A 72089-nucleotide genomic window follows, 5' to 3' on the forward strand; every position below is an offset into this window, starting at 1 on the left:
CATGGCTGTGGTCACCACCTGCAGTGATTTTGGAGCCCAAGAAGATAAAGTCTGTCACTGTTTCCATTGTTTCCCCATTTATTTGCCATGAAGTGATAGGACTGGATACTGTGATCTTAGTTTTCTGAATGTTGAGTTTTAAGTCGACTTTTTCACTCTTCTCTTTCACTTTCATCAAGGGGCTGTTTAGTTCTTTGCTTTCTGCCATAAGAGTGGTGTCATCTGCATATCTGAAGTTACTGATATTTCTCCTGGAAATCTTGATTCCAGCTTGTGCTTCATCCAGTCCAGCATTTCTCATGATGTACTCTGCATATAAGTTAAATAAGCAGGGTGACAATATACAGCCTTGACATAATCCTTTACCAATTTGAAACCAGTCTGTTGTTCCATGTCCAGTTCTAACTGTTGCTTCTTGACCTGCACACAGACTTCTCAAGAGGCAGGTCAGGTGGTCTGGTATTCTCATCTCTTTCAGAGTTTTCTACAGTTTATTGTGATCCACACAGTTGAAGGCTTTGGCATAATCAATAAAGCAGAAATAGATGTTTTCCTGGAACTCTCTCGCTTTTTCGATGATCCAACGGATGTTGGCAATTTGATCTCTGGTTCCTCTGCCTTTTCTAAATCCAGTTTGAACAGCTGGAAGTTCACAGTTCACGTACTATTGAAGCCTGGCTTGGAGAATTTTGAGCATTACTTTGTTAGCGTGTGAGATGAGTATTTTGGGGAAGTTTTAGCTCCTTGCAGTCACTCTCTAGTTCTGGCATAAGACCCTGTCCTTCTCCACAATGGTGGAGGTAACAGTGATACATTAAATCCTTTTGACTCCAAGCTCTCTGTAAAAAAAAAACAAAAAACAGACTCTATCTGAAAATTTCCATCTATTGTTGGCAATATTGTTTAGTTATATTGTGAGGCTTCAACTGTGGTATTTCATTTCTAGTTAGTGGATAATTTGTGGACATTGGTTCTGATATAACTTCCCCCCTTGAGCTTTTCAATAATCATTTCTCCTTCATCTGAGAGCAAACCTTGATTAAATATTTTCTTCTGTCCTGGCTCTTGCTCTTATTATCAAATAACAGCACCTTGTTCCACTTGAATTTCAGGAACTGTGTGAGAATTTCCTTTATGTAACCTGTGTACCTATCTGAAAGTCTTGCTTTCATCTTATCAATTACAGATTATAGACTGAAATGCCAGGTTCTTACTTACGTAACATTTCTAAATTATTCTGGAAGCAAATAGTGAATGTATATAAACAAATACAAGGAAAAAAATGTCATATTCATTTTAATTGGAAGTTAGCCAAATTAAAGTACCATGTATTATAATATCTGTTAACCTTACAAAGGTTATACTAAATAAAAAATATATCTTGAGAAGACATTGCTGATGTCAATTCACACCCATGCATGCTCAGCCATGTTCAACTCTTTGTGACCCCATGGGCTGTAGCCCACAGGCTCCTCATCCATGGGATTTTCTGGGCAAGCACACTGGAGTGGGTTACTATTTCCTCCTCTAGAGGATCTTCCCAACCCAGGGATTAAACCTGAATCTCTATGTCTCTTGTATTGGCAGACAAATTCTTTACCACTGAATAATGACATACTCAGTAACTGTTCAGTAATTATTTTTGAAAAATGTTCACATTGATGTATCTTTCAACATATACCAGTTAATTTTTTAATAATTAACTAAAGCTAAACAAAGACTAAAATTAAGCAAAAATTCTACTTCACTTTCCTGTTAGAGGGAATTTCCTTCAACCACCATAACTAAGGAAGATATAAATAGTTCCTTCTAACCTCCTTAGTTTAAAAGAATTTAATTAGAGATAGAATAAGTTGATTAAAATAAGAATATTTATAGAATTAGGAAGAGAATATTGTCTTTTGTTATACATTAATTTATATAAGTAATGTTCCATTCAAAGTCAAACAAATCATCCATCACTGTTCAACTCTGATATTCACATTTTCTGAGGATTAGCTCCTCAAATTCCTGTTGTGTGGAGTAAAAATATCACTTTTTATAACTACAAAAATTAACACTGAAAAAATGTCAGTGTAGATGGACATATGCTTTTTATCTTTTGACTGTATTCCTGTTTATTCCTTTTAAGTGGAACACTGAATTTAGAGGAAGATGTTTAAATCAGAGTTTCTTAGTTTCTTAATCTTGAGTCCTTGGACATGGAATGGCATCATTCCTTTAAAATTAATGCAGACTTTGTGTATATGTACATTTTTTTTTCTTCTGGTGAAGAGCTTATGTTATTTGTCAAATTCTTAAAGATTTTTGTTTGCCGTACTTAACATGACCATCCCATCAAGAGAGTCTTTCCCCACCCCCCTGAGTCTGTCCTTGTGAATTTCTTCGACCTATAAAATATGGCAGAAGGGACACTGGGTATTTTCCAGAGCATGGCTGCAGAGGTATTCCAGATCCTGCCTCAGCTCTCACAGAACTCCATGGACATTTTGCCATGAAGAAGCAACGGAGAAAGTCACTTCATTTTGCAGCCAACCTAGGTGGTGACTCAAACATGAGAGTGAAATCAACTGAATGCACCTAAATGAGGGAGTGATGGCAATTTACTTCAGTTCTCTTGCCTGGAGAATCCCATGGACAGAGGAGCCTGGTGAGCTACAGTCCATGGGGTCTCAGAGTTGGCACGGCTGAAGTGACATAGCACACACAGCACAGCAGAGATCAGCAGAGGATCCACCTGTTAGATCCACAGAATTGTGAGAACAATAAATCAGTGTGATTTTAAGCCACCGTTTAGGTTAGTGTATGTGATGTAGCAACAGATGACTGATACACAGAAAATCTAACACTCCACAAAAAATTGTTTAGAGGTAAAAAGCAAGTTCATCTACAAATCTTTCCACTTTACTACAGAGACTTTTTGACAAGTGCTAAAAAAGGAGACTTTTAATCAACATTTGATGATAATATTTCTCTTCTACTCTCTAAGTCAAAAGGACTTAGCATTGACTTTCAGAAAAACGCATTACCTTACAAAACTTTTGTAATAAAATATTTTAAAATTAAATTTTATTAAATAAAACTTAGATGTAGATTTAATTTCCTTTGAAGAAGTCAAAGGTTTCCAGGATTATTTGACCAATACAAGCATTCACAGACCTGGACTTCTCTGGGGATCCAGTGATTAAGAATCCGCCTGCCAATGCAGGGGACACGGGTTTGATCTTTCGTACGGGAAGATTCCACAAGCCTCAGAGCAACTAAACCCATGCACCACAACTACTGATCCCATCCTCTAGAGACCTTGAGCCACAGCTATGGTACCCGAGAGCCGCTCTACTGACGCCTGTGCTCTGCAATAAGAGAAGCCACTGCAATGAGAAGCACATGCACCGCAATGAAGAGTAGCCCCCACTCCTTGAAACTAGAGAAAGCCATCACGTAGCAATGAAGAACCAGTGCACCCAATTAAAAATAAATCAGTAAATTAATACAATTTTTTTTTAAAGTTCACAGACCTAAACCATATTCAGCTTCTCTGAATATTTGCTCTGCCCCATTATTGCCTGATTTCTCTTTTTTTTCTTGTTTTTGCCTGATTTCTCTTTTTTTCCTGTTCTTTCCTCCTTGGCATAGAGAAGTAAAAAATCCTTTGGGGTCCAACTGATCTATACCAATCTAGGAAATCTTGTTTTCTAGATGGAGAAGCAATCCACTTGCCTCAGTTCAGTTCAGTTCAGTTGCTGAGTCTTGTCTGACTCTTTGTGACCCCATGGACCGCAGTATGCCAGGCCTTCCGGTCCATCACCAACTCCTGGAGTTTACTCAAACTCATGTTCATTGGGTCGGTGATGCCATCCAACCATCTCATCTTCTGTCGTCCCCTTCTCCTTCTGCAGATTGAAAACCAGGATACACCTATGATGTTGCTTTGTTTAGGTACCTAGGAAGCATGTCTTATCATTTTTCTTCATCTCAAATACTTGCAACATTGTTAGTGGAATTTCCTGCCCTTCTTTAAGCAAACATATAGAATCTCCAATCTGAACTTTTAAAAAGTCTCTTAGGCAACGATTCTCCCTCTGAAAAATTTATCATTTTATATTCACTGTGCCTTGACCAAATAGGAAAAGGAGTACAAGGCTGTATATTGTCACCCTGCTTATTTAACTTATATTCAGAGTACATCATGAGAAACGCTGGACTGGAAGAAACACAAGCTGGAATCAAGATTGCCGGGAGAAATAGCAATAACCTCAGATATGCAGATGACACCACCCTTATGGCAGAAAGTGAAAAGGAACTAAAAAGCCTCTTGATGAAAGTGAAAGTGGAGAGTGAAAAAGTTGGCTTAAAGCTCAACATTCAGAAAATGAAGATTGTGGCATCCGGTCCCATCACTTCATGGGAAATAGATGGGGAAACAGTGGAAACAGTGTCAGACTTCATTTTTCTGGGCTCCAAAATCACTGCAGATGGTGACTGCAGCCATGAAATTAAAAGACGCTTACTCCTTGGAAGGAAAGTTATGACCAACCTAGATAGCATATTCAAAAGCAGAGACATTACTTTGCCAACAAAGGTCCATCTGGTCAAGGCTATGGTTTTTCCTGTGGTCATGTATGGATGTGAGAGTTGAACTGTGAAGAAGGCTGAGCGCCGAAGAATTGATGCTTTTGAACTGTGGTGTTGGAGAAGACTCTTGAGAGTCCCTTGGACTGCAAGGAGATGCAACCAGTCCATTCTGAAGGAGATCAGCCCTGGGATTTCTTTGGAAGGAATGATGCTAAAGCTGAACCTCCAGTACTTTGGCCACCTCATGTGAAGATTTGACTCATTGGAAAAGGCTCTGATGTTGGGAGGGATTGGGGGCAGGAGGAGAAGGGGACGACAGAGGGTGAGATGGCTGGATGGCATCACTGACTCAATGGGTGTGAGTTTGAGTGAACTCTGGGAGATGGTGATGGACAGGGAGGCCTGGTGTGCTGCAATTCATGGGGTTGCAAAGAGTCGGACACGACTGAGCGACTGAACTGCACTGCACTGAACTGACTAAAAATAATCATATATTTAGACCATCTGTTCTATATCTTCTTTGACCTGTTTATTCCTGATAATACATGCATATAATATGAATTCAAATTGGTCTAACTTAAATAGAAGGTGATCTCAATTCAGTTGTCGCTGATGACTTACAGATAAATGGAGCTGCTTTTCAATCTATCATTTATTCAATTGTCCAGTGACATCAAAATACTTAACTTAGCTTTTCACATGTATTTTCATTAAAATAAAGTTAAAAAGCCTTTCAGTTATGAACTCACCACCTGGGTTTATATTCAATTTTCATTGTTAATGTCTCTATTAATTTATTATCAGTATAACAGAACTATTATAATTTTAAGATAAATTTAAGTTAAATTTCCTCCCTAGAGTTCAGAATCTTAAAATAAATAAAATAGAACTACTTGATGAATATTAAGTTGAAGCAAAATAATTTGATGCCAATAAAATGAAAGAAATTATTGACCCATGTCAAATTTTTTTCCCTAGGATTTAAAAAACAAATCATGATATTTTATTCCAAATTACTAGTCTTCCATCATTTTTCTTAGGAGGTGACATCCTTCCTAGCTTTATTGAATTTCTTCCCCAATCTGCACTGCATAATGAGCCATTTCAATAATGACATGCATATGCCAAAATAATGTGTTTCCTTTGCCATCTGGTATTTTTCTTTGACAATCACCAACTTTGGTTTGCCCTCCTTGTCTGTTTTTTCATTCCTGCTCCAAGAATGCTGAGCATTCCTAGAAAAAGTCACAAAACTAAGCAGATACTACTAATCGTCCTCCTAATGAACTGTCTCTGCTTCTTACAACAGAACCCTGATTTTCTTCAGGGCAGCAATGTGTCTAGCTAACACAATTTCCCAGCCTACTTTCTACAGTTCTGGTAAATTAGATGTGTGCTGAGAATTACTGGAAACGTTTTACCTTTCTGATACAGGTGCCACCCATTTCTTATTCCTTAATTCTTCCCTCATTTTCTTCCTGGCCCCAGTGGATATGAGAAGCTGGAGGTAGAATGCCATCTTGAGCCCAGGTAGGCTGACCAACAGTCCTGGTTTACCAGCAAGTAAGGAGGTTTCTCAGCTATGTAACTTTCAGTTTTAAAACCAAGACAAATTGGTCATCTTACCATGAGGTGACAATGAAGTAAAAGATACTTAGGATAGAAGAGAGAAAGATAAAAGGGTTGAGGATTGCTGAGCTACTTACTATAAGCCATGCCATCAGGCTTTTTATTACACAAGAGAAATAAGCCCTTATGTATCAAACCATTGAATGTGAGTTCTGTTACATGTGCTCAAACACGATCTCTAACTGCACTCACTACCTTGATACAATCTGGTTGGTTTGAATTGGATCACAGTCCATTTGAATGGTGTCACCTCCAGTTGTGCAGTGAACAGCCTACGCAACTGTATATGGTGACCCTGACCCAAACTATACTTCACTAAAGCTGTGACCCTCCTAATGTTCCAACCACAATTCAACCTTACAGACAATGCTGATACACTTCTTAAAATATCTCCAAACCATAGTCTCAGGATAAAATTGGTCACTTCTCTTTCCACCTCCTCTGGGCTCTTAATTCACCTGATTTGACTGAAAAATATTCAGTTTTACTATTAAATTTTAAAATTTTAAATTAAAAATTTTATTAAAATTTTGAATAATTAATGAGCTTGTTCATCCCAAACTTAGATATATCTTTCATCTGCCTAAATTTCTTAATAATGTGTTCTTTGCAAAGTATAGGATCTCCTAAGAAAAAAGAAACAGAAATGAAACAAAAGCTTTTACTACTTAAGGCCAAGTCTAAACCAAAATGTTTTACTCTTTTTAAATTTTGAAGTAGTCAATGTCTAGGCATTCAGAAATTAAATCAACATTATTGAGAGAATGTGCTTCTGATTCAGATCACCCCCTGACACACCAGCCCAATTTTATGTAAAACTATGCTGGTAAATTGAGAGCACAGCTTCTGATTCTCATTTATTATAAAGCACTTGTCTGGAACCAGATGTTTTTTGTTTGAAAGTATTATATGACTGTCTGGCAGGCTAGAATCAGAGATGTTCTTATTGAGCAAAGGCCTCTAATGTGATAAGAAATATGCAGTGGAGAGAAAAGACACCTGGAAATAAATACAAATTCTCATTCAGTCTACATAATTTTAAAAGTCCACTTAACTTCTATCTCACTTCTTTAATTATTTCTCAAAAGGATAGTGCATAGAAAACTGGGATGGTATGAATAATGTTTCAGTTCTTCAGAACTGTTTCAATTGCCCAAGAGACAAGATGAAGAGACAGAAAAGTAATGTAATAATGGCAGAACAATAGGATATTCCATATTTTCATTGGATAGTGTTTTAACTGTGTATTACTATATAACAAATGACTCTGGGACTTCCCAGTGGCTCAGCAGTAAAGAATCTACCTGCTATGCAGGAGACGTGGATTCCACCCCTGGGTCGGGAAGATCCCCTGGAGGAGGAAGTGGCAGCTCACTCCAATATTCTTGCCTGGAGAAGCCCAAGGTCAGAGGAGCCTAGCAAGCTACAGTCCATGGGGTTTGCAAAGACTTGGGTGCAACTTAGTCACTAATCAACAACAAATGACTCCACAATTTAGAGGCTTAAAACAGCAATCATTTAGACATTTCTTATGGTTCTGTGGTTTGACTGGGTTCAACTAGACAATGCTTCCATGGGGCTCACTTGGGGTTCTTTGTGAGGTTGCAGTTAATGGTGGCTGGGGCTGGAGCCATCAGGAGGACCAACTAGATGCTAGCCTGTCTGAGTCTCTTTGTCTTTCCATTTGACCTCAAGGTCTTCCCACATGGCCTTCTTGTATGGTTTCTCCACATGGTTCCTTCAGTAGGGTAGCCAAACTTCTTCAACAGTGATTCCTAAAGGTGAGTGTTCCAAAGTGTGACATAGAAGCTGCCAGTTCTTTTCAGATCAAGGTCTGGAATGAATATAACATCACTCCTGCCACATTTTATTGGTTAATGCAAGTCACAGGTCAAACCAGATACAATGTGAGACACCTGTTTAAGGGCATAAATGTCATCAGGTATGGTTCCTTGGGGGCATCTCTGTCATATCTAGTTTGCATTGGTAGCATTCATACTTGGAAAAAGACATAAAAACATTGCTTTTTTTTCAGTAGAGTGGGGATCTATACATGTGGCTTTCAGAAAATAATGTGATGGTAATTTCAGTATATTTCTAGTATAGCAATATCTCTGGTAGGGTATTTGCTATCTTTCATGGTTAAAAGACTTGGTATATGGTACACCTCAACCAATTCAATTCCAGACTTAGGATGTTAGTTACATTTTTCTGTCAGAAGAATTTTTAAAAACAGAGGGGGATTACTGAAAATTAAATGAAAATATAAGGAATAATATAAAGGAATGATCACATTTTAGGCTAACTGACAAGTGCTAATAAGAATTATGTTGTTCTTGTTCAGTTGCTAAGTCATGCCTGACTCCTTGTGACCCCATGAACTGTAGCACTCCAGGCTTCCCTGTCCTTAACTGTCTTCCTGAGTTTGCCCAAGTTCATGTCCATTGAGTTGGTCATGCTATTCAACCATCTCATCTACTGCTGCCCTCTTCTCCTTTTGCCTTTAATCTTTCCCGGCATCAGGGTCTTTTCCAATGAAAAGATCAACTATTTACATCAAGTGGCCAAAGTATTAGAGCTTCAGCTTCAGCATCAGTCCTTCCAATGAATATTCAGGACTGATTTCCTTTAGGCTTGATCTCCTTGCCATCCAAAGGACACTCAATAGTCTTCTCCAGCATCACAGTTTGAAAGCATCAATCCTTTGGTGCTCAGCCTTCTTTATGGTCCAACTCTCACATCCATACATGACTACTGGAAAAACCATAGCTTTGACTCTATGGACCTTTGTCGGCAAAGTGATGTCTCTGTCTGTTTAGGTTTGTCATAGCTTTTCTTCCAAGGGGCAAGCGTCTTCTAATTTTATGGCTACAGTCACCATAAATGACTCCATAATGATTTTGGAGCCCAAGAATAGAAAAATCTGTCACTGCTTTCACTTTTCCCCCATCTATTTGCCATAAAATGATGGGACTGGAGGCCATGATCTTAGTTTTTTAAATGCTGAGTTTTAAGTCAGCTTTTTCACTCTCCTCTTTTACGCTCATCAAGAGGCTCTTTAATTTCTCTTCATATTCTTCCATCAGAGTGGTATCATCTGCATGTCTGAGGGTGTGATGTTTCTCCTGGCAATCTTTTTTATTATTATTTTTTTTTTCTCCCTGCGATCTTGATTCCAGCTTGTAACTTACCCAGCCTGGCATTTCGCACTAGGTACTCTGCATATAGGGGCTTCCCCAGTGGCTCAGTGGTAAAGAATCCACCTGCAATGCAGGAGCCACAGGAAACGTGGGTTTGATCCCTGGGTTGGGAAGATCCCCTGGAGGAGGAAGTGGCAACCCATTCCAGTATTCTTGCCTGGTAAATCCCATGGACAAAGGAGTCTGACAGGCTATGGTCCATAGGGTCACAAAAAGTTGAATATGACTGAAGCAACTTAACATGCATGCACTCACTCTGGATGTAAGTTAAATAAACAGAGTGACAATATACAGCCTTGTCATATTCCTTTCCCAATTTTGAACCAGTCAGTTGTTGTTCCATGTAAGGTTCTAATTGTTGCTTCTTGATCCACATACAGGTTTCTTGAGGGTCAGGTAAAATGTTCTGGTATTCCCATCTCTTTAAGAATTTTTCAGTTTGTTGTGATCCACACAGTCAAAGGCTTTAGCATAGTCAGTGAAGCAGAAGTAGATGCTTTCCTGGAATTTCCTTGCTTTCTCTATGAACCAACAAGTGTAGGCAATTTGATCTCTGGTTCCTCTGCCTTTTCTAAACCCAGTTTGTACATCTGGAAGTTCTTGATTCAAGTACTACTGAAGCCTAGCTTGAAGGATTTTAAGCATAACCTTGCTAGCATGGGAAGTGAGCACATCCATCCGGTAGTTTGAACATTCTTCAGCACTTTTGCCTACAAAAAGGAAAAATAAGAAATATAGACACCCAGGTAAAACTGACCAGTAAGAAAATTACCAATACCTTATGGAGGTTATTTGACATCTAGCCCACCAGAGAGAAAAACAAAACAAAACGAACTTCTGAGACTTCCCTGCCATAGGCCTCTTGCACTGCTTCCATCTTCATCATCAATATAAATGAGTTCCCTGGCAACGTGCATGGGATGGGAAGTGTGGCATTCCTAGGAGCCTCCGTGACCTTAGAAAAAATGCATTCCAAGATGAGGTACTCCCACAGACACTTCGTTCAGTTTCTTTTTATGCTTTCAAGTATATAATATTTATCTTTCAAATTAATACAACCTACCTCCCAGAGGTTGCAAACACCAAGGCATGTTGGCCTAGTGAGTGACAAGACCTGGAAAAAGGAAAAACAAGGTATGCTTCTAGACGACCAGAAAGACTAAGGACAATAAGTAAAATAATCTCTCTCATTTACCTAGGAACCTAAGTTGATAACTATATGCAGCAAATAAAGAAATTAATTGCACTTAGTATTTCACTGTAATTTGGTCAAAGAATGTATAGTGGACATAATAAAGTTACAGAAGTCAACTTTTTAAAATGACATTTAGCATTAGCTTCAGATTACTGTTGTTATATCTAATTATTGGTATTTGGGGGCTTCCCTCGTGGCTCAGTGGTACAAATCCACCTGCAAAGCAGGAGACACAGGTTCAATTCCTGTGTCGGGAAGATCCCCTGAGAAGGACCTTCTCAGAAGAAATGAGAAGGAAGACGAAGAAAGGCCCGCCCACTTCAGTGTTCTTGCCTGGGAAATCCCATGGACAGAGAAGCCTGGTGGGCTACAGTCCCTGGGGTTGCAGAGAGTTGGATACAACTTAGTGACTAAACAACTGAACAATTGCTATTTTTACATATAAGGATGTAACATAGGAGTCAGGAAGGTAATATTGCTATATCAGTTTCCACTGTCTTCAGATATTCAAAATGATGTTCAGAGAATACTTCATGAATGATCTTTGTCAGAAAGAAATATTTGATAAAAAGGTGACGGTGACTCTGTGTTTGGGTGTGGGCTTCTGGAAGAAAAAGTAGGAAAATGCAATTATGAGAATCCATTGGAGGGACGTATTTTAGAGGATCTTAATTTGCTTCTTTAAATTCCTTGTATTGGAGACGTGCACAAGATGATGAATTTTGGATTCATTCTAGCATGTGGACTGCAGGTGTAATTTTGGAGCCTATTGAGAGTTTTTGTTCTAAAAACCTGTAGGATAAGGTGGAGCACTGTAACCACGCCTAGTGAGTCTGGATTTCCTTTGGCTGGGAATTCTGCAAAATACATCTTATTTTGGAGTTTGTTTAATTCTTTGAAGGAAAGGCCTCTACCTTACACATTTTATAAGCACAAAACAATTTTTAGGCTTGTCTTCAAGAACAGGAACAAATACAGCTGGCAATAGTAATTTGAACATGTAAGACTTAAATAAGCATTCTTTTAAGAAGGGTATTTAAGAGGGCAGCCACAGCCGGATATTCCTATCATTATGCTTACTCTGTCAATCAAAGACTTTCTATAATCTAGCACCACATCAAGTCCAATTAACATAACTAACATAACTTGTGCATGTTTGTGTAAACCAAGCACTGTTATTAATAGCAGTATTAAAATAACCTGGCATGGGTTTGGTAGACCTTCATATTTATTTCCAGCTTCTGCCATGGTTATGTTTAATAGTGTGTGAGATACATTAGCAATGAACAGAGTTCTTTAAATGTGTGGGGAAACCTGAAAGACGGCCAGCAATAACTTTTTCCGGAATCTTTCCAGATGCAAAGTAACTCACCCCTTCCTTTCAGGGATAGTGAGCAGGATACTCGCTGAAAAAACAAAACTCAGCTTGATAGGAGAGACTGCATGTGTGCTCAGTTGCTTTAATTGTGTCCAACTCTTTGTGACCCCATGGACTGTAGCCCGCCAGGCTCCTCTGGCCATGGGATTTCCCAGGTAAGAATACTGTAGTGGATAGCCATCCCCTTCTCTGTCAGTGGATCTTCCTGACACAGGGATTGAACCTGGGTCTCCCGCATTACAGACAAGATTCTTTGCCATCTGAGCCACCAGGAGAGTGGTCTAACTCCTGGTCTTGGGAGTAATCAGTGAAGCTTTCAAGCCTGCTGATCCTACCAGGTACTTGGTGTGCTAGTCAGGTGTCTCCTAGCCTGCTGCTGCCACCTTAGACGTTCATGAACCCACCAGGCTGCCGCTTCTGAGAATCAGTGGTAAATGTAGAAAAGTAAAGGTAAGGTATATCTGAAACATGTGAAACAGAGACTGAGTCACCCTGTAATAGAGCATATATCAAGACTGAATGCTCCTGTACAATGAAAGAGTTCTTTAAATTTGTGATAGAATCTGAAAGACTGCCCAGGATGTTCTTAATTACTTTGTCACAAACTACTATGTATAAAATAGATAAACAACAAGAATATATTGTACAGCACAGGAAACTATAGCCATTTTTATGTAATAACTTTAAATGAAATATAATCTATAAAAATGTTGATTGTTGTACACCTAAACTAAAATTACATTATTATATTTAATATAACATTGCATAGCAACTCTATTTCAGTTTAATAAAATGAATTACTCTGTAAAACAACCTGAGTGACCTACACTAATTAGAGTCCTCTAAATTTTCACAGCATTTCATTTAAAATCACTGAAATTTTAAAATCAAAGTATTTGTCTTCCGCAGCTTTTTAAAGAATTGTAATTACAAAGGTTTCAAATAGGAAGTTACTGAAATTTTTGTCTACCAATCAAAGAAGAAATTAAATGTATTACATGACTGTACAAATATTGCAAAAGACCTAGTTTTCACATTTATAATTGGGCTTTGGAATATCTCAACTTGTGGGGAGAATCTTTTGATTCAGTTAAAAAGCTGCTGTTTTTAACTGGATAAAATTATATTTTGTATCCAAATGGGTTAAAAACCAGAAGACCTATAATTTTGAGATATCTAAATTTAATTGAAACCATCAACATAAAGAAAATTTATATAAGGAGCTTTGTTTTGAAAAAATATTTGTTGAGAGATGCTACTGTAAGTTTTAAAAAAGACATACATGTAAAAAGATTTGAGCTGAAAATTTTGTACATTTCAATATAAAGAATATAAATAATAATATATTTTTTAAAAACAGAGTTTGCTTTGAACTTACTAGGTACTTCAGTACTTATAGAGAAAATTTTCAACTAAAAACATTATGGTGTAGAGATTATCATTCTGAGTGAAGTCAGACAGAGAAGCAGAATCATTGTATGACATCCCTTATGTGCAGAATCTAAAAAGACATGATACAAATGAACTTACAAAACAGAAACAGATCCACAGACTTAGAGAATGAGCTTATGGTTAGGGGTGGGGAAGGATGGGGGAAGGGTTAGTTAGGGAGTTTGGGATGGACAGGTACATATTGCTATATTTAAAATGGATAACCGACAAGGACCTACTATATAGCACTGGTAACTCTGCTCAATGTTATGTGGCAGCCTGGAAGGGAGGGGGTTTGGAGGAGAATGGACACATGTATATGTATGGCTGACTCCCTTTGCTATCCACCTGACACTATCACATTGTCAATCAGCTATACTCCAATACAAAAGAAAAAGTTAAAAAAGTATGTTCTGCAGAGAAGCATTCGTTGAAGATGGCAATGATATATTGTTTATGTAACCATGAAGAAGATTTCAGGCAATTTTATGAATAAATTTAGAAAAAGGAAAATTGTATTTAAGAAAATGTATTTTTTAGAAAAATACCAGTATTTGGTGGTGGAGAAAGTATGCTAAGAAATTGATTAAAGTATGTGAAAATGTACTGAAAGTAAGTACAAATGGTAAAATAGCATTCAGGTAATTGATAAAAAGACATTTTGTAAAATCTGGAGGGTAAATACATATTTATGTTTTAATATATATTTTATTGTTATTTTTTGAAAAATAATGTTTAAATAGAACTATTTAGTAACTCTACCAAATATAATTGAGCCAAAGTTTTGGTCAATAGATAAGTATACCTAAGAACTATATAATTTTGTTTTTATTAGTTCCTTTTGTTCTCAAAAAATGTCCCAGTTGGGTTAATTAATAGGCCTACTAAGCCATATATGAAAAGTGAAAGTGTTAGTTGCTCAGTTGTATTTGACTCTTGGTGACCCCATGGACATGGTAGCCTGCCAGGCTCCTCTGTCCATGGAATTCTGCAGGAATTCTGCAAGAATACTGGAGTGGGTTGCCATTCCCTTCTCCAGGGGATCTTCTGGACTCAGGGATCAAACCTGAGTCTCCTGCATTGCAAGTGGACTCTTTACTGTGTGAGCCACCATATGACTCCTTTTCAACAGTGGAGACTTCCAGCTTTGGGTGACCAAGACAGTAATTTGGCCACGAGGAGTTTGAAAGAGCTTAAAAAACATCATTGCTTCATATAAAAACTGGTAAAATGAATGGATGTTCTGAAAAGAAAGAATGGCTAGAGTAGTCCCAAGTTACCTTTGCCTTGCAACAGCCTCCCAGACCTGAAGAAACTGTGTCTGTCCATGTTTATAAGTTATCATTATGCCAGACACAATGGGAGAAGGAAATGGCAACCCATTCCAGTATTCTTGCCTAGAGAACCCCATGGACAGAGGAGCCTGGTGGGCTGCTGTCCATGGGGTCGCACAGAGTCAGACACAACTGAAGCGACTTAGTATGCATGCATGCATTGGAGAAGGAAATGGCAACCCACTCCTGTATTCTTGCCTGGAGAATCCCAGGGACAGAGGAGCCTGGTAGGCTGCCGTCTATGGGCTCGTACAGAGTCGGACACAACTGAAGAGACTTAGCAGCAGCCAACACAATACCGTGTGTGTAGAAAGTCTCTATGTAAGTTGAGTGTGGAATAAAAGAACAGACATGCTTTACATACAGGGAAACTTGCTACAAAGGGTATGGAGGCATACTCTTATTTTTCAGAAGTTTTTCTATTAGCTGCTAAGTCACTTCCGTCGTGTCCGACTCTGTGTGACCCCATAGACAGCAGCCCACCAGGCTCCCCCGTCCCTGGGATTCTGCAGGCAAGAACACTAGGGTGGGTTGCCATTTCTTTCTCCAATGCATGAAAGCGAAAAGTAAAAGTGAAGTCGCTCAGTCGTATGGGACTCTTAGCGACCCCATGGACTGCAGCCTACCAGGCTCCTCCATCCATGGGATTTTCCAGGCAAGAGTACTGGAGTGGGGTGCCATTGCCTTCTCCGTTTTCTATTAGGGAAAGCAAAAAGTCATAAAAATGAAATGTGCAATAAATTTTAAAGGAAAAAATTCTAAATGAGTCTGAAGATTATAGCTTAGTTATTGCTGAAGTATTTAAAACAGCATTCCATGATGGTTAGTTATCTGAAAAAAATAGGCTCAGTAAACCAAAAGTTTGTGTAACTTCTCTATTGGACAGAAATTATTTTAATTAATATATTAACAAATAGTTTAATGGAAATTATTTTACGGTGTACGTATTTCATATTTAAAATTTCCTCAAACATATAGTTTTACAACCATGAAACTGGAGTCAACTTTTCCAGTGGCAATAATGTATGACAAGTTAAGTGGTAATTAAAATGGCTTAAGCAAAAGGCATATCAAAGTTGTATCTCTTTAAAAATCAATTTTTTATCACTAATTCTGGTGAATTTATACTCTGTTTTGTTCTGGAAAAAACCTCAGAATTTGCAACAAATACATTAAAATTAAAGGTCAACAAACCTCAACTGCCATAGATAGCCTGAGAATAAACAGAATGGAAGAGTAAGCATAAGTACAGTCCATTTTTCTACTTAAGAGTGACAGCTATACTTCGAAATTCCTAAAAACAGATGGGAGACTGACTGGTTCAGCATTTAAGATAGAAGAATATTTAAATTAATGGAGGCTGGGAGGAGAGCTGATGGTTTTAGCATAAATAATAAAAAAGATACTGCATTTCTTAATCTATCAGTTGACAGTACTTTCCCAGAAGAAATTTGGAATCTAATCCAGGTTCACGTGAATGCAAACTGGCTCATTGAGTTCAAAAGTAACTGCTTGTGGTCAGGTCCTCCAGGGCAGTTCATCTTATTCTGCATTCTGACCTCCATCGCGGTCTTTTTCCCCCATAGTGGCCTCTGCGAGTAATCAATCTGTCCAGAAGGGAAGCTGCCTGAGATCCAAGAGTGATAGCTTTCAACTAGATCTGATGGAGGCCATGTCCTTTTCATGAGGCAAGTGGGAACACAGACCCATATCCCTACTATTTTTAGTTTTCACAACCTCCTTCCCGGTCCTTACTTGTTTCTTTTAGTCCCAAATCGAGAAAGTTAAACCATCCCCGGAATTTAATAGATTGAATGGGGACCCCGATGACTGAAGAAAAGGACCGGCCTGGAGTGCCCTTTGGGGACAAAAAGGTTAAGGGAGTGGCATGGGGCAACTCTCCCAGCTCAAGTGCCCCTCCTAGCAGCGGCCCCAAAAGCCAGCGAGTCCCTTAGACAGGAAGACAAAGGAAGGCTCAGGGCCGAGTGGTGACGGGGTGGGTGGGGGCAGCGACTCGCGTGAGCTCGGGGACGTGAGAACGTAGCCCCCGCCCCCTTCTCCGCCCCCATCCTCGAGAAAGGCGGAGCCGCCAGGCAGCCCTCAGAGAGGTCTCCCCGCGGTGCAAAGCAGCCGGCCCCAAGCGGCTGCACACATCCAGGCACGGGCGGCGACGGGACGGTACAGTGGGGGAGGGGCGAGGCAGGGGGGCGGAGCCGGCGGCCGAAGAAAGGCCGGGCGGCCGGGAGGGGCGTGGCCTGTGCAGAGAGGGCGGGGCCGCGGGGCGGGGCGGAGCCAGCCGGTCCCGGGCTGCCTGAGACAGTCACTATCCTGACGGCGGCGGCGGCAGCGGCGGCGGTTGGCCAGTGGGGGTTGGGAGGAGCACGGCGGAGCTGCTGGGGCAGCTGGAACTGGCAGTTGCCGGGGGCCAAGAGGAGGATCTGGAGCCGGGAGCGTTCTCCCGGCCGGGCGGAGGAGGCGGCTGCAGTGAGAGTTCAGGGAGCGCTGGCGGCGGTGGCTTCTCAGCAAAGCAAGTGTCTGAGACTGAGACTCCGCAGCGGCGGCGGCGGCGGCAGCAGCCCGGACCGAGGTAACCGAGGGGCGGCGGCTGCAGCGGCGGTGGAAACGAGGCCCCACCCTCAGGTCGGAATCTCGGGGGCTGTGGCTGGGCTCGGACCTCACCCACCCACCCACCCTTTTCAGCCCTGGGCTCCAGACCCGACTTCTAGCGTCGTTCCGCCGCGGGCCGGGCGGGGGCGGGAGCAGCGCTCGGGGTTGGGGGCGCGGAGCTGGACACCGACCCGAAGCGACCCCACATCTAGGATTGGCGAGGACGTCGGGCACCCCTTCCCCCTTCAGAGGACACACCCCGATCTCGGGGCGGGGCGGGTGTCTAGGCGTTCCCAGCCTTCTGGAAGGAAGACCTCAGTGTGGAGGCTGCACCTCTGTCCGTGGCCTCTCCGAGGTGGCCCTCCTGTGGCTCCTTGGGGCCACTGAACCCGAAGGAGGTTCCTGTCGCTGGGAATCCCGGAGTTCCTTTTGTCTATCAGCTGAAACTAGAGGCCGGAACTGTAGGCAAACACCCACCAGCCCAAGCCATCTATTCCTTATCCCTTTCCTGCCTGGAAGGAATTCTCCCCGGCAGCCTTTTCTCTGGCCACAGTAGTAGATTTCATGCCTCACCCCCTCTCCGAAACCATCCTCTTTGGCGCAGAGGAAAGAAGGATTCGCGTAGTACTTGTGTTTGGATTTTATCATTCATGTAAGCTCACCCCCTTCCCCTTTTTCTTTTTAACCCGTTCCCATCCAGCCGCAACCCTGATAATCACCCGCTAGATTTTGCAAACTATCAACAAAGGACTGTGGCCAGTCAAGTCAACAGAGCCCTTTGACTGGCTGGTCTGTGCAAGTTCATAGAGCTTCCCTACCTGGCGCTATTTTGCCAAGCTTGTCGGAAAGACCTTTTTGGCTAGAGCTAAGGATGGTACTGCATGTGCCTAAAGTCTTTATTTCTCCTTTCTATAGTGAGGTTTTAAAAATCCAGGGTAACTTGATTCAAATGTAGCTGTTTGGGAAGCCTAACTATAGAGAAAGGAAAATGTAATTATGATTTTGGTGTAGTTATCCAACTTTTTGAAAGTGCCAGAGATGAAGTGTATGAGTTTTTGAGATTACTGTAACTGGATAATTGTATTTTTTGACAAATAAGCTTTTTATCATGTGATATTTTGCACGAAGGTATTTTTGTTTTATTTTAGTTGCTAGTGGGAATTATTGATTACCTAGACATCTTAAACGCAGAAACTTGTGAACAGGTTCATTAAGGATCTATCTTGAAAAATGCATTTTATGAATGCTTTGAATTAAGAAGATGTTAACAGTGGTTTGCCATTTTTGCCACATAAGAGACAGTAATCTGAAACAGTTCCCTCTCTGGCAGTTGTCCAGATACCTAAAACCTGTAGGGTCTAGTACTTTGACTATCCTTCAACAAGAAGTATAGCACTAACAATCTACTGTGTAAATGTAATCCCTTTGATAGCATTTAACTGTAATGGACACGTTTTTCTGCATCTAATTTTCAGATACAGAGTTAACGCTGGAAATCTGGAGAAGCATTTTATACAAATTGAAAGATTGGGCTTTCTCTTCAGTTTTCCAGATGTATTGTCTCATCTGCATACTTGAAATATCCACAATCACATAAACTCCAGATGTAACCATGGAGTTACGCGACCCGTCAAGATATAGGAAAAGTGTGGTCAAGGTTCGGAACCAGGCAGTTTTCCACCAGTTCAACAATTAATATAAACATATATTCTCTGCTGATTATCAGGAATAAAGAGCCAAATAAAGTCACACACATTCTGTTGGCAGATGGACTCTGTGGCTGTTGAATTTTACTGTAACTGGTTACTCTGCCATTCAAACTCAACTTAATATGCAAGTTCCTTCCAAAAGGATGTAAAGACCTGTGTTGATGTACCCAGATGCTAGCAAATGTTGATGGTAAGAAACCTATTATGACTAATCCTTGGGAAGAGAAAGTCTGCAAAATGGCTCAAACGAGTTTACTGCAGGGGAAGCAGTTTTACTGTAGGGAGTGGGTTTTCCACAAGCTTCAGCATTGCCTCCAGGAGAAGACTAACTGCTGCAACAGTGCTGTCAACACACCACCCCTTGTAATGAATTCTGGGAATAATGCTAGTGTTGTCTCTGGGAAAGGAGCTGCCTGGGGTGTATTATTGGTAGGAGGGCCTGGCAGTGGCAAGACAGCCTTATGCACTGAACTCTTGTGGCCAAGTTCACCTACAAGCTTGCAGAGAGGTTTACATCGCCAGGCGTTGGCCTTTCATTTCTGCAAAGCGCAGGACTCTGATACTTTGTGTGTTGGAGGGTTTATTAGAGGTCTGGTTGCTCAGATCTGCCGTAGCGGACTACTCCAAGGATATGAGGACAAACTAAGGGATCCAGCAGTTCAAAGCCTCCTACAGCCCGGGGAATGTGAGAGAAACCCAGCGGAAGCATTTAAAAGGTAACAAATAAGTCATGGTCATGGTGTTCTGTTTCTTTGAAAAAATTAAAGGTTTTTTTTTTTTTTCTTCGGTGTTTTGTATTGTTTCTTAACTTTGCCAGTACTTTGACTCTAATTGTGTATTTGGGGATAATCTGTGGTTGTGAAACACTTGTATACTTTGAGTGTTGAAGGAAACAGAATTTCAGCTTTGGATTGTAGGGATATTAATTAAAAGTATATCTTTTACTTGTTTAATAACAGAGTGTGAAGCACTGAAGAAACAGAGAGGTGTGATATTCTTGCAGACTTTTTAACATGTGAGTGCCATCCAGTAAAACTCAGGGCAAATCTGTTTTCTTCTGCTGTCAGCCATCAAAATCAGGGTCAGAACTGTTAGATCATTTTGAAATTAATGAGCCGATCTGTTAGGCAATACCTGTATCACAAATTTGAGATGCCAAGCTTGATGGACAGTGTTCAGTATGGAATAATCAATAATGCAAACCTGAATATTAAACTCTACTTTTTAAGAGTTTTAAGTGTGCATAAACAAATCTTTTCCTCTTACTACTTTTTCTGGAGATACTGTCACTCATTGAAGAGCTGAATTTTCATTTCCAATAAGTAATTTCATAAACTGTGGATTTATTGAAATCTTAGAAACTGTTTCAAAAAGCTTAATCTAAGTTGAACTTAGTCTAACTAAAGTATGTAATTATGTAGTTTGATTGAAATTAGTTAAATAAGTTATGTAAATTTTTAATACTTTAAAATATTTAAAATCAAGTCTGATAACTGTATATTTTTGATATATTCTGATCATGAGCAAATCTTTCTCTATAGTAGCAGAGATTTTCTTTAAAAAGATCCTTCTACTCAGATTGTTTTTCTATATTTTTACCCCACTGGGTGAATTTTAGTTACTAATTGAAGGTGAATAAGGAGCAGATACAGCTGTGTATAAAACCACATCAGTATTGATTTTCTGATTGACAGAAGGATCTAATCATTTTGTATTTCCAGTCTATACTCGGTGAGGGAAAGTCTAGTATTTCTACTTGTACCATTCTGGTACTCTTACAGTTTTCTACTGGGTCTTTCAAAAACTTGGGTCACTTTCTTTTTCACTTAAGTAATGAATCAGTGGGCTTCCAAGTGGCTCAGTGGTAAAGAATCTGCCTGCCAATGTAGAAAACACAGGAGACACAGGTTCAATCCCTGGGCCAGGAAAATACCCTGGAAGAGGAAATGGCAACCTACTCCAGTATTGTTGCCTGGAGAGTCCCATGGACTGAGGAGCCTGGCAGGCTGCAGTCCATGCAGTTGCAAAGAGTTAGACATGACTGAGACTGAGCTTGCACAATGATGATTGAGTCATTAAATAAACTAGGTAACCCCTTGATATTGGAAAAGCTGTTTTTGATAATTGGTAGAGCTGCATGTTTCTTTGAGACTGTGAAGCAGTAATATAACCATCGTCAAATGCAGACATGAGAACACACTTAAAAGTTAAAAAGATAGTTTTACATAGTCTATGACATTAGATGATCTAGACCTCTGCTTTTGGACAAATAGTTAAGATTTTATTGTGGGTTTTACTGGTGTTTGGTTGACTTGTTAAATAAATCCTTTGGAGAATTTTAATAGGCATATATTTTATTTAGGCAGGGATAGATGTAATTCAACAAGTAGACAATGGAGCAAAAGGTCATTATTTTCAAAGAGTTAAACAATATTTTGGGGGAGACAGAGATGGATGTAGTTAATCATAACATTATGGGATATAAAATATAAACAAAGAAAAGTAATTATTTTTTTCATTTTTGACAAAAACAATCTCCCAAACCAGGTTGTGTATTGTTACTTTCTAACATCTAACACTTGATAATTAATATTGATGACTTCATATATTTATGTGTGAAATAATTTAAATAGAAATAGAAATTTGATATAGTTCTTCACAGATCCATAAAACTGGGGAAATTTCAGAGTGATTCGGTAATGGATGCTTTTTATCCTCTTTTCTTCAGTTTTACTTCCTAATTTTTTATCCCTATTTTTTTACCCTTAATGATACTGGATACAATATGCAGTGCTGCAAACTAACTTCTTACACGGAGTCACATAGCCAAGAAGTAACTTGTTAATAATCAGTTTTTTGAAATCACATTTTCTTCATGATTAAAAAACTGAAAGTAACTTCATGTTTAGTTAAATACTGCTACTTTCTTTTTTTTCTGACATAGTAGAGTATACTCGGTTGATTCTGAGATTTAGTTGTCAAGAAATTTCTTCTGACATCCATTCATTCGTTCTTATAGCAAATGTTTATTGAGAGCTTTTTGTATTTTAAGCACAGTTCAGCTACAGATATTTATTGAGAACTGTCTCTGTGTTAGGTAGAATTCAGCTATAGATAAATTAATGAATAGAACAGACAAAATACACTGTCTTCGTGGAGTTTTAAGTTGTTAATGCTAACATGTATTTCTATAAAAAATAACACTTTGGGTAAATACTTGCTGTTGTATAGATGCAGCACACATTTTAACACTGATGGAACTGGATCATCCATTAAAGGGAATGATGAATGAAGGCACATTAATTTCTTATTTTTGTTCTTTTCCATTTTTCTTTCTTCACAGGTTAAAGTGCAAAGCTGTTGTTACTACTCTTAGAATATATATATTTCTTCTATTTCTATTGATGGAACTAAGATGACAACCGTTAGGTTTTTACTTGTTTAGAGAACCAAACGCTGATTTATTTCATTCTGCCTCCCGTTTCAGGCTTATATGGGAAAACTTTGCATTTTCTGTTGAACTGACTTCTCTAGAGTTAGCGGTAGAGTTTCCTAGTAGTCCTGTAACCGAGTTTCCTAGTAGTCCTATAACCGTAAAACAAATTCCAGTTGTTTTTGACCAAAGGATCAAGTTAAGGAATGAGGGAGGGGTTAGTGATTTTAGATCCTGTGATTGGTTCAGAAGCACAATGAAAGATGGTTATTGTTTCAACCAGAAAACTTCTTTCTGAACCTTACTGTCATGGTCCTTGACACCCCTCCCTCCCACCCCGCTCCCTCCCCGCCCCTCGCCCAAGGCTAGGGTCTTTTTGGAGAGATAGATGGATGTGGAGTGGAAGTACAAAACTGTGTTCCTAGTGGATATTATTTTCTTTTATTTCTGATTAACAATAGGCAAGGCCAGATGTGAACTTTCTGTGTGATGTCAGTTTTCCAAGTTGGGTAAAAAGATTTTGTTCTTTGTAATGTTGATAGTAGTAGTAGTGTTCGTCGCTCAGTGGTGTCCGACTCTTTGCAACCCCATGGACTGTAGCCCACCAGGCTCCTCTGTCCATGGGATTCTCCAGGCAAGAATACTGGAGTGGGTTGCCATTCCCTTCTCTGGGGGATCTTCCCAACCCAGGGGTCAAATCTGGGTCTCAAATCTGGGTCTCCTGCATCACAGGCAGATTCTTTACCATCTGAGCCACAGGTAATGTTGATAGGAATTATTAAACATCTTCAGTGGTAACCTCAGATTAAGTATAAATGGAATAAAGTTGTGATGAAGAATTAAGGATGAACAACTCTAAACTTTGAGAGTTTAGCAGAAAAATTTTATGAAAAGTGGTGAAAGGTAACAATGGCTTGTTAGAAAAAGATTGGGAGCTAGAAGACTGGACTCTGACATTTGTTCCTTATGTTGAATAGGAATCCTTGAATAGTGGAATTTTCTTTCTAATTTTTTTTTATCTCCTCCTTAAACATTTTATACTTCTTCCCTTATTGGTCTTCAGATTCTTAACTTCTTTTGTAATTACTTATGCATACATGGTTTGGTATCTCCTCTATTAGGCATGTTTTTCCATAACATTATTCATGGCTGATTAATATCTTATGTTTATGACAGCACTTTGAACAGCATTTTGCATATCGTAAGTGCTATATGAGTGTTGTTTGAGTGAGTGAATATTGCTACTTACCTATCTAGAATATGTTTGAACCTGATTGAAGGACAGCTGAAGCTCTTGCATAAGAAAGGAAATTGAAATGTTACATCATTTAGGTAAGTGTTAAATGCAGACCAGGCTGGTATCAGATCAGATCAGTCACTCAGTCATGTCTCACTCTTTGCGACCCCATGAATTGTACCACGCCAGGCCTCCCTGTCCATCACCAACTCCCAGAGTTCACTCAGACTCACACCCATCGAGTCAGTGATGCCATCCAGCCATCTCATCCTCTGTCCTCCCCTTCTCCTCCTGCCCCCAATCCCTCCCAGCCTCAGAGTCTTTTCCAATGAGTCAACTCTTCGCATGAGGTGGCCAAAGTACTGGAGTTTCAGCTTTAGCATCATTCCTTCCAAAGAAATCCCAGGGCTGATCTCCTTCAGAATGGACTGGTTGGATCTCCTTGCAGTCCAAGGGACTCTCAAGAGTCTTCTCCAACACCACAGTTCCAAAGCATCAATTCTTCGGTGCTCAGCCTTCTTCACAGTCCAGCTCTCACATCCATACATGACCACAGGAAAAACCATAGCCTTGACTAGATGAACCTTTGTTGGCAAAGTAATGTCTCTGCTTTTGAATATGCTATCTAGGTTGGTCATAACTTTCCTTCCAAGGAGTAAGCGTCTTTTAATTTCATGGCTGCAGTCACCATCTGCAGTGATTTTGGAGCCCAAAAAAATAAAGTCTGACACTGTTTCCACTGTTTCCCCATCTATTTCCCACGAAGTGATGGGACCAGATGCCATAATCTTCGTTTTCTGAATGTTGAGCTTTAAGCCAACTTTTTCACTCTCCACTTTCACTTTCATCAAGAGGCTTTTGAGTTCCTCTTCACTTTCTGCCATAAGGGTGGTGTCACCTGCACATCTGAGGTTATTGATGTTTCTCCCGGCTATCTTGATTCCAGCTTGTGTTTCTTCCAGTCCAGCATTTCTCATGATGAACTCTGCATATAAGTTAAATAAACAGGGTGACAATATACAGCCTGACGTACTCCTTTTCCTATTTGGAATCAGTCTGTTGTCAGCTCAGGCAGCTCAGGTGGTCTGGTATTCCATCTCTTGAAGAATTTTCCACAGTTTATTGTGATCCACACAGTCAAAGGCTTTGGCATAGTCAATAAAGCAGAAATAGATGTTTTTCTGGAACTCTCTTGCTTTTTCCATGATCCAGCGGATGTTGGCAATTTGATCTCTGGTTCCTCTTCCTTTTCTAAAACCAGCTTGAATATCAGGAAGTTCAAGGTTCACATATTGCTGAAGGCTGGCTTGGAGAATTTTGAACATTACTAGCGTGTGAGATGAGTGCAATTGTGCGGTAGTTTGAGCATTCTTTGGCATTGCCTTTCTTTGGGATTGGAATGAAAACTGACCTTTTCCAGTCCTGTGGCCACTGCTGAGTTTTCCAAATTTGCTGGCATATTGAGTGCAGCACTTTCTCAGCATCATCTTTCAGGATTTGGAATAGCTCAACTGGAATTCTGTCACCTCCACAAGCTTTGTTGGTAGTGATGCTGTCAAAGGCCCACTTGACTTCACATTCCAGGATGTCTGGCTCTAGGTCAGTGATCACACCATCGTGGTTATCTGGGTCGTGAAGGCTGGTATAGTGATTATTAATTTATTAACCTGATGTCTGCTCTTTAGCATGTGTGACTATGGCATTGGTCCAGATAGTTTTACATGGCCAGATGTCTATCTTCTGTCTCAAGTGACTCCCAAGTATTTTTGGCAAACTCAACAAAGGGGCAAAGGACAGAATGGGACTGGAGTGTGTTCTTCCTTCTTACCCTCAGTTGTAGGGTATTTTCAGGGCAAAATAGTTCCTTTCCATTATCTGTTTTTTATATCTAAGACTACTTATACTCTTAACTAACACTGTTAACTATTAAATCTGATCTCTACATATTTACAGAAAGATGTTTAAGCCTAAGAGTTTCTGAATCCACTTTTAATCTATCTTTAGCCTTAGATGATATATGTTAGTAATTTTTTTTCATTATTAGTGCTTTCTTCTATTCAGAATCCTCTGTCTGACTGTGTTCTTTGATGGGGCTTTCTCTAGGTTCTCTCTGGCTGTCCAACAAAGCCTCTTTATGTCATCTCCATTTGTTTATACACTCCTTCAATAATTTACTTACATGGCTACCAATGCTTATGTCTAACATAATAGCAATCCAGTCTACATCAACAACCTTTCTGTTCATTCTGATCAACATATCTTTTCACTGGAGTGTCCCTCACCTACCTTCCTCTGTTCAACCCGTCATCTCTTTTAGCATTTCTATTCATTGACACTAATTTATTTCTTAAACAAAAAGTCAGCACCTGCTGTGTGCCAGATGTGTGCTAATGTGCAGATAACAGGACTGAAGTGGTGAATTAAACAGGACACTGAAAAGTGGGGAGACATACATTGAACAAATAATCACAAAAAATGCAGCTTTGCTAAGTGCTGAGAAGGAGGGACACAGGCCAGTAAGAAAACATAAAATATAAGGCTTGATTGTTATCTAAGTTGCTCCATAGTTACGCTTATTTTCTAAACCCTTTCTATTTAAAAGTATGATCATGAGAGCAACAATATTGGCATAACCTGGGAGGTTATTATAAAAGCAGAATCTTAAATTACTGAAGTGATCTGCCTTTTAAAAAGATTTCTAGGTGAATTCTGTGCACATTGAAGTTTGAGAAGCACTGTTCAGGGTAGATACTAGAGTTTTCTTTTGACTTTTCTGTTATCTTTTTTTATTCCATGGTATGTCATCTTCTTCTTGGAATGGTTCTTGAATTCTTTTACCCTAATCTAGAATTTTTGTTCATCACCTCCTAGGTGCTCCACTTAATCTTAGCATCTCTGTATTGTGATTCCTTTTGGTAATGGCCAATTAACCAAAGTAAAACAGTGCTTTCTTTAGGTCATTCCTCTGAGCCTGTGATAATGTAAACAACAAATTTAAATTTGTCTACTTGACTTTAAAAGTTCTTTACGATTTGGTTCTGTTCCATCTAAAGTATGTATTATGTTTCCAGACTTCACCAGAACACATTAAGCTATTTATTCTTTCAGGAAATATTTTTAAGCTTATGAGACAATGTTAAAGTTGATAAGAGATATGAATAAGAATATTCTCATTTTTCTTATTGTTTAATGAGATCTTAATGTACTTAGTAAGAATATGGACCTTTTGTTTGTTATATGTTGCAGATTTTTTTAGTTTTAACTTTGATTTTAGCAATTTTGCTTAAATGAATTCTATACAATGAAATGGTTTGATTTTATAAAGTAAAATAAGTAAACACTCTTCTTGCCTTAAAAAAATCTTTGAAGTGTATTCTGATTGGTTGCCTGTCTTTATTCTCTAGTTATTTTACTACTTTCTTTGTGTTAGTGTGTTAGTCTCTCAGTTGTGTCTGACTCTTTGCAACCCCATGGACTGTGGCCCACGAGGCTCCTCTGTCAATGGCATTTCCCAGGCAAGGATGCTGGAATAGGTTGCAATTTCCTTCTCCAGGGGATCTTCCCCACTCAGGGATCAAACCGTGGTCTCCTGCGTTGCAGGCAGATTCTTTAGCTTCTGAGCCACCAGGAAAGTCCTGTCTTTGACTATACTATATATAATTGTTTTAAATTTCAAACCAACTTCTCTTTCATGTTATCTTAATTTCAGAAATATCTCTATCATTTTCTTTTCTACAACATATGTAATGTAACTAAATGCTGTCCTCAGATGCTTGGTCGTATCCAACTCTTTGCGACCCGATGGACTGTAGCCTACCATGCTCCTCTGTCACTGGATTCTCCAGGCAAGAATACAGGAGTGGGTTGCCATTTCCAGGGATCTTCCTGACCCAAGGGTTGAACCCACTTCTGTTATGTCTCCTGCATTGGCAGGCGGATTCTTTACCACAGGTGGCACCCAGGAAGCCCGGTGTAGCTAAATAATCTTTGATAATAATGTAAAATTTGAAAATGTTCATATAATTACTTAATGAAAATAAGAATTAATTAAGAGAATTATATCTTATTTGTGGTTATCTTGAAAAACAATTTGGAATGTTTCAAGAACTTGTAACCTTTTAACAGTTGTGACTCCAGAAGTGAATACATAGATATTGCCGTGGATTGAATTATTTGCTTTTGTTCTTCTCTCTAGGTATCCTTGGTCTTTCCCACATGATATTGCAGTGCTTCTGGGTCCTTCTCTGCCTTTTAATTTTGGGTCAGCCATGTGATATGGGGGATGTTAGTAGACGTGATCCAAACAGAGACTTAGCACGTGCACACGTGATTGGGCTGCTCCTCTTTGAGGCTCAGCACCTTGAGAAGGATATGTTCTGGCCAGCTAGTTGGTCCCAAGAGGATGAGAGGGATGTGGTGCAAACCTGACCCAACTCAAAGCTTGACTCTTAAGTCTGGAATACAACAAATATACAGACACAGGACAAAGTATAAATGATTGTTATTTTAAGCTCCTGAGTTTTGAGGTGGTTGTGGTATACCTCTCTTGTGGAAAAAACTAACAATCCAAAAATTAAGGAAATGATATTTCAAATAGGAAATCATTAATTTTCATAAAAAATCTGAGCATCCTCATTGATCCCCCAATTTCACTCCTCCCCTTCCCCAATTCTGTCAGCTACTTTTGTTCTGTTTCCAAGATAAATAACTCAATTTTTCTTCATCGCCATTGCTGCTACTCCCATATCCCTTGCAGTGATGTCCTAACTGGTCTGCTCCTTGCTGCTGTTATCCCTCTTATCTTCACAGATTAATTAAGGGTATCAGATCTTGTTATTTCTCTGCTTAAAACTTGCAGATAGCTATTGCTTTTCATAAATAAATAAAATTATTTATTTATAATAAATTCTAAGCTTTACATGGTCTGGTCCTTGCCTAGCCATTGACTTTGACCTGTACTATTCTCAGCCTTGTTCTTTGTTCGTCATCCGCATTGACCTTATTATTATTCTATAATAGGTCACATTCTGGCCAACAGATGTCTGTATGGCCACTTGCTCTGATATCACTTAGGTGTACCAGTTTTAATGTTTCCTCCTTGCAGAGTTACCTTTGTCCAGTGAGTCGCCCCAGCCAATCATTTTCTTAAATTACATCATCCCACTTTGCTTTCTTTTTGTCTTAATTTTCAGTGTCTATCATGGTTGGGAATTATTTTGTGCATACTTTGACTTTCTAGCTAGCTTCTGGAATGAGCAGAGTACTTGTTTGTCTCGTGCCTTTATATGTCTAGGGCTTAGAATATAGTAAAGACTCATTACTTCCTGAATTAATAATCTTGTCACATTGATAATTTGCTCTGAACATATTCAGCTTTGAAATATTCTGTTTTCCTGTGGAATCATCTGTACATATAGATAAAATAGTTATAGATGAAAAGTATTTAAAACCAGCATTTTGATGACTTTATATTAGTGTCTTTTACAATTCATGTTGAAATTAATTTTTATCAAATGGAAACTTTTTAATAACATCAGATTTATGTTACGTCATGTGAGTGATGTGATGTCACCTCTTGCCTCTCTTCTATAAATCCATAGTTTCAACTTGAAACTCTTATCATTCTTTCAGACATTGTCATTTAAAATTCATATTCACTTAGAAAGGAGAAAAAAACTTTTGCAATTTAAATCTCAGTTAATATGTTTGTTAAGTTGCTACTTTAGGGAGAGAAGCAACTTGCAAAATGGTGGACTTCACAGGAATTGAAAGGTAAACAATAATGGTACTAAAAGGGAAGAAATCGTTGTAGAAAGTAAATTATAGAGGAAATGATACATTGCTCCTATCCCCAAAGCTTCAGTTATACAGGAAAATTAATAAAATAGAGAGACAAACATGCATGTACCTATTCATTTTGCCACATTTACTCTAAATCTGAGTTTTCTGTTTCTTTTAAAAAAAGATAATCCACATTTAAAGCCACTGAAGTATCCCATTCTAATTCTAATTTAGGTGACCCCCAGGTGTCCCATCTGTGAATTTACTTGTTATGCATATGTAGTTTGACTAGTTTATATACATGGGGAGATATATATGTATTTATACATACTTGTTACATGCTTTAGTTCTGTACATTTGTAGTTCCACATCGGCAATTCTCAAACATTTTTATTCTAGGTCCTCTCTATACTCTTAAAAATTATTGAGTACCACAAAGAATTTGTTTATGTGGATTATGTCTGTGTATCAATATTTGTTTATTTGAAATTTAAACTAATATTTAATATATATTAACATATTTAATAGTAATGAATCTTATACATTAACATAATATTTTAATGAAAGAATAACTGAATTGCCCATGACAAAAGGAAACAATACACATAGCAGCATTGTTTTACATAGTTTTGCAAATCTTTTTAATATTAGGCTTAATAAAAGACAGCTGGACTATCATGGTTATGTTTCTGCATGCAACTTCTGGAAAAGTCCATTTATCCTTGAGAAAAAACAAGAGTGAAAAAGGCAAATAACATTTTAGTTTTATGATGACCCTGATTAGGGACTTCTGCTGCTGCTGCTAAGTCGTTTCAGTCGTATCCGACTCTATGCGACCCCATAGACGGCAGCCCACCAGGCTCCCCTGTCCCTGGGATTCTCCAGGCAAGAATACTTGAGTGGGTTGCCATTTTCTTCTCCAATGCATGAAGGTGAAAAGTGAAAGTGAAGTTGCTCAGTCCTGTCCCACTCTGAGTGACCCCATGGACTGCAGCCTACCGAGCTCCTCTGTCCATGGGATTTTCCAGGCAAGAGTACTGGAGTGGGGTGCCATTGCCTTCTCCGTAGGGACTTCTAGGGATCCCATACTATACTTTGAAAAACTTTGTTCTGTATAAATAGTATTGTGTTGCTAGTACTAACCTGCAATATTTTCTTTGTAATATTGTTTTTTGTTTGTTTGTTTAGCCATGTTGTTACATGTGGATCTACATGGTTCACTTTACAGTACATGACCATGCATGCCAAGTCACTTCAGTTTTGTCCAACTCTTTGTGACCCTTTGGACTGTAGCCCAACAGGCTCCTCTGTCTATGAGATTCTCCAGGCAAGAACATTGGAGTGGGTTGCTGTGCCCTCCTCCAGGGGATCTTTCCCACCCAGGAATGGAACCCATGTCTTTTAGGTCTCCTGAGTTGGCAGGCAGGTTCTTTACCACTAGCACTACCTGGCAAATCCACTCTCCAGTATATAATTTCATTTTTTATACTATAATTCATTTATTGTCATGTTGATACTCGTTTAAGATGTATTCAACTTTTTAACTTTGCAAAACAGTTAAGAACATTCTTGGGTATTCTAGCGTGCATAGATTAAGAATAAAGAAATGAAGGGTAATTCCAAGTTGAATTAAATACTCAAGTATTAAGTGAAATTTTGGATCTTAAGGTGTGTATATCCATCTTCAATTTGGAGATAGTACCAACTACTCTTTAAAATTACATCAGTTTATACTCTTCTAAGAGTGTATAATTTGAGTTTCCATTACTCTACCAGATCTCCAACACTTGCCATATTTTCAGAGTTCTTTATGTGTTGGAAGGTGAATGTGAAACAATATCTTATTATTTTAAATATCCTTGATCCCGTGCCTTGTCATTCTGCTTGTGTAATTTTTGTTTTGAAATGTACAAAATGAATATAATATCAGTCTTTTCATGATTTCCTTTATAGTTTGGCCTTTTGGGGTCTTAAAATTTAAAAACTTGTTTTCTACTTGATTGTTCTAGTAGTATTTGTTGAATGGCTCATCTTTCACTATTGATTTTAATACTACTGCAGTCAGATACACACACATTCCTGTATTTCTGAGTTCCCTATTCAACTTTGGTTTATTCATTCATTTGTTGTTTTATCAAATATGTATTAGATAGCAGGAATGTACCAGGTGCGTTCTTAATACTGGGTTATATTAGTTAAAATGTGGCAAGTATCATTTGTATTTATTGAGCTTTTATTTTGAGGGTTGGCGTGAGTAGTTGGCAGAAAAGTGGAAAGTTAAGAAGACAGTATATAATATACAGCATATCACTAGATAATAGGTGGTATGTGGAAAATCAAAACAAAGTAAGGATGATAGGAGTGATATGCTGAGTAGGTTGGGGCCAAAGAGTTGCTATTTATATAGGGAAAGTTAGGGCATTCTGTAGGAAGTATCCAGACTGAGGAAGATTCCAAGTGCAAAGTCCTTCGGTGGGAACTGGCTTGGTATTATCCAAGAAAAACAAAGGGAAACCAAGAGACAAGTAGAGGCGTAGTTAGAAGCCACATAATACATGGACTTGGAGGCCATTATAAGGATAGTCACTTTTACTTTGAGGAGATGAGAAGACATTAAGTCTTTTAAACAGAGTAGTAAAACATCATATGATTTATGGTTTTAAAGGGTCACACTAGCTACCGTGTTAAGAACTGGGGTGGTAAACACGCAGGCAAGGAAACCAGTAAGTGACTAGTGCAGCAGTTAAGGCTGAGAGATAATACTTGGACTTTGGTGAAGTGGTGGAGGTAGTGAGCAGTGTTTAAATAATTTTTATCTAAGAAGCAAGGTCAGTAGTTGGGAGTGAACTTTGAGAAGAGGAAAGTGTAAAATAGTCCTCTAGGCAAGTGGGGTATGGATGGCTTAGTGCTTCTCCAAGTGTGGTGTAGGCCCCTGCAAGGTCAACTTCTTTAAAAAAACAATACTAACACACAATGCTGTATTTGTTTTTTCACTCTCATTCTCTGAGGGTATGGTGAGGGCCACATGAGAGACTGAGTGCATAAATATTCTGACAGATTTTTATTAGGATCACATTGAATTTTAGATTAATTTGTGGAAATTGACCTGTTTGCAATGTTGAATCCCCTAATCTATGAATATGGTACATCTCAACTTACTTAGATTTTTTTTTTTTCCCAATTTTCCTCAGCAGTGTATTATAGTTTCCAGTATATAGGTCTAGTACATCTTGGATTGGATTTATTTTCAACTGTTTGATTTTTTTTTGTACTATTGTAAATAATATTATTTGTAAATACTATTTTATGTGTTTTTTAAAACGTTAGTGTGTAGGGATTCAAATGATTTTTATATATTGACATTGTCACAAAGTAGTCTTGTGCAGTCCACTCATTAATTGTTATTCTCTAATGACTTTCACTTTAGAAGTATATTTCCAATTGGTACAGAGTTAGAGGTTTAGAAGGTGTGTGTGTGTGTGTGTGTGTGTGCGTGCGTGCACATGCACGTATTTCCTTCAGCATTTTAAAGATACCTTTAAGTTCAGTTCAGTCAGTTCAGTCGCTCAGTTGTGTCCGACTCTTTGCGACCCCATGAATCGAAGCACACCAGGCCTCCCTGTTCATCACCAACTCCCGGAGTTCACTCAGACTCACGTCCATTGGGTCAGTGATGCCATCCAGCCATCTCACCCTCTGTCGTCCCCTTCTCCTCCTGTCCCCAATCCCTCCCAGCATCAGAGTCTTTTCCAATGAGTCAACTCTTCGCATGAGGTGGCCAAAGTACCGGAGTTTCACCTTTAGCATCATTCCTTCCAAAAAAATCCCAGGACTGATCTCCTTCAGAATGGACTGGTTGGATCTCCTTGCAGTCCAAGGGACTTTCAAGAGTCTTCTCCAACACCACAGTTCAAAAGCATCAATTCTTCGACGCTCAGCCTTCTTCACAGTCCAACTCTCACATCCATACATGACCACAGGAAAAACCATAGCCTTAACTAGACAGACCTTTGTTGGCAAAGTAATGTCTCTGCTTTTGAATATGCTATCTGCAGTGATTTTGGAGCCCAAAAAAATAAAATCTGACACTGTTTCCCCATCTATTTCCCATGAAGTGATGGGACTGGATGCCATGATCTTCATTTTCTGAATGTTGAGCTTTAAGCCAACTTTTTCACTCTCCTCTTTCACGTTCATTAAGAGGCTTTTGAGTTCCTCTTCACTTTCTGCCATAAGGGTGGTGTCATCTGCATATCTGAGGTTACTGATATTTCTCCCAGCAATCTTGATTCCAGCTTGTGTTTCTTCCAGTCCAGCGTTTCTCATGATGTACTCTGCATATAAGTTAAATAAGCAGGGTGACAATATACAGCCTTGACGTACTCCTTTTCCTATTTGGAACCAGTCTGTTGTTCCATGTCCAGTTCTAACTGTTGCTTCCTGACCTGCGTATAGATTTCTCAAGAGGCAGGTCAGGTGGTCTGCTATTCCCATCTCTTTCACAACTTTACACAGTTTATCATGATCCACAGTTTATCATGATCCACACAGTCAAAGGCTTTGGCATAGTCAATAAAGCAGAAATAGATGTTTTTCTGGAACTCTCTTGCTTTTTCCATGATCCAGCGGATGTTGACAATTTGATCTCTGGTTCCTCTTCCTTTTCTAAAACCAGCTTAAACATCAGGAAGTTCACGGTTCACATATTGCTGAAGCCTGGCTTGGAGAATTTTGAGCATTCCTTTTCTAGCATGTGAGATGAGTGCAATTGTGCGGTAGTTTGAGCATTCTTTGGCATTGCCTTTCTTTGGGATTGGAATGAAAACTGACCTTTTCCAGTCCTGTGGCCATATGTCTTATACATCTTCATTTCTGTTGAAAAGTTTCTTGAAGACTTGTTTTTGCTTCTTTGATAATGCCTTCTCTCTTTTTTTGTTTCCTTTTAAGATTTTCTGTATTTGTGATTTTTTCTTTGTTTTTTGGTAGACTTTGTCTTGCGTAAGTGTGGTTTCTTGGTAGTTTTTCTGTTTTTGGATTTACTGAGTTTCCTAAATCTGTGGATTGATTTTTTTCATTAGTTTTAGAAAAGTCTCATCTATTTACTTCGAGCTGATTCTTTTTCTTTGCAGACCACAGTTGTGTGTAAGTTGTACCTTTCAAATGCATTCCTCATGTATTTTCCACACTACTCTGTTCTAGCCTTCTTTTCTCAGGTTTGGGTATTTTCTTTTGGCCTTTATTTTGAATTTGTTAATTTCATCTTCCATTGTTTTCATGATGGTGTTGAATATACCCAAAGAATTTCTGACATCAAATACATACAGTTTTTTGTTCTAAAGTGGAATTTTAGTTCTTTGTTTTTATAGATTCTGAGTTTTTTTGGTTGAAATTCTTCATCTTTTATCCACTTTTTTCCTAATCTGTTTTCTTTAATATTTTAATTATGGTTAGTTTAGTCTGTGCTAACAATAGTATCTATTTGAATCTGTATTTATTGTTTCTTTTTCCTCTGAATTCCCAATCACATATTTCTGCCCTTTTTCTGTCTGATAATTTTTGATTGTATGTCAGATAGTGTGTCAAATGCTGTAGAGTTCCAGACAGTATCTTTCATCAGAGAAGATTTGCTTTTTTCTCATTTGGGCAGAGAGTGAGGGGCTGCTGTAAATAGAGCTTGAGCTGGGCTGAGGCTCCTTTGAAGTCTTACTGAGACAGCTAGTTTATTTCTGTCATTTTGGTGTGGACCTTCTCAGCTTTTGATTGAGAGCTCCAAAAGGACTGTTGATAATTCACTTCTTCCCCAAGAAGTATCCATTTAGTTTTTTGACTTCCTGCCCTTTATACCTTCAAATTCTAACAAACGTCTTGAAGAAGGTGAGTTTTGTGTTTAAAGCAAATTCCCTCCCTTTGGTAGAATTTTGTCTTCAGCTACAGACTGTGGGGGACTTTTAGACATAGTCATCCTAGTTCCCCAACCCAGAATTTAGCAGAGATACCTTGGAGAAAACAGCCTGTTGTTAGGGACACTTCAGATTTGACTCTGCTCTCTAAAAGAGAAATGTCTGATCTCTATAAAAGTTGGGGTGATGTTGTTTCTTTGGCAGAGTCCCTCAGGGTGGCCCAAGTCTGATTCTTCGTCCATACCTAAAATCACTACATGCCCCAAATCAGTAAATGACCCCTTAGAGGAAATCAGCAGGTGGTTTCTTTTTGTTTTGTTCCTTTTGGATGAATCCTGTCCTCTGGAGTTCTAATTCATTTTGCTCTCTTGCTTCAACAACCTTCTCATGTCATTAAAAATGTAAATTTTGTAATGGATAACATTATTTTCTAGCTGTTGCAGTGGGAATTTTGGGCTGCTGCCACCTACTGCATTTTATCTGGCAGTGAAAGTCCCTATGAGGAAAATTTCTCTGGTTCTCTCCTGTTTTACTTGATTTGTGCCTTTGCTTGTTAAGTAACTTCTTTTTAAAACAAATAAAATAATCTTTTATTTATCTGAACATCACAGATTGGTTTTCTTTAAATTCTTTGTTAGTTTTGTAAGTTACTTTCATTTGGACATGAACCCATATTCTGATTGTTCCATTTGCTGCTTTCTTTCAAAGTGCTAAGAATTTTGTAATTTTTTCACTCTCCTTTTTGAATCACCATTTCTACCTCTATTCTCCTTGCTGTAATTGCTGATTGCCCCCACCACTCCCTACCATCAGTGCAGTCTAGGATGATGGTCAATAATTGAGATATGAAGCTCCTACTCCAAGCCTGTTCAAGTGATTTCGTAGATTTAGTCACTGACCCATGATCTTTTTAGGTTCAATTCCTGTCTCCGTGGAGGCTGATTTTTTGCCCTCCCTGCTGCTTCTTAAAAGCCATAGCCCTAGGCGGTAGTCTGTGCTTTTTGTTTCCTTCTTTCATTATTCATGGGCAGAGCCCCTCTTCCAGCCCCTAGTTTCAGTGAGTCCGAGTCCTATCAGTAGAGGCAGGAGAACTTGTCACAGTTTTTACTTCCACCATCTAATCTCCGGGCTGCCATTGCAGACTTGTTAGACAGGTTGAAGTTTTAGGCTCATTTAGGCTCACAGCATTTTGCTTCTTTTCTGTGTCTGATACTTTGAAATGTTTATTTTTGACTCTGGTATTTTCCTTTTTTATTTTTGTTTTAATATTTCATAATTCCCTGCTGTATTTTAGCTAGTGGAGAAATAGTTCATGAAGTCCCTACAGTATCCTGGTCAATGTTAGAGAGAAATTTCACCCTATATTTTGGCTAAAGTCCTGACCTGATTTTAATTATCAATTATACTCGTGAGATTTTTTAATAATATATAACATGTGATCCCTAACTGGTTTGAGATATCAATTATACCGTATTCCACATTTTCACATGCTTTAATTTATTGGAGGGTAATTTCATTTCTAAAAGAAGATAGGGAACAACCTGAGTGTGCATTGATTTAGATGAATGGATAAAGAAATTGTGATACACACACATATACATAATTCAGCCATAGAAAATATTTGTGGCAACATGAATGGATCCTGAGGACATTATGCTGAATGAAATAACTCAGACACAGAAAGACAAATATTGTATGTTTTCACTTATATTCAGAATCTAAAAACCAAACTCATTGAAATACAAATAATCAGATTTGTAGTTCCCAGAAGCAGGGATTAGGAGTTGGGGGCATTAGATGAAAGTGGTCAGAAGATAAAAACTTCCCGTTATAAGATAGATAGGTCCTGGGAGTGTACATGCAGCATGGTGACTGCAGTTAGCAATAATGTATATTTGAAAGATGCTCAGAGGATAGATTTTAAAGTTCTCATCACAAGGGAAAAAAAAAATTATAACTGTGAGATAATGGGTGTTAACTGATCTTACTGTGGTAACATTTTGCAGTATGTATGTACATGTGTTATAGTCCTTAAACTTATAAAATGTAGTATGTCAAGTATATATCTTAATGAAACTGGAGAAAAAGAAAAGAAAGAATGTGGGTCTGTTTTCTTAAGGCAAGATATATTAAGTAAGAATTATTAGTGATTTAGTTTTTCTACTTCACATGCTTTTAAAACATTTATTTTAAAGCATAGCCTTTTGAAAGAATTTAATATTTCATTAATAAAATGACAGGCTGGTATGTCAGCATTGTACTTCCAGATGATTTTGGAAAGGTGCTAGGCATATAGGATTAACCTTCTAGGTAAACTTAAAATGTATAATATTTTGATGACAGATTTCACCAGGTGGTACTAAAATTTTATTTGTTTTTATTTTTTTAGATTTGGCTATGTTGGGTCTTCGTTGTTGCATGCGAGCTTTCTCCAGTTGCAGCGAGTGGGGCTACTCTTGGTTGCAGTGTTCCAGCTTCTCTTTGTAGTGGCTTCTGTTGTGGACAAGAGGCTCCAGGGTGTGTGGGCTTCAGTACTTGTGGCTTGAGGGCTCTAGAGCACGGGCTCAGTGGTTGTGGTGCACAGGCCTAGTTGCCTCGTGGCATGCGGGATCTTCCCGGACCAGGGATCAAACTGGTCTCCCCTGCATTGGCAGGTGGATGCTTAACCAAGGGATCATGAGAGAAGCCTAGTAGTAAGATCTTAGACTTCAGAATTCAAAATGAGTAATTTAGTAATATTGTGTATAATTTTTTAGGTTGAAAAAAACTTTCCTTTCTCAATTGAATTATCTTTGCAACACTGGAAAACCAGCTTCCTATATTTACACTGGTCTGTTTTTAACTTAATGTGTCATTATGGTATTCTGCAAATACCATACTATTTTTGTTTTTTTTTTAACTTGTAAATTTCATTTTTTAGAGCATTTTTAGGTTCACTGCTTTCTTCTTAAGTGGAAAGTGCAGAGAGTTTCTGTTTATCCCCATACCTTCACAGACACATCCTGCATCACAGTGGTCTGTTTGTTATAACTGATGAATCTGCATTGACATATTATTATCATCCAAAGTCCACAGTTGACATTAGGGTTCACTCTTGGTATTGTATATCCAGTTGGTTTTAAGAAATGTATAATGACATGTATATACCATTACTGTATAGTTTTCTATGGTAAAACTACACAATATTTTACTGCTCTAAAAATCCTCTGTGCTCAGTCTACTCATCACTGCTTCCCTGTTCTCTGGCAACCTGTGAGCCTTCAACTTTTTCCAGTTTTGCCATTTCCAGATATTTGACAGTCAGAAATTATATTGACTTTTTTCACTCGGTAATAAATTTTAAGATTCAGTTCAGTTCAGTCGCTCAGTAGTGTCCAACTCTTCGTGACCTCATGGACCGCAGCACGCCAGGCCTCCCTGTCCATCACCAACTCCTGGAATTCACACAAACTCATGTCCATTAGTTGGTGATGCCATCCAACCATCTCATCCTCTATTGTCCCCTTCTTCTCCCACCTTCAATCTTTCCCAGCATCAGGGTCTTTTCAAATGAGTCAGCTCTTCTCATTGTGTGGCCAAAGTGTTGGAGTTTCAGCTTCAACATCAGTCCTTCCAATGAACACGCAGGACTGATCTCCTTTAGGATGGACTGGTTGGATCTCCTTGCAGTCCAAGGGACTCTCAAGAGTCTTCTCCAACATCACAGTTCAAAACATCAATTCTTCGGCACTCAGCTTTCTTTATAGTCCAACTCTCACATCCATACTTGACTACTGGAAAAATCATAGCCTTGACTAGATGGACCTTTGTTGGCAAAGTAATATCTCTGCATTTTAATACGCTGTCTAGGTTTGTCGTAGCTTTCCTTCCAAGGAGTAAGAGTCTTTTAATTTCAAGGTTGCACTCACCATCTGCAGTGATTTTGGAGCCCCAGAAATAAAGTCAGCTACTGTTTCCACTGTTTCCCCATCTATTTGCCATGAGGTGATGGGACCAGATGCCATGTTCTTACTTTTCTGAATGTTGAGCTTTAAGTCAACTTTTTCATTCTTCTCTTTTACATTCATCAAGAGGCTCTTTAGTTCTTCACTTTCTGCCCTAAGGGTGGTGTCATCTGCATATCTGAGGTTATTATTATTTCTCCCAGCCCAGCATTTCTCATGATATACTCTGAATGTAAGTTAAATAAACAGGGGGACAATACACGTACTCCTTTTCCTATTTGGAACCAGTCTGTTGTTCCATGTCCAGTTGTAATTGTTGCTTTCTGACCTGCATACAGGTTTCTCAAGAGGCAGGTCAGGTGGTCTGGTATTCCCATCTCTTTCAGAATTTCCCACAGTTTATTGTGATCCACACAGTCAAAGGCTTTGGCATAGTCAATAAAGCAGAAGTAGATGTTTTTCTGGAACTCTCTTGCTTTTTCGATGATCAAGCGGATGTTGGCAATTTGATCTCTGGTTCCTCTGCCTTTTCTAAAACCAGCTTGAACATCTGGAAGTTCACGGTTCACGTATTGCTGAAGCTTGGCTTGGAGAATTTTGAGCATTACTTTACTAGTGTGTGAGATGAGTGCAATTCTGCGGTAGTTTGAGCATTCTTTGGCATTGCCTTTTTTGGGATTGGAATGAAAACTGACCTTTTCCAGCCCTGTGGCCACTGCTGAGTTTTCCAAATTTGCTGGCATATTGAGTGCAGCACTTTCACAGCATCATCTTTCAGGATTTGGAATAGCTCAACTGGAATTCCATCACCTCCACTAGCTTTGTGATGCTTTCTAAGGCCCAGTTGACTTCACTTTCCAGTATGTCTGGCTCTAGGTGAGTGATCACACCATTGTGATTATCTGGGTAATGAAGATCTTTTTTGTACAGTTCTTCTGTATATTTTTGCCACCTGTTCTTAATATCTTCTGCTTCTGATAGGTTCATACCATTTCTGTCCTTTACTGAGCTCATCTTTGCATGAAAGGTTCCCAAGGTATCTCTAATTTTATTGAAGAGATCTCTAGTCTTTCCCATTCTGTTGTTTTCCTCTATTTCTTTGCATTGATCACTGAGGAAGGCTTTCTTATGTCTCCTTGCTCTTCTTTGGAACTCTGCATTCAAATAGGTATATCTTTCCTTTTCTCCTTTGCTTTTCACTTCCTTCCTTTTACAGATATTTGGAAGGCCTCCTCAGACAGCCATTTTGATTTTTTACATTTCTGTTTCTTGGGGATGATCTTGATCCCTGTCTCCTGTACAGTGTCACAAACCTCCGTCCACAGTTCATCAGGCACTCTGTCTATCAGATGTAGTCCTGTAAGTCTATTTGTCACTTCTACTGTATAATCATAAGGGATTTGATTTAAGTCATACCTGAATGGTCTCGTGGTTTTCTCTGCTTTTTTCAATTTAAGTCTGAATTTTGCAGTAAGGAGTTTATGATCTGAGCCACAGTTAGCTCTCGATCTTGATTTTGCTGACTGTATAGAGCTTCTCCATCTTTGGCTGCAAAGAATATAATCAATATGATTTCGATGTTGGCCATCTGGTGATGTCATGTATAGAGTCTTCTCTTGTGTTGTTGGAAGAGAGGGTGTTTGCTATGACCAGTGCGTTCTCTTGGCCAAACTCTCTTAGCCTTTTCTCTGCTTCATTCTGTGCTCCAAGGTCAAATTGCCTGTTATTCCAGGTGTTCTTGACTTCTTACTTTTGCATTCCAGTCCCCTGTAATGAAAAGGGCATCTTTTGGGGGTGTTAGTTATAAACCGTTCAACTTATGCTTCTTCAGTGTTACTGTTCAGGGCATAGACTTGGATTACCGTCATATTGAATGGTTTGCCTTGGAAACGAACAGAGATCATTCTGTCATTTTTGAGACTACCTCCAAGTACTGCATTTCTGACACTTTTGTTGACTGTGATGGCTACTCCATTTTTTCTAAGGGATACTTGCCCACAGTAGTAGATAGGATGGTCATCTGAGTTAAATACACCCATTCCAGTCCATTTTAGTTTGCTGATTCCTAAAATGTTGATGATCACTCTTGCCATCTCCTCTTTGACCACTTCAAATTTCTTCAAATTTGCCTTGATTCATGAACCTAACATAATGACACCGCCCTTATGGCAGAAAGTGAAGAGAGTCTACAAAGCCTCTTGATGAAAGTGAAAGAGGAGAGTGAAAAAGTTGGCTTAAAACTCAACATTCAGAAAACTAAGATCATGGCATCTGGTCCCATCACTTCATGGGAAATAGATGGGGAAACAGTGGAAACAGTGGCTGACTTTATTTTTTGGGCTCCAAAATCACTGCAGATGGTGACTGCAGCTACGAAATTAAAAGATGCTTACTCCTTGGAAGGAAAGTTATGACCAACCTAGACAGCATATTGAAAAGCAGAGATATTATTTTGCCAACAAAGGTCCGTCTAGTCAAGGCTATGGTTTTTTCAGTGACCATGTATGATGTGAGAGTTGGACTGTGAAAAAAGCTGAGCTCCGAAGAATTGATGCTTTTGAACTGTGGTGTTGGAGAAGACTTGCAAGTCCCTTGGACTGCAAGGAGATCCAACCAGTCCATCCTAAAGGAGACCAGTCCTGGGTGTTCATTAGAAGGACTGATGCTGAGGCTGAAACTCCAATACTTTGGCCACCTCATGCGAAGAGTTGATTCATTGGAAAAGACCCTGACGCTGGGAGGGATTGAGGGCAGGAGGAGAAGGGGATGACAGAGATAACTGGATGGCATCACTGACTCGATGCACATGAGTTTGAGTGAACTCTGGGAGTTAATGAGGGACAGGGAGGCCTGGCATGCTGCGATTCATGGGGTTGCAAAGAGTCGGATACAACTGAACAACTGAACTGAACTGAATGGACCTAACATTCCAGGTTCCTATGCAATATTGTTCTTTACTGCATCTGACCTTGCTTCTATCACCAGTCACATCCACAACTGCTTGGTGTTTTTGCTTTGGCTTTGTCTCTTCATTCTTTCCAGAGTTCTTTCTCCACTGATCTCCATTAGCATATTGAGCACGTACCAACCTGGGGAGTTCATCTTTCAGTGTCTTATCTTTTTGCCTCATCATGGCCTGATAGCTCATTTCTTTTTTGGAGCTGATGATATCCCATTGTCTGGATGTTTATTAACCAATGTTTCTTAACAGATTATTAACATTCACCGAAGGACACCTTGGTTGCTTCCAAATTTTGGCAATTAGGAATAAAGCTGTAATATACATCTGTGTGCAGGGGTTTACATGGACATAAATTTTCAGTTCATTTGGGTAAATATCAGGAGACACAACTGCTGGTTTGTATGAGAGTATGTTTCGTTTTCTGTGAAGCTACCACTCTGTCTTCCAGACTTGCTGTACCATTTTGCATTCCCACCAGCAATGAATGAGAGTTCTTATTGCTCCACATCCTTGCCAGTATTTGGTGTTGTCAGTGTTTGGATTTTGGCCACTCTAAAATATATGTAGCAGTGCTTTTTTGTTTTAATTTGCAATTCCTTAATGACATGATGCTGGACTTCTTTTCATATGCTTACTTGCCACCTGTATAGCTTTGGTGAGGTGTCAGTTCGGGTGTTTTGCCTATTTTTAATTCCGGTTGTTTTCCAGTGTCTAGGAGCGTCTGCCCAGGTAAGCAGATGTGTTTTCTATGCCTCTGTGTCACCTTCGATGTGAGGCTAGTTGGTTGCCCTCTGACCTAAGTTCTGATGGGTTCAAGAAAAGTCTTGAACTTGCAGCTTGTTGGGCTTACTTTGTTGTAAGGGTGAAAGAAAGAGTTTTATTGTAAGACTGAAAGGTGTAGCTAGTTGTCTACATCTGAGAGAGCAAGCCAGAGAAGGAGAAGAAACCCCATGTTCAACAGTGAAAACCTTAAGAAATTATTGTACATGTGGTATCTATTAGTATATTCCTTATAATACATGTAGCAGCTTTTAAAAGTTAATTAGCTTCCTGAGAAAGGGGCAGTAGGTAAATTCACTGTATTGAAAACAAAAAAGAATGAACTTCATTTCAGAATTGCCCTGATAGTCTTTCAGCTGCCTTTTGACCTGGAAATGAGAAGGCCAGCTGCAGAAGCATGGTGCTGCCAGTGCTTACTCTCAAGATAGAATTGCAAATGGGAAAGCTGCTCAGGACTTTAAATTAAACTCAACAATATTAAGAATGTAATATATATTTTCTAAATTTTAATAATGTAGCTAAGAAATATAGGACATTTAATCACATACATACACAAAGTAAAAGCCCTGTAGCCTGCTGGTGCTTTTAAAGATGGTTTCTTTGGATGAATGTGATAAACTAGTACCATAACATTATCTCATTTTGAAGATTTTAAGTATATACATATATATTCACAAAAAGAAAAATCTGTTTTAGACTACCTAAAGTACTCTGGGCTTTGTGCCTACATACTTTGATGGGATTGTCATTTTATGAAATGATGAAACGGAACCTGGTAGAAAAAGTGGATCTGTGTGTCACTTCGTGGTGTAGGTATCCCCATATGGTGCTTTTGTTGAAATAAATGAAAGGAAACTGAAGATGGGAGGTCTGAGTCTAGTAACATTTTTATCTAGTGTTTTGAAGTAGCAGTTTTCCTATTAATTGCCATTCACTCATGAAGCAAACTTTATTGAGTGTTTGTGATGTGCTAATAATGGTTTTGAGTGCTGGGCATCTGGCAGCACAAGAGAGGCGTTGTCCGGGGCAGGGGGCAGCATGGAAGTGGAGGAGCTTCACTCCAGCCTTACAGTGAAACCAGTACACAGTAATACAGTAAGTTCCTTTGAGAATACGATCAGCAGTGCGTGCAAAGCAGGATCAGGTGTTAGGGCGACGGCAGTACGTGACGAAGACGATTTAAGATATCGTGATCAGGGAAATGGAGAAGGCAATGGCAGCCCTCTCCAGTGTTCTTGCCTGGAGAATCCCAGGAACAGGGGAGCCTGGTGGGCTGCCGTCTATGGGGTCGCACAGAGTCGGACACGACTGAAGCGACTTAGCAGCAGCAGCAACAGATCAGGGAAAGCATCTTCAGGAATAAACTTTGTGTTGAAACCTGAAGGAAGAGCAGTTCTGCCTGGGGGAGCTTTCTAGGCAGAGGGAGTACCAAGTACATAGACCCTGACTGGAGAAAAGCTTGGTGTTAGAAGTGAAAAGAGAGCAGTGTGGCTGGAACCAAAGGGAGATCTCAGGAACGAGTCCTAGGATTTTAACTAAAGAAACTAGGGGGGAAATGGGATACCACTAATAGACATGGAGAGATGAGTGGGGAGGAACTTGTTTGAAATTGAGAAAGAATACTTTTTAAAACATATTAAATCTGAGATACCTGTAGGACATCCACAAGGAGATGGCAGCTTTGAGTTTAGGGGTGAGGTCAAGGCTAGGAAAAATTGCTCAACATTTTTAATGCCATAGATTGACTTCTGGTTTTAACATGATTGAGTGAGTCCTTAGAAACAGTCAAATAGAAAGAAAGTAAAACTACCAGAGACCTGTAAACCCCAACCTCAAGATAAACGTAGAAGTTAATGTCAAATGGCGATGCAGACAAAACTGACAGAACGTTTTTATATGCATACCATGAACATTATCACAAACACAAAGGCTCTCATTTGGAACTGGGGACAGGAGACTCACGCTGGAAGTTTCCCTGCACCCAGTTAAGCAGAAAGGAAGAAGAAAGAGGGCAGGGAAGAGTGAGTCGCACACATGAGCTATATGTGAGAATCAGACATTTGAGGATTGTGGGGAGGGGATTGTGGGGAGGGGATTGTGGGGAGAAAGGCTGCCTTATGTACATCCCCACAGCTTCTCATCTTAATTGGCTGGAGAGAAGTTAAAGCACAAAGAACTTGTTCATGCCCATAACTCTTGGTCATAAGGAGATTTCTTAGAAACCTAAACACTGGATACACTAGCCTGCAAAGGAAAGAAGTTCTCTTATTGAAGAGCTGTCACAAGATATATACAAATATATCTCAAAAACAGTAGGGAGAAGGGGTCTGCAAAAGAAAGCTAGTATGGCTGGAGCAACCTTGTAAAATTTTAACTCTGCCACCGTAGGAACTCTGGAGGCAGTGGGTGAAGACATACGTTGCTATGGTTCCCGGGTGAAAGACAGGACAGTAGCTTTTGGAATACAGTGATAATACAGACCAAGGTGGGATTGAGATATTTTATAAAGAAATATTGACAAAACTTAGTGATAAATTGGATCTTGGTTGCTACTGGAATTGAAAGATTAAGAGAGTTGTAGAAAGGATCATCTGTAAATTTCTGGTGTTCATAATTAGATGGAGTTTGTCCTCTTCACCATTGTGTCTTTTAGTACTTCATGGAGCACATGGAATGCTCCTATACATATTTGTTGAAAATGAATGAGTATTATTTTAGTTATGAAAAAGTTGCATTCAACTTCAATATAAACAGTCTGAGTAGGAGATGTGTTCTGCTGTAGAATTAAACCTAATAATTTATTCTTTACACTGAAATTTGACCATACATCAAATGAGACCTAGACTGCAGTTTATCTTTGAAAAGTCTTTTAAAATAAAATTTGTGTGTGACAAACTAGATCAAGTGCAGTCTATTTGTGAAAGACATGATAAAATCCTGTATAAAGAAAGTGATATTTTTTTATATTATGGAAGTGATCCCCAGTTTTTTTTTCCTTTACATTTTAGCTTTGTTATAAACATTTCAAGCTTTTATTATTGATAAAAAAATCAGAAAAGGAATATTGAAGTCTTGTTTTCTCCAGTTCTTACTGCCTTTCTGAAGTATACTGAATCACTGATTCACCCACACCTTCATACACTTTATTGTGGAAAATGTTGTTTTTGAAAAAGTGAACTATTTAGGACCAGTATTCATATTAAGGTAAGGAATTGAAACGTGTACAGTATTTTTATTCTAAAACTTTATCTTTCTTCAAACAGTATTTATAACCTGTAGTTCTAGTGTTGGGATAATAAATCTTAATATCATAGCCAATAACACTGCAAGTGCTCACATGGATGTGGTTTACAGGTGCGTCCTGCTCCCTCTTTTGGGAATGAAGCCACCCCAGCAAAGCCTCTATCTTCTTGTGGATTCTGTGGACGAAGGGTGTAACATTACTGAAGGTGAACAGACGTCCACCAGCTTATCTGGGACTGTGGCAGAGCTTTTGGCTGGTCACCACGAGTTCTTTCCACCGTGGCTATTGCTTCTCTGTTCTGCCCGAAAACAGAGCAAAGCTGTTACTAAAATGTTTACTGGTAAGTGTAATTCCTGCCATCTGCAAATGTTTTCACTGCTGAACTTAAGACTTGTATTTCTTTCTCAGAGGAGAGTACTCAGTTGAAAATTTGGTCCTTGTTTCTGCTGTTCTCTCAGCTGTTCTGTTCTGTTAGCGATTTTCAACTTTTTAAAGTGGTATTAAAAACAGGCCATAAAATATTTTAAGTTAATTTAATAGTAACTTTTTTTTTCAAGATTCTTTACCTAATAACTTCCTTAGCAAAGGTGAGGGCTACATATTTTATGCTGATGTTTCCTGATCGGCTTATATTTCTTCTAACTAGACTGAGCATCCTGAGGGTACGGAATATGCCTCCTTAAAAATCAATGGCAGTTTGTCTAAGATGTTTTTCCTGGTTTTAGAGGAGAGACAGAGTCAACAGCCTTTGAGGGTACCTCTTGAAGTAGATCCTTTATTTTTTTAAACCCTTTCCTATGTGTGAGAAAGTAATCTATGTAATGTTTAAAAGTACGTGATCAGGTTTTTTTTTTTTTTTTCTTGTTTCCTGACTTTACTTTTTTTTTTTTTTAACTCCCACAGTAAAGTGTTTACTCCTATTAGATTATGTAAAGTGCTTTTTTGTGTGTGTGTGCTGTGGGAATGAAAAGGAGCATAAAACAAGGACCACTCACAGGATTTATAGTGTAATTGGGGAGATAATAATTAAGTTATTGGTTAATTAGCTATATCACTTTAAAATAGTTCTGTACATCTTACATAAGGGTGAAATCTTACTAATTTGCTAAAACGGCTTCCTTTAACCAGATTTATTCCCTCTCTTTTCAATTGCCTTACTAATAATACCTTTTGATTTGGTTTCCATTATGCTATTCTGTTTTGTTGTTATTGGAAATTGAGTTGATAAAAGTCAGGGAATTAACAGGATGAACTTGGATATCTCTTAGTATGTCAGGTACAGGTAAAGTTGAAGCCCCTTTTGGTTTATTTCATCTCATTGGATATCTCTTAGTATGTCAGGTACAGGTAAAGTTGAAGCCCCTTTTGGTTTATTTCATCTCATTTCTTTCCCTTCTTCATTTGAGACAACCAGTGTTATTGGTTTATTTTTGTCCTTTTAGCTCATATTTTTCATTTTGTCTATTTTTATATTTTACATAAATGAAACGCTGCATACACCATCCTAGCTCTTCCCATTCACTGGCTGTGTGACCTTATGCAGCTTCCAATACAGTCTGTGCCTCAGTGCCTTCATCTATGAATCGATGGTTATTACATGTTTCTATTACTTTCCCCATAGAGTATTTTTGTGTGAGTCTAAATGACAAGTCTTATTATGCGACTTAGAACAATGCCTAGTACATAATAAGTGCTTCATAAATGTATCACTACTACTGTTATCATTTCACTAAATGAAAAAAAAAATCAAACAACAAAAACAATGTTTTTGAGCCTTGTTTCTATTACTACTTTTAAACCCAGTTCATTGCTTTTAACTGCTGTATATTATTCCTTCCCATGAATAAATCTCTAGTTTTTCCATTATTCTGTTTATGGACATTATTTCAGTTTTTCATTATTACAAGAAATGCTTCATGAATGTGCTTAAACACACCTTCTTGTGCACATGTGCTATAAGTTTATATTATAAAAACGTGGAATTACTAGAGAATAGAGTGTGTACATTTTGAGCTTTAATTTAACAAAGTGCTATCTAGTGTGCTTGAAATAATTTATGTTCCTGCCGGCAAAACATGAAATTTCCCTTTTCTCTATATTTTTGTCGGTTAACATTTGTTATTTTCAGATCTGTTTTTTCTGCTGTAGGGGCTTGTGCTTGATTTTCCCTCTGACTGGAATGATCTTCTCCTGATTCCCAAATCCAGCTTTTATTTATCTGCTGCTGCCACTGCTTTGGTTGTTGCAGCTTTTAGTGATTCTTATGTATACTTTAATAAAGACTCTGTAAAAAGTTTTGCCCCAAGTGTTGACTCACTCTAGCTGTTTGTCTTTAGTGATGTTAGAATAGTCTTTCAGAATACAAATCCGCTCACATTATTGTCTTGGTTCTCACTGACTTCTGATAACAAAATCCAAGTCTCATTTCTTCACATAGTACCTGGAACATAGTAGGTTATATATATATATGTGTGTGTGTGTGCGTGTGTGTGTGTATTCATATTTGTTTTATTCAGTTGAGTGAGAGTATTTTACTCAGTACTAATTGACCATCACTGATCTTTGCTGCATTTCTAGATTTATTCCTCTTAAGAAAGAGTTCATTCACTCAGCATTTTTTTCTTCTGGAAGATGAATTACACAATTGTCTAATAAATCCATATCTATAAAACAGGATATCATCTCCCTTCCAAAAATGAAATTATGATTCCTTTCAAAGAATTTAAAGTGAGTTTTGAATAGCTGTTAACTAGTGTGCTTTTAGGTTGGTTTGAATTTTATTAAGCTGCTTTATTTTTATGTGCTAAAGTTTTGTTAACATGGTTTAACCAAGTTGTATCTTCAGATTGGAGCTGTTTTTGACAATCTAAGATTTAATTATTTAAATTTAGTGACATGTAAAATAATGTAATTTAAAGGTGGTGACAAGTGCTATTCTAATTGTATGCAAATATTCAATTCCATAATTAAGACTAGTGTACATTCGGTTATATGCAGAGACATATGTAAATTTTTCACATGGAAAAGATCAGCTTATAAAAACAAATCTTATTTATGTCTTCTGCAGCTTTTTTCCCTAATCATTTGAGAGGGATCAAAAAAACTTCCCAAAGTGCTTGGATATAGCTAAAGATTTCTAATGCTCTAATGATAAGCATTTAGTTGAAGTTGAGAGGAGCACTGAACCACTAAACAAATAAATAGTTCGCTTTGTGGACAGTAAAATGAAATAATTTATCTGTCATCAGCGTGTTTTTCCAGAAGGAAAAAAAAAAACATGTTTATTATATTTCTAGGTATTGATTGACTTGTTTATTAGTATTAATTGACTTGCTATTAATTTATTTGATTATTAGTTTGTCACATGTTGAACACATTCTCTTTGAAATATGGCAACTTTGATAATCATTTTCAATTGACACCTACTTTTTTGTCCTTAGGTTTTCGAAAAATAAGTTTAGATGACCTTCGGAAGGCATATATCGTTAAGGATGTTCAGCAGTACATCCTTCATCGTTTAGATCAAGAAGAAGCTTTGCGACAACACCTCACGAAAGAAACTGCAGAGATGTTAAATCAACTGCACATTAAAAGTAGCGGGTGCTTTCTTTATCTAGAACGAGTTCTCGATGGAGTTGTAGAAAATTTTATTATGTTGAGAGAGATTCGTGACATCCCAGGAACTCTAAATGGTCTGTATCTCTGGCTGTGTCAAAGACTTTTCGTAAGAAAACAGTTTGCAAAGGTTCAGCCTATCTTGAATGTGATTCTTGCAGCCTGCCGGCCTCTGACCATAACAGAATTATATCATGCAGTATGGACAAAAAATATGTCATTAACCTTGGAAGACTTTCAACGCAAGCTAGATGTCCTTTCCAAACTTCTTGTTGATGGACTTGGAAATACTAAAATACTGTTTCACTACAGTTTTGCAGAGTGGCTCCTGGATGTGAAACACTGCACTCAGAAGTATTTATGCAATGCAGCAGAAGGACACCGAATGTTGGCTATGAGTTATACCTGTCAAGCCAAGAATTTAACACCATTGGAAGCACAAGAATTTGCGTTGCACTTAATTAATTCGAACTTACAGTTAGAGACAGCTGAGTTAGCTCTGTGGATGATATGGAATGGTACACCTGTCAGAGACTCCCTATCTACTTTAATACCCAAGGAACAAGAAGTGCTGCAGCTGTTGGTGAAAGCTGGCGCTCATGTCAACAGTGAAGATGATCGCACATCATGCATCGTCCGGCAGGCCTTAGAAAGAGAGGATTCCATTCGGACATTATTAGACAATGGAGCTTCAGTAAATCAGTGTGATTCGAATGGGAGAACGTTACTGGCTAATGCGGCTTACAGTGGCAACCTCGATGTGGTGAATTTACTGGTCTCTAGGGGAGCAGATTTAGAAATAGAAGATGCTCATGGACACACACCGCTTACCCTGGCTGCTCGACAAGGACATACCAAGGTAGTTAATTGTCTGATTGGTTGTGGAGCAAATATTAATCACACCGATCAGGATGGCTGGACAGCATTGAGATCCGCAGCTTGGGGTGGTCACACCGAGGTTGTGTCTGCACTGCTTTATGCTGGCGTAAAAGTGGACTGTGCAGATGCCGACAGCCGAACAGCTCTGAGAGCAGCAGCCTGGGGAGGACATGAGGATATTGTGCTGAACTTGCTCCAGCATGGTGCTGAAGTCAACAAAGCTGACAATGAAGGCCGAACTGCTTTGATAGCGGCTGCCTACATGGGACATAGAGAGATTGTGGAACACCTGCTGGATCACGGAGCAGAAGTCAATCATGAGGATGTCGACGGCAGGACTGCACTCTCTGTGGCTGCACTTTGTGTTCCTGCAAGTAAAGGACATGCATCGGTCGTTAGCCTTCTGATTGATCGAGGTGCTGAAGTTGATCACTGCGATAAAGATGGCATGACGCCCCTGCTGGTGGCTGCCTATGAAGGACATGTCGATGTGGTTGACTTGCTTCTAGAGGGGGGAGCTGATGTCGACCACACGGATAACAATGGGCGTACACCCCTCCTAGCTGCCGCTTCTATGGGTCATGCCTCAGTTGTAAACACGCTTTTGTTTTGGGGTGCTGCTGTGGACAGCATTGACAGTGAAGGGAGAACAGTGCTTAGCATAGCTTCAGCCCAAGGAAACGTTGAAGTAGTCCGTACTCTGCTGGACCGGGGCTTAGATGAAAATCACAGAGATGATGCTGGATGGACACCTTTGCACATGGCAGCTTTTGAAGGCCACAGATTAATATGTGAAGCACTTATTGAACAAGGTGCTAGAACAAATGAGATCGACAACGATGGGCGGATACCTTTCATATTAGCTTCACAAGAGGGTCATTATGACTGTGTTCAAATATTACTGGAGAATAAATCCAACATTGATCAGAGAGGTTATGATGGAAGAAATGCTCTGCGGGTCGCTGCGTTAGAAGGACACCGGGACATTGTTGAATTGCTTTTTAGCCATGGAGCTGATGTTAACTACAAAGATGCTGATGGTAGGCCAACACTTTATATTTTGGCCTTAGAAAATCAGCTTACAATGGCTGAGTATTTTTTGGAAAATGGTGCAAATGTGGAAGCAAGTGATGCTGAAGGCAGGACAGCACTTCATGTCTCGTGCTGGCAAGGCCACTTGGAAATGGTGCAGGTTCTGATCACCTATCATGCTGATGTCAATGCTGCTGACAATGAAAAGCGCTCTGCACTGCAGTCTGCAGCCTGGCAGGGCCACGTCAAAGTGGTGCAGCTTCTCATTGAACATGGCGCCGTGGTGGACCACACGTGTAATCAGGGCGCCACCGCGCTCTGCATTGCAGCCCAGGAAGGACACATTGACGTCGTGCAGGTTTTATTAGAGCACGGTGCTGATCCAAACCACGCTGATCAATTTGGACGTACTGCTATGCGAGTTGCAGCCAAAAACGGACACTCTCAAATAATTAAATTATTAGAAAAATATGGTGCATCCAGCTTGAATGGCTGTTCTCCATCTCCTGTTCACACGATGGAGCAAAAGCCTCTACAGTCAGTGTCATCGAAGATGCAGTCCCTAACAATTAAATCAAACAGCTCAGGCAGCACTGGTGGTGGGGAAGCGCAGCCTTCGTTGCGCAGTTTGCCAAACGGGCCAGCTCATGCATTCAGTTCTCCTTCAGAATCGCCTGATTCGACAGTTGATCGGCAAAAGTCATCATTGTCGAATAATTCCTTGAAAAGCTCAAAAAATTCATCTTTGAGAACTACTTCATCTACAGCAACGGCTCAAACAGTGCCAATCGACAGTTTCCACAGCTTGTCATTTACAGAACAAATTCAGCAGCACTCGTTGCCGCGCAGTAGAAGTCGCCAGTCGATTGTCTCCCCGTCTTCCACAACACAGTCCTTGGGCCAGAGCCATCATTCACCGAGTAGTGAGTTTGAGTGGAGTCAGGTCAAGCCCAGCTTGAAGTCAACAAAAACGAATAAAGGGGGGAAATCAGAAAATTCCAACAAATCTGGGTCAGCTGGAAAAAAAGCTAAACAAAATAATTCTTCACAGCCGAAGGTCCTAGAATATGAAATGACTCAGTTTGATAAAAGAGGACCCACAGCCAAATCTGGGACCAGTGTACCATCTAAGCAGATGCCAGCAGATTCGCAGTGTAAAATCATGATTCCTTCAGCTCAGCCAGAAATAGGTCGATCTCAACAGCAGTTCCTTATTCACCAACAAAGTGGGGAACAGAAGAAGAGAAACGGTATAATGACAAATCCAAATTATCATCTGCAGAGCAACCAGGTTTTTCTCGGTAGGGTTTCAGTCCCACGGACAATACAAGACAGAGGGCATCAGGAAGTGTTAGAAGGATACCCTTCCTCGGAGACGGAGTTAAGCCTTAAACAAGCTCTGAAGCTTCAGATTGAGGGTTCTGACCCTAGCTTCAACTATAAAAAGGAAACACCATTATAAAAGGTAACATTTCATCAACATAAAGAATAAATATCCAAAGTATGGTTCCCTCCATATATTGTTCCCTTAGAATGCTCTTTTCCCTAATCCACATGGCCAGCTCCTTCACCTCATCACTATCTGTGTCCTCTTCTCAGCAAGATCCTCCCTCCTTACTCTTTGGAATTTGAATTCTACCACCTCCACCACTCCCTTTCCCCCTTTTCTGCTTCACATTAGCCATGGTACTTATTTCTTAACATGGTTTATATACTTTATTATGTTTATTATTTGTCCCCTCTCATCTGAAATGTCAGCCTTGTGAGGGTAGGGATTTTTAATCTCTCTTATTTACCACTTTATTCCATGTACTTGGAATACTGCTTGGACACATAGCAGTTTCTCAGTAAAAATGTTTTGTACGAGTGAATGAATGAATATGCTATTTATGGATCTCAAATCAAAGATTCCTTCCTATACAATCATACTCCCCCTTAAAAGTTCTTTTATGATAACAGAGGTGGGGCTGTTCCCCTTTTAGGTTTGAATAAAGTCGTGTATGTAATGCTTAGTAGGTAGGTAGTGAATGTTAATTTCCTTCCTTTTTTCACCCTGGAAGAAATTAAAAAATTAATCATAAAAGGTAATTTTTATTATGACAGATCTCTTAAGAATCTTTCAAGTGAAATTTACACATATCAAAAGTAGATATTTAGGGTATTCAAGGACCAATATTTAAGTGTCAGAATTGTTTTAAACCTCAAAGTTATATTTATTAAATAAAAACTTTTTTCTCCTTTCTACTACTGTGGATGCTATTCTATTATAGAGGGGAGGTTAATGGGAAAATTGAATTATAATTTTATATTATGGATACTTTTTCAGAAATACATTTCTCATATTTGAGATAAATTCAAGATTTCATTAGGCATTTTTGCTAAATTATACACAAATATGTTTGTACATGTGTATATACATGTGTATAATTATACACATGTATGTTTGTAGTTTGTACATGTGCTAAATTATACACATGAATGTTTATACATGTGTATAATTATAGACAAGTATTTCCTATACATTCTAATAATAAACATCCTTCAATGTGAATCTATGGAGGACTGGTGAAATATCATTCAAACATAAGTCGTATAAAAGTAGTTAATTCATTCTCCAATGTGATTTATTTTTAAAATATTTAGTTCTGATTGTACAGCCCTCTAACTCTCATGATATCTTTTGTAAATATTAAGTGTGGGTATATATTTTACAATAAAACATATGAATTAAGGTGAACACTTGTAGAATATTTAAGTAATTTATAGTTAGTGAATCTCTAATAGGTCTACTTTTGTGCTTTACATAGTAAATATATATATATATATATATATTCTTATGTGAAAGTGAGAGTCACTCAATTGTGTCCGACTCTTTGCAACCCCATGGACTATACAGTCCATGGAATTCTCCAAGCCAGAATACTGGAGTGGGTAGCCTTTCCCTTCTCCAGGGGATCTTCACAACCTAGGGATTGAACCCTTTCTTATGTACATTTTAAAACTATATGTAGTTATATTTAATAAGTATAACATAGAAATTAATTTTTTTTTAACTTTTGTATTAGTTTCCTATTCTGTGAAACAGAAGACATTGTGATTGGAGTGATTCTTCAGCTACTGGATGAAAATATAAAATGCCTGTTGATTTGCTGAAAAAAAAAAAAAAAGAAGAATGTGATACCTGCAGTACAGTTACCTTAAATACTGTCATGTGCCTAAGTAGTAAGGCTGCCTTCTCAATGTAACCCTCTGTGCTTAAAAAATTTCATTTTGTGTGCTTTGTATTCACTACCCAAGAGTAAGCACTTTTTTTTTTTAATGCAGATATATACTGCAGTTCCCTGATAAAAGATGAAAAATATTTTGAGTATTTTAAGTTAATATTTGATAAGTGTGCATGTGCCATGGTCAAATATATATGAAAAGGCAGTGTTCCTTGTATTTATTTTTTTCTTTCTGTGGCAAACAAAACTTAAGCATACTGTTTCAGTCACATTTACCTTGTTGTAGTGTATGGTTTGTCTCCTGTATCCTTAAAAATGTCACTCAATAAAATAAATCATGCAACTGTTTTATGTTCATTACACCTTCAGCATTGGTTAAAAATGTGTTTCTATTTAATGCTACATCAAGGTGAAAAAATAGTTTCGTGAAAGATTTTTTAAAAGTCTAGTATTTTAGGGAGTTGCTCTAAGTAGTTTAAATTTGGATTTCTCAGTGGAATCCTCCTAATCTTCAGCTAAAGGTGTGAAAAAAAAGAAAAAGAAAACCCACACACAGACTATAGGCAGAACAAAGTTCTGTTTCATTGACTGGGATGCAGTTTCACCTTCCTCTCACTTGTCATTCCACATCCAAGAAGACAGACGATCATTCCTGAGGCATGAAAATTCTCAGGGACAGAGCCAGGCCTCAGTGGCACGTGTGTAGAGGGAGATGTAGCTGTCTATCTGAGGGTAGATTTTTGATCCCTGAACAATTCACTGACTACCCTTCTTTCTTCTTCCATCCAGTTATGTAAAACATCTGCCACTTTGAACTGTGATGCCAGCTTCTCTCTCAGTCGTTTCTGTTTTATAAATCACTGCATGTCCAAAATAGCCCCTACTCAGAATCAGTTGGATCAATTTTAATGATTAGTTGGATGAGTATTCTTGATGAATATGTGTTGTCCTTCAGAGATGACACTACTAACCTATCGGCCATAGCACAGGTGTATTTTTTAATTGCTATTTGCTAAATAGTAGTAATGGATTTGCACTTTTCTGTCCACATACTCTTTCCTGTTTTACTCTTTGGACAATCACTTCTAGAATGATAGATGCCAGGATTAGGGGTGAAGTCTGTAACCAAGGAAACTAAAGTCAACTGTTTAGATGAGCATGTGACTCACCACCTTGACCTCCTGGATGGACACTTTAACCAGTTGAGCTAGCTTGGTGGGTTTTATGCATGTCTGGAGAGGGTCAAATTTATTGTTTAGAAACCAAGGTTGCAGGTTTGATCTTTGCAAAAGCCCTGGGATCCTACAAAACCCAGAAATTCTATTCTTTCCATGTGCTGTTGATGAAGAGGAATAGGAAAGAGAATTTGGAGATTCAGCACAAAACCATTGCAACTACTGGACAAAAATCTTTAGAAAATGTCTTAGTATCTGAGGTCAGTAATGTCATCTTCATATATGAAGGACACATACATGACGCATTGTTCACAGAAACAGGAAGAAATATGTAGTTGGTTGTGACAAATGTTTCACTTGATCTTCCTGTAAGGCTTTTGTTTTTGCTTCTGTTTTTTAAAGTCAGCGAAACTTGGGTGTTTGTATCATCGGTAAGTCATAATCAGAATAGGAGATAAATTCAATCAATATTAAGGTGACATGGCAATATTTATAACTCAAATGTGAATGTTTCAAGTGTTGAATTTTTGTCCCTATGGGACATTTATTAAATACACTTAATAGGACTCTTGCAAAGTAGCCTTAAAAGTGTTAATGATTCTGTTAATAACTATGAACACATCCTATTATTAAAACCAACTCTACTCATATCTCAAATACAGTACATTTACTTAATTTAGAAGAGGAAGCTCTAATTTCTTATTAGGTGTATTTTTCTTTAGAAAGAGAATCTTGAAAGCTGCCAGTTTTTCTATTAAACCTTGAATTATTGGAATTGTATTTATTTAATTTTATTGTTTTTACAAAAATGCACCTTGTGGCCAACGGGCAAAGATATGACTCGTGACCCAAGGGATTTCTGTTTTCTGAAGAGCTCAGTGTTTTCACATCCATACTATATTCACTTGAAACAGTTGGTAGGAAGAGAACCTGTTGGAGAAATACACTTTTCAAAAGTAAATATTCCTCTGGATGTTTTTATATGAACTAAGTTTTGGAATAGAACAGCAATGGCTTTCAGTTAGGATAAGGCTAATATGGGGGTGGAAGAAGCCCTGCTTTGCTGATTGGTTTCTGTGGGGATTTATTTAATACCATGACTGAAAATAACTTCTGTTCCATTGAGACTAAAAATAGTCCCATAAATAGAAAACTCCTAAGTAACTATTTTTTAAATAAAAAACATTAGATTTTGTAAATCACCTGCTGCCACAATACAACTGTGATGCCATACGCTTTTAAACAGTTTTATACCCTTCCGTTTGTGTTCCTTTCCTAAAAGTCATGAGTTGATAGCAGAGGAAGTGATTAAAAAAAAATACAGTAATGAAAAGTAACGTCTCCATGTGTGTAGGAAAGGTTTTGGAAGGAAAATGGACCAGAACCCAGTGTGTTCTGCAGAATACAGCCAGTTATGTTGCGTCCCTCCTCCTCACCCCCCACACCTACCAGAATCCTCACCAAAAGTAGTTCACTGCTCGAAAAACAGGAGTAAGTACTTTTTCCAATATTGTTTGCCTATGCAAATACTTGTTTTACTTTAAATGTCCTCCATTTACACTTTGCAGCAAATGTAGTTGCAGACAAATGCTTTTTCTTTTTGAATTTTTCCCTTGGTTTGGGGGTATGTAAATAGCCGAAAAATGTACATTGAATTTCACATTGTAAAAGTTTTATTTTATTCCTTGTATTATATTAAGCAAAAATCCCTATGTAAATGAAAGTGCATAATAAATATATTTGCTTTACAGAGAATACCTTGTTTTAATTTTATCGTGGAATCCGCAGAAGGTGCATGGCATGCTTACAGTAGAAACAACTGTCTGTTAACTTCTTTTAAGTACTGAGGAGATGAATTTGGAAACATTTTACAAAGAAAAAAATGAGATAGAAAAACTTTCAAAGGAAGGTAGAAATTAAAAAGATCTAGCCTTAGTATCTTCCTAAAGCTTTTATAAGGACTTAATATTCTCTACCCTTCCCCAGTAACACCGTATCTCTCACTATGTCAGGTTTCCCACCTCTGAAATTGCAGTAATCCAGTAAATTGTATGCATGTATGCTCCCTGATCCTCAGAACACTGTGGGCATCTTAAATTTGATATATTGGGGGTTTTGTTGCAAAACTTGTCATTCATTTTCAAAATAAGTTTCTATTCTTCACTCAGTAAACTTAGGTCACTTCATGACTTTCTGCTTCCTCTAGCAAAACACAGTGTGTGTGTGTGTGTGTATACTCCAAATAGCTTGTAAAGTCAGCAAGGCATGTTCTGATAGGTAATTCTACAGTAATGACAGGGTTCTATTGTAATTATCTTACATTCTTTATAAAGTTGTTAGAATAGTAAAAGTCTTACTCTAAAAATTTTTCATAATTTTTAACAGAGGTGGTACTGTACATAGAATAATTTTAAACTGTCTGACTAAATAAACGTACATGGAGTTTTCTAGCTGGTGGTCCAAGGAAATACCCTGGGAACTTGGCAGTGACTAATGTTTTCGCTCCTTTGCCTAAGAGTTGGAGGGAATCCAGCTAATAGTAGTGAGATGCACACCAAAGGCATAGATTCCCGAATTTCTGGGAAAATTTTATTCATCATACAAATACTACCACTAACTCATCTTTAAGATAGGATCTCTGCATTGTTGTACGGCAGAAACGAACATGACATTGTAAAGCAGTTATCTTCCAATTAAAAAAACAATGAGCACAACGCGCGTGCACACACACACACACACGCAAAAAGATAGAGTCTCTGCCTGTCCTGCTAATACAGTAAAGCATCCTAAAATATGTCCCAAAAGAACTGATGCTACATTTTTAATGAGTGTCTGTTACTCCTATTTTGTTTGTAAACTTAGGTTGAACTATAACGTATACAGGAAAATGCACAGGTTCTAAGTAACTGTCCTATACATTTTTATAAAAACTGAACATACCTGTTGAACCATCACCCTGATCAAGAAGTTGACCGCTTCCTAGACATAACCTCCAACAAAGAAAACCACTATTATTCGCCATATATTGGTGTTGATTGCTTGTTTAAATTTCATAGAAATAGAATCAATGTCTTTTTTTGTGTTTTCTTCCCCTTAATGTTACATTTCTAAAACTTAAACACACTGTATATGTAATAGTGGTTTGCCCCTTTTCAATGCTGTATATTACTGTCTTGTCAAACTTATATAGCATGCATTGTGCGAATTTACTATCAAAAATCCATTTTATTACTAACAGGCATTAGGATTGTTTTTGCTTTGGGCTCTTAGAAATTCTGCAGGCAGTAATATTTTTGTGGATATTTTTGATGTCCATCTATAAGCATTGTTTTCATGATGAGTGAAATTACTGGGTCTTATGTGTATGATTAGCTTTAATAGATAATGTAACCCAATTTTCCTAAGTGGTTGTATCCATTTTTATGCACTCCAACCATATACAATAGTCTTATTGCTCTTCATCTTTGTCAACCTTGGTATTTAGTTGTTTTCTTTTTTGCTCATTGTGTTTGGTTATATACTAGTATTGCATTTGAGGTTTGAATTTGCATTCCTCAGGTGATTAAAGAAAGCAGACACTTTTACATATGAATTTCATTTATTTGTATATGTTGTCTTGTGAAGTTGTCATTCAGTCACTCAGTTGTGTGCGACTCTGCGACTCCATGGACTGCAGCATACCAGACCTCCCTGTCCCTCACTATCTCCCGGAGTTTGCTCAAACTCATCCTTGAGTCAATAACGCTATCCAGCCATCTCACCCTCTGTTGCCACCTTCTCCTCCTGCACTCAATCTTTCCCAGCATTAGGATCTTTTCCAGTGAGTCAACTCTTCACATCAGGTGGCCAAAACATTGGAGCTTCAGTTTCAGCATCAGTCCTTCCAACGAATATTCAGGACTGATGTCCTTTAGGATTGACTGGTTTGATCTTGCTGTCCACGGGACTCTCAAAAGTCTTTTCCAGCACCACAGTTTGAAAGCATCAGTTCTTCAGTGCTCAGCCTTCTTTATGGTCCAACTGTTGCATCCATACATGACTACTGGAAAAACCGTAGCTTCGACTAGACGGACCTTTGATGGCAAACTGATGTCTCTGCTTTTTAATACACTGTCTAGGTTTGTCGTAGCTTTTCTTCCAAGGAGCAAGTGTCTTTTAATTTCACAGCTGCAGTCATCATCTGCAGTGATTTTGGAGCCCAAGAATATAATGTCTTTGTTTCCATTTTACCCCCGTCTATTTACCATGAATTGATGAGACTGGGTACCACAATCAGTTTTTTGAATGTTGAGTTTTAAGCCACCTTTTTCACTCTCCACTTTTCGCCTTCATCCAGAGGCTCTTTAGTTCCTTTTTGCGTTCTGCCTATGGGTGGTGTCATCTGCATATCTTAGGTTATTGGTATTTCTTCTGGCAATTTTGATTCTAGCTTGTGCTTCATCCAAACCGGCATTTCTCATGATGTACTGTGCTTATAAGTTAAATAAGCAGGGTGACAATTACAAACAAGATACTCCTTTCCCAATTTTGAAACAATCTGTTGTTCAATGTACCATTCTAAATGTTGCTTCTTGACCTGCATACAGGTTTCTCATGAAGAACTTTGCTGTTTTTCCTCCTTGGTTTTCTTGGTTCCTAGAAATTTTTTGTATTTTGGATGTAAATTCTTTTTATAATATACACAATGCAAATATCTGATTCTGTGCTTTGCCCTTTCACTCAAAATGGCACAATTTAATAGAGGTTCTTATTTAATATTTTTTAAGAAGTTATGCTTTTTGTGTCCTGTTATGTAAGTATTTGCCTGGTTCAAAGTCATGATGATAGTCTCCTATGTTTTCTTCTAATCGGTTTTTGTTATATCTTGATGAAATAGCAAATTAATGCAGCATCATCTATTTCTCTCCCTATATTTTAATATCTCTTCATCATAAATCAGATATTCTTACATGGCTGGATCTTTCTGTTCATCCTCAAGCCAGTATCAGACACACTTACTTACTATGACTTTATAAGTTTTAATATACAGCAGTGTGAATCTTCACACTCATTTCTTCAAGACTGCCTTGACTTTTCGCAGTGTTTTGCATTTCCATAGAACTTTTAAAATTGGCTTCTCAATTGTCATTTTAAAAAGAAACTTGCTGAGATTTTGACTGAGATTGCATTGAATCTGAGAAATATCAATAACCTCAGATATGCAGATGACACCACCCTTATGGCAGAAAGTGAAGAGGAACTAAACAGCCTCTTGATGAAAGTGAAAGTGGAGAGTGAAAAAGTTGGCTTAAAGCTCAGCATTCAGAAGACAAAGATCATGGCATCTGGTCCCATCACTTCATAGGAAATAGATGGGGAAACAGTGGAAACAGTGTCTGACTTTATTTTTGGGGGGTCCAAAATCACTGCAGATGGTATTGCAGCCATGAAATTAAAAGACGTTTACTCCTTGGAAGGAAAGTTATGACCAACCTAGATAGCATATTGAAAAGCAGAGACATTACTTTGCCAACAAAGGTCTGTCTAGTTAAGGCTGTGGTTTTTCCTGTGGTCATGTACGGATGTGAGAGTTGGACTGTGAAGAAAGCTGAGCGCCAAAGAATTGATGCTTTTCAACTGTGGTGTTGGAGAAGACTCTTGAGAGTCCCTTGGACTGCAAGGACATCCAACCAGTCCATTCTGAAGGAGATCAGCCCTGGGATTTCTTTGGAAGGAATGATGCTAAAGCTGAAACTCCAGTACTTTGGCCACCTGATGCGAAGAGTTGACTCATTGGAAAAGACTCTGATGCTGGGAGGGATTGGGGGCAGGAGGAGAAGGGGACGAAAGAGGGTGAGATGGCTGGATGGCATCACCGACTCGATGGACATGAGTTTGAGTGAACTCCGGGAGATGGTGATGGACAGGGAGGCCTGGCGTGCTGCGATTCATGGGGTTGCAAAGAGTCGGATACGACTGAGCCATTGAACTGAACTGCAGATCAATTTGGAGTTGGATGAATTGATTTGTTTATACATTTAGTCTTCCAATCAATGAACCTGTATATCTTTCACTTGTTTTGATCATTATTTGCAGTAATATCTCTCAGTTTTCTTGTAGACGTATGTGAATCTATTATTCTTAGGTAATTTGTTGCTTCTTGATCCTGCCGCGAATCGTATTTTTATTTTATTTTCTATTTGTTGTTATATATAGAAATAGTTGTATTCGTAAGTCTTGCTGAATTTTTTTTTTATGTGGGGTGTAACTTACATACAATAAAATTGATCCTTTAAGGATAGTTTGATGAGTTTTGACATACATATACAATATCAGTACCACCATAATTGAGATATAGAATATGTTCATCATCTCAAAAATTTCCTTTTTACATGCCCTTTGGAAACCAATTTTCTCCGTTCACCCACCAGCCTCTGACAACCACTGGTCTGATTTCTTAAGTTTTGCCTTTTTAGAAATATAAATAAAATCACATAGGTGCAATTATGCCTGGCTTATTTCACTTAGCATAATGGTTTGCAATTCATCCATATTGTAGTATGTAGCCTGGCTCTTAATGTTGAGTAGCATGGCTTTTAATGCTGAACAGTATTTATTCCACTGTAAGGCTATACCACAATTTTTTTTTTATTCATTCAATAGTTGACAGACTTTTGAGTTGTTTCCACCTGTTAGCTATTATGAATAATGCTCTTATGAGTATCTTCATTTAGATATTTGTGTCAACATATGATTTAATTGGTCTTGGGTAAATATCTAAGAGTGGTATTGCTGAATTGCAAGGTAAGTATACCTTTGCATTTATAATAAACTAATAAAATCTTTACAAGTTGGTTGTGCCATTTTACATTCTCATCAGCAATGGATGAGATTTCTAGTTTCTGCACATTTTCACCCACACTTGGAATTGTCAATTTTTTTGACTAAAATTTTTATTGAGATGATTGTAGAGTCATATGCAATTGTAAAAAAAATAATAGATATCCTATGTACCCATTCTCTAATTTCCTCCCACTGTAGAATCTTGAGAAACTGTAGACTAGTATCACAAGCAAGATATTGTCATTGATAGTGATATCCACTAATCATTCTAATTTCTCCCATTTTACTTGTACTCACTTGATTTACCCAGGTTTTCATGTTCCCATGTGTTTGCCCATAAGCCCAGGCATGTGGACATTTAGTTCTATTCAGTTTTATCAGTCATACATAATAGTTCCCTGGTGGCTCAGATGGTAAAGAGTCTGCCTGCAATGGAGGAGACCCAGGTTAGTTCCCTGTGTCTGGAAGATCCTCTGGATAATGGAATGGCTACTCACTCCAGTATTCTCTCCTGGAGAATCCCGTGGACAGAGGAGCCTGGCGTGTTACAGTCCATGGAGTTTCAAAGAGTCGGATACGACTAAGCGACTAATTTTCATAGGTTCTTGTATCCTGTATAACAGTCAAAATACAAAACAGCTCCATGCCTCCCTTGTGTGACCTGCTTTCTTTTAAGCCCCTCCATTCTAAATTCCTGGCAACCACTAATCTAAGCTCCATTTTCATAATTTTACTATTTTAAAATTGTTGTATAAATAGAATCAGAATATATGTTTAGGGATTGGCTTTTTTTCACTCAGCAGAATTCCCTTGAGTTTTATCTAAGTTGTGTATGTCAGTAGATTTTCTTTTTACTACTGAATAATATTTCATGGTATCTATATCTCACAATTTGGCATGTGGGCTGTTTCTTCTAGTTTTGAGTTGTAATAAATCTGCTATTAATATTTGTGTATAGATTCTTTGTAAAGATAGAGTATCACTTCTCTGGAATAAATGCCCAGACTTCCGTTGTTGGGTCACATGGTAATTGCATGTTTGCTATTATAAGAAACAGCCAAACTTCCAGAGTAACTAGTGGTGATGGTTTAGTCACTAAGTCATGTTCGATTCTTGTGACCTCGTGAACTATAGAGCATCAGGCTCCTCTGTCCATGGGATTTTCCAGACAAGAATACTGGAGTGGGTAGCAATTTCCTTCTCCAGGGGATCTTCCTGACCCAAGACTCAAACCCTGGTCTCCTGCATTGCAGGCAGGTTCTTTACCAATGGAGGTACCAGGGAAGCCCCCAAAGTAACTGTATCATTTTACATTTTCGTCAGCAATATGAGTGCTTCAGTTCCTCACATCCTTGCCAGCCTTTGATGCTGTCACTGTTTTTCTCTTTCAACCATTCTGATAAGTATATAGGAGTAACCCATGTTTTAATTTGAATTTCCCTAATAACATCTCTTCATGTGTCTATCTGCCATCTGTATATTCTGTTCAGTGAAATGTTTGTGTTGATTGCCTATTTTCCAATTGGATTTGCTTTTAATGTAGCTTTTTGAGCTTTTCATTTGTTCTAGATACTAGTCCTTTGTCAGGTACATGGTTTGCAAATATTTTCTGTCTGTAGCTTGTATGCATTTTATTCATATGCTCTCTTGCAGAGCAAAAGTTGTAAATTTTGATGCATTTCAGTTTATCAGTTTTTTTAAAAAAATTATAGATTGTGCTTTTTCTGTCAAATCTAAGAACCCTTTTCTTAGTCTGAGACCCTAAAGATTTTTGTCCTTTTTTTCTAAATGTTTTACAATGTTTACATTTGATATTCAGGTTTAGGTTAGGTTCTTTTATTTTTTTGGCCTATGAAATCTAATTACTTCAGCAGTTTTGTTGAAAAGTTTATTCTTTCTTTACCACTTTTGCACCTTTGTCAAAAATCAGTTCTGCATCTTTGTATGGGTCTATCTGTGGGTTCTCTGTCTTTTGATCTGTGTAAATCTTACTCTGCCAATACTGCTCAATCTTGATTGTGGTAGATTTACACTAAACCTTAGTATGAAATAGCATGATTCCTCCCGTATTACCTTTTTCAGCTTTTCTAGGGCCTGTGCCTCTCGATGGAAATTTTAGCTAGACTAGAGCTAAATAAATTTTGGAGTATCATTTTATGGTTCCATGTTATTGCAACTACTGGCTATTATTTATAGCTCTTAATTTTGTTTGTTAATGATTGCTCTAGGGTCTACTGTACACATCCTTACCTTATCACTGTGTTTCTTCAGATAAGATTATACTTTACATATAACATATTTCCACTTTCTCTTTCCCATACTCTTATTGTTATCATATTTTTATATCTAAACACGACATAAATCTCACAACGTATTCCTAAATATTTTCCCTCTAGACATTCAATTATTTTTAAAGGCTTTAAATATAAAGGCTTCATTTTAAAACGAAGCCTTTATATTTACTTCTCCCCTCCCCTTTATTTCATTTCTGGTGGTGGTGTTAGTCACTTAGTCGTGTCCAACTCTTTGAAACCCCACGGACTGTAGTCCATCAGGCTCCTCTGTCGATAGAATTCTCCAGGCAAGAATACTAAAGTGGGTAGCCATTCCTTTCTCCAGGGGATCTTTCCGACTCATGGATCGAATTCAGGTCTCCCACATTTCAGGCAGATTCTTTATCATCTGAGTCACCAGGGAAGCCCTTTTTCATATCTGCTGCTGCTGCTGCTAAGTCGCTTCAGTCGTGTCCGACTCTGTGAGACCCCAGAGACGGCAGCCCACCAGGCTCCCCCGTCCCTGGGATTCTCTAGGCAAGAACACTGGAGTGGGTTGCCATTTCCTTCTCCAACGCATGAAAGTGAAAAACTTCATTTCTCTGTTTTCAGATCCAGTTTCCTATCTATTGCCATCTCTCTTCTGATCAAGAAGTCCTTTAACAATTCTTATAGCCCATATCTTCCGGCAGTGATTTCTTTCACCTTTTGTTTGCTTGAAAAGTTATTATTTCACTTTTATTTAATTTTTAAAACATTTTTTCTGAGTATATACATCTGTGTTGTTGTTTGTTTATGTTCCTCCGTTGTTCTCTGGATTCCAAAGTTTCTAGTGAGATAAACACTGTCATTCTTGGTTTGTATCTAATCCCTCCTCTGACCTCCCCTACTGTTCTCCCCCACCCACCACAACCTCTGGCTGCTGTCAAGATTTCCTTTTGATGTATTACTTTTAGTTGGCTTTCCGGGTGGCCCTAACGGTAAAGACCCTGCTTGCCAGTGCAGAAGACATAAGACACGTGGGTTTGATCTCTAGGTTGGGAAGATTGCCTGGGAGAATGTCTCTAGATGTGTTTTCCTTTCTTGTTACTTGGAACCTTCTGAGATTTTTGCATATATGATTTGATTTTCTTCATTACTTTTGGAAAAGACTATAGCACCTTCAAATTACTTGGTTCCCCCTTCTCTCTTCTCCTTTTGAGGCTTCCATTTTATACACATATTAGACTGTTTGATATTGTCCCAGAGCTGGATCCTCTATTCTGTGAGTTTATTTTCACTAATTTTTTTTTTCTGTATGTTTATAGTTTGGATAATTTCTATTGAACCATCTTCAAGTTCATTGACTTTCTTGTACAGTGTACAGTCCACTGATAATCCTATTGAAAGAATTGTTCATTTCTAATTAGTTTTTATTTCAGGAGGATCTTATAGGTTTTTAAATATTAAATGTGAAATTTTCAACTTGTTGCTTGGCTTGGATATTTTATATTATATACTCATTTAGTTTCACAACAAAGGTAAGCATTAATATCATCATTTTACGAGTGAGACACTCAAGGTTTGTACTGAAGTTTAAGTACTTTGCCTAAGAGCATATAGTAGATGAGTCAAAAAGCTAGGAGTGAACCTCAGCAGTCTAGCTTTAGTACCTATATGACTAATCACTGTGACTATCTTGCTGTGACTGAAAAGTAGCTCTATCCTTATGTATTATGAAATGTCCAAATGCTAACTCAAAGGACACTCTAGACCTAGGATTTCTAGCAGCTACCAAAAACACTTGATAAATGCATCATTATAGCAAATGGAATATTTTAGTTAGGTTTTCTCAGTGTATTAGGCTAAAATTCTTAATAAATAATTGTTTAATAACTTGCATGCTGCAATCTTTTTAAAATGTCCTAAAGATTCCATTCAGTTATCCAATTATCTTAACATAATGAGTCTAATTTTAACTTCTATGAAAATACTTATATTTAAATCTGCTATTTAATAATGTTCTATGTTAAAGACAATAACATACTTTGTGGGGGAAAAGTTTAAGGAGTGTTTATGAAGTAAAGTGAAGTCTCTCAGTTATGTCTGACTCTTTGCGACCCCATGGACTGTAGCCTACGAGGCTCCTCCATCCCTGGGATTCTCCAGGCAGGAATACTGGAGTGGATTGCCATTTCCTTCTCCAGGAGATATTCCCAACCCAGGGATCGAACCCGGGTCTCCCTTGTTGCAGGCAGACACTTTACCATCTGAGCCACCAGGGAAGCTCAAGGAGTGTTTATAGACTTAGTCAAAATCCCATTTGTGATAACAGTTATGAAGAGTTAGAGGTGCATATAACATTAGAAGATTCTTAGATTTTGACTATTATCACCACTCTGTAGTAAAGATAAGCCATGTCCAGACATTATAAGAATTATCACATGGAAATAAATGGCACAGCAAGAAGCTCCTTATACTAAGGTAGATCACTGGCTGCAGGTGTGACTCTCTCCTAGACCAGCGTTGTGAAGCTTGTGTGGCTCTGGGCATCACTGATAGTGCAAAACACCCTCCTCCCTGTGAGCTTCACAAACCTCATCAATCTTGCTTTTGTAAGAGGAAAGGGAGATGCTGGGAGTCATGTCTGTTCATATCCTTGGTGGACATTTTGTCAGTTCGTGCCTCCACCTATTTGGTAGTACTTGAAGAATTATACATACACATGTATTTATGAAGAATATAAGGGCTTCCCTAATAGCTCAGCTGGTAAAGAATCCACCTGCAATGCAGGAGACTCCAGTTCAAGTTCTGGGTTGGGAAGGTCCCCTGGAGGAGGGCATGGCAACCCACTCCAGATTTCTTGCCTGGAGAATTCCATGGACTGAGGAGCCTGGCGGGCTACAGTCCATGGGGTCACAAAGAGTCAGACATGACTGAACGACTAAGCACAGCACAGGTGAAGAATATACAGGAACATGTTGAGATCAGCCAGAGCTCAGTTGGGATTCAAGCAAGAGAGCAGCTTTCTGCCATTGCCTAATGACAGATCACTTGCCCGTGATGCTGCACTGAGTGAACTGTTCTTTGGTATTAATTCCCAGAGTAACATTTGGGCCTTTCATAATTTCCTAAGAAAGAAGAAGACTATGGTCATTGTGCTTTGAAATGTTTTCCTCATGGAGCCTAACTGTATATGATGCAGATGTCTTCTCTGCCCAGGCTTACAGGTTCCTGGGAGGAAAAAAGCCATTCTCCGTCAGTGCAGATCTCAGTCCTTCCCACGGGCAGTGATGAGAGTACAAGTGTGGGACTTGAGCCAGGAGTGACACCCTAGAACCTTAATGGGAGAAGATGGGCAAGTGTGGGCAACAGCTCTTGTTATCCTGCCCATCTCTCTTGTACTGTGCCCCTTAGGAATATTTGAAGAAACATTTATTGGTTTCTATTTTTAAAATATGTCAATGGCTTAAGGGTAAAATATAGTATTAAAGGAAAAATAATTTGAGGGTAGACTTTTTTAAACTGAAGCAAGCAGTAATATAGATTGAAGTAAAGAGTCAGGATTTAAAGCAGTTAGGTAGATTCTTCTACCTAAACTATTTAAAACTGTTCTAGTTAAACGGTATAAAGGGCTTCTCTAGTGGCTCAGATGGTAAAGAATCTGCTTGCAATGCAGGAGATGAGGGTTCGATTCCTGGGTTGGGAAGATCCCCTGAAGAAGGGAATGCAACCCACTCCAGTATTCTTGCCTGGAGAATTCCATGGATTGAGGAGCCTGGAAAGTCCATGGGGTTACAAAGAGTTAGATGTAACAGAGCTAGTAACACAACAACACAACAGACAATATAAAACATATATTTTTAGGAAAAAAAAAAACTTCTCAGTCAATGTTGAAAATGAGGCAATGAAGAGTTAATGAGAATATAAAATAAAACATGTTAAGCAAGAAATGTGTAATCACTCATAAAGTCATATAGAAGCTTTATCAAAGTATTTTCTCCTTTTTTGGTAGTGACCCTATTCAAATCTTGAGCAATGAGTTACTCACAGTACTTTATAATACATCAAAAAGAATTGGACTTCCTTGCAATAAAGGTGCTATTTATATTTCAGTCAAATACCTTCTTCATTTAAGAATGAAGATTCGAAGGTGATCCAGAATTTCCAGTGGATAAAAAACAATTTTTAAATAAGTCTGGAAATGCACATATGGATTGGTTTAAAAACTGTCACGTTTTTTCAATTAATTGGTTGTTAAGTTGGGAACATTATCTCTGCAATAAAAGTTGTTATGCTGCTGCTGCTGCTAAGTCGCTTCAGTCGTGTCCGACTCTGTGCGACCCCAGAGACGGCAGCCCACGAGGCCCCCCTCACTGTCCCTGGGATTCTCCAGGCAAGAACACTGGAGTGGGTTGCCATTTCCTTCTCCAATGCATGAAAGTGAAAAGTGAAAGTGAAGTCGCTCAGTCGTGTCCGACTCTTCGCGACCCCATGGACTGCAGCCTACCAGGCTCCTCCGTCCATGGGATTTTCCAGGCAAGAGTGCTGGAGTGGGGTACCATTGCCTTCTCGGAAAAGTTGTTATAGTCTTGCTTAAAACAATACTTTTTAATGTATGATTTATCTTGGATCAAAGACTTTCCAAACCCAGCTGGCCATCAGAATCACTTTAGCAACAGTATTTTCTGGATTTCAGGCGTGCTTGTGAAGCACTGACTTGGGTCATCTAGTTCAGCTTCCTCCTTTAACAAAATGACTCAGAAAACTTGGTCTCAGTCATATGACAGATCTTCCTAAGCCAAACTGAATAGTTTCCCATCCCCACCCCAACCTCTAAGATGTTTTTGTTCTCCTTTTCACATTGATTGTTCCGACATACTTCCATTTCCACAGGGAATCCACTGTGAACTTGGATAATTCCAAAGGACAGTGGATCATATTTCCTTTCTCAACCTGCTATGCTATGAACAGAGACGCTCCTGTTTTCCTGTCAGGGATCAGCATAGAAAACAGCAGCGTATAACCCAGTTGTTCGCAGTCTTTCTTTTTTTTATCCAATTTTTCAAGTGAAGAGAGACAACCATGCTACATGAAAATACAACCATGACACATATGAAACACATTATTAACCTTGAATGAGCATAGACTAAACAATATTATTGAGTTTCCTACTATCTACAGTCATATCTATCTAAAAAGTTTATGTTTCAGTATGAAGAAATCGATCAAAGAATTAGAACAAGAATTTGCTCCAATGCAAGCAAGCTTTCTATTTTGCTTGCAAAAATGGTTCAGAGTTCCTGTGTATTCTTTATCTGGATTCTTCCAATGATAACATGTTACATAGCCATAGTATACTTACTAAAACCAGGAAGTTGATATTGGGACAGTTATAAAAAGCTATAGATCCTCTTTGTATTTCACAAGTTTTTCATACACTCATGTTTTAATAGTTCTATGAAACTTTATCACACACATAGATTCATATAACCGCCACCACAGTCAGCATACAGAACTGTTTCATCACCCCCTCATCACTCCCCCACCTAAAACTGTCACCTACTCTCCTTTTATAACCACACTTTCCCCGCAAACCAAGGCCCTAGTTGCTACACTGACAAAAGAATTCATAAACAATTTAAATTTAAAAACTCAATGTCATTGATTAGATATATATATATTAATGAGTGAAATTATCTGGCTTTGTATTGAAAAAAGCCAGTGACTACTTTTAGTGTAATCATGAAATGTAAGGCAGCAATTTCCCTTTTCTCGTCTGAATATTATGTAAAAGTTACAAGATGAACACTAACAAAATCTGCATGCTTCATTTTCAGTGACATTAGAAGACAGGTAATTCAGACTCCTTTAAAAAGGTAAGGTCTGCCATGACAAGTAAGAGGGCCTCCAATTTTTTTGCAATGAACAGCAGCAAATACTGTTTCAGGGAAAGTAGAAAAGATGATCCAGTGACAACAGATCCCAGATAACAACAACAATAATAACAAAAAACAGCAAAAGTGCACTTTCTTAGGGTAAGGGATCAAACTGAGACAATCAACGTATATCTGCTGTATACCCAGAGAGCTAATGTTTAACGTTATTTTAAAAAATTTAGAAACCTGGATGCAATTAGTCATTTCCTTTGTTGTTGTTGTTCAGTTGCTAATTCATCTCCGACTCTTTGTGACCCCATGCACTGCAGCACACCAGACTTCTTGTCCTTCACTATCTCCTGGAGTTTGCTCAAATTCATGTCCATTGAGTCAGTGATACCATCCAACCATCTCATTCTCTGTTGCCCCCTTCTCCTCTTTCCCAGCATCAGGGTCTTTTCCGATGAGTTGGCTCTTTCCATCAGGTGGCCAAAGTATTGGAGCTTCAGCTGCAGCATCAGTCCTTCCAATGAATACTCAGGGTTGATTTCCTTTAGAATTGACTGGCTTGATTTCCTGGCAGTCCAAGGGACTCTCAAGAATCTTCTACAACACCACAATTTGAAAGCATCAATTCTTTGGTGCTTCAGCCTTCTTTAATGACCCCAGAAAGATTTTTTAAATCTAAGCATCTGATTTCCATAGAATAAATATAGCTATCTTGGGAAGGAAAACAAAAAGGAGGCAAGAATAAATCATTTTACAGAGGAATTCTATCTGATACTAAGCAGAAAGTCTAATGTTTTTAAAACTGTTCTAAAATGCTATCTAAAACTACTTCCAGATACTTTACATGTAGTCTTCACACTACA

General features: G+C 38.5%; 1 protein-coding gene across 3 annotated transcripts; it reads left to right on the plus strand.

Moving 5' to 3' along the window:
- Nucleotides 1–17190: 17190 nt before the first annotated feature.
- ANKRD50 (ankyrin repeat domain 50) lies at nt 17191–58019 on the plus strand. 3 transcript variants are annotated; one of them, XM_086346827.1, is made up of 5 exons: nt 17191–17329; nt 18825–19774; nt 46450–46679; nt 49780–53330; nt 54931–58019. In XM_086346827.1, exons 2-4 carry the CDS (start codon nt 19230–19232, stop codon nt 53325–53327), a joined length of 4323 nt encoding a protein of 1440 aa, XP_086202953.1. In that variant the 5' UTR covers nt 17191–17329; nt 18825–19229; the 3' UTR covers nt 53328–53330; nt 54931–58019. The 3 variants fall into 3 exon arrangements, with proteins under 3 accessions (XP_086202953.1, XP_086202956.1, XP_086202954.1); XM_086346828.1 differs by having other exon boundaries at nt 17244–17382; XM_086346830.1 differs by lacking the exon at nt 18825–19774 and having other exon boundaries at nt 17200–17329.
- Nucleotides 58020–72089: the final 14070 nt, after the last annotated feature.

Source organism: Bos grunniens, chromosome 17 (genome assembly GCF_055505025.1).
Source record: "Bos grunniens cultivar Pamir isolate PY7600 chromosome 17, Bosgru_T2T1.0, whole genome shotgun sequence".
NCBI lineage: Eukaryota > Metazoa > Chordata > Mammalia > Artiodactyla > Bovidae > Bos > Bos grunniens.

What these genes read in the sequence shown, in the direction of transcription:
- ANKRD50 (XM_086346827.1), top strand. Translation starts at nt 19,230, where the DNA reads ATGCTAGCAAATGTTGATGGTAAGAAACCTATTATGACTAATCCTTGG. An exon ending in CCAGCGGAAGCATTTAAAAG is followed by an intron (nt 19,775 to 46,449) that starts GTAACAAATAAG and finishes TGTGGTTTACAG; the next exon opens with GTGCGTCCTGCTCCCTCTTT. An exon ending in TGTTACTAAAATGTTTACTG is followed by an intron (nt 46,680 to 49,779) that starts GTAAGTGTAATT and finishes TTTTGTCCTTAG; the next exon opens with GTTTTCGAAAAATAAGTTTA.